General features: G+C 46.1%; 1 protein-coding gene across 1 annotated transcript; it reads right to left on the reverse strand.

Annotated features, from left to right (window-relative positions):
• Positions 1–2,537: 2,537 nt before the first annotated feature.
• On the reverse strand, positions 2,538–43,356 carry NPFFR2 (neuropeptide FF receptor 2). The gene is made up of 4 exons (XM_035103082.2): positions 43,143–43,356; positions 8,290–8,634; positions 7,058–7,157; positions 2,538–4,128 (listed from the first exon to the last, which is right to left on the reverse strand). The coding sequence occupies exons 2-4, from the start codon at positions 8,615–8,617 to the stop codon at positions 3,282–3,284; spliced, it is 1,275 nt and encodes a 424-aa protein (XP_034958973.2). The 5' UTR covers positions 8,618–8,634; positions 43,143–43,356; the 3' UTR covers positions 2,538–3,281.
• Between the last annotated feature and the right edge of the window lie 28,733 nt (positions 43,357–72,089).

The following is a 72,089-nucleotide window of genomic DNA, read 5'->3' on the forward strand; positions in this document are numbered from 1 at the left end:
TCAATTACTTATATATCACCCGTTATGTTAAATGGGGCATACTCCCATGTAAGTTCGCAAAGAAAGTAGCTTTAGTCACAACTGACTTTAGCTAGTTTGAGGCTTCCACAGATGCATCGCCAGGGGGACTCTGAGAAACCATAATACAACCGTGGCAAATAAATACCTGCAGATTAAAATCCTTCAAATACACTCAATTGAAAGCAGCATATTCATTATTATTTTCAAATTTTGTGATTTTATAAACATTTAAAACTGTTTTGTTTTTCCAGCCACAGCTTAGGGAAAACATTTCCCAAATATCAGAAAGGAACAGGGAGGACGTGCACCACCTGTAGTTTGGAATACATCACCTTTACAAAACGGGATAGGTAGATATTAATTGCATGCAAGCAAGGTAAACATCAGAGGCACAGGATGCTTTCAGTATTTATTGAAATGCTGCTTCAAATACCTATAAAGGATGCTCAAGATATGGGGCACCACGGAGGTGAGAACTGCAATTCCGAAGCATAGAAGCTTGTGGTACCCAATTTAGAGAAGTAGTAAAATGTACTGGCACTTGTCTTAAGCCAGCTTTCCCCAGTCTGGTACCCTTCCATCATTCTTGACCATAAACTTTGCTGACTCGGGGAGTTGAAGAATAAAACAGCTGTCACCAGGGTAAGGAAGGCTGCCTTAAGCAATTGAGACACCACACACCCAAGGGACCTGCCTTTTTCTTGTACATGCTGTTCTTAACATGGTCTGAGGCTGCACACCTATACCCAGGGATACTGAAGCTTTGGCCCTCTGAAAGTTGTTGGACCCAAACTCCCAGCATCCCTGACCATTGCCCATGCTGGCTGGGACTGATAGGAGTTGGAGTCTAGCAACATCTGGAGGGCACCACATTCCATATCCCTACTATATGGCCACTGACCAGAGAACTTAGTGGGGGTTATTTGTGAGTAAGGTAAAGGTAAAGGGACCCCTGACCATTAGGTCCAGTCGTGACCGACTCTGGGGTTGTGCACTCATCTCGCATTATTGGCCTAGGGAGCCGGCGTATAGCTTCCAGGTCATGTGGCCAGCATGACAAAGCCACTTCTGGCAAACCAGAGCAGCACATGGAAACGCCGTTTACCTTCCCGCTGTAGCGGTTCCTATTTATCTACTTGCATTTTGACATGCTTTCGAACTGCTAGGTTGGCAGGAGCTGGGACCAAGCAACGGGAGCTCACCCCGTCACAGGGATTCGAACTGCCGACCTTCTGATCAGCAAGCCCTAGGCTCAGTGGTTTAACCACAGCGGCACCTGGGTCCCTTATTTGTGAGTAGACACATGCAAGATTGCACTGTTAGTGCCTTCTCAATCAGACCATCATGAGCTTAGAACAGAGATGTTTGGGGTAATACATTGATCAATCAATCTTCCTTTCTGGAGGTTTAGATCACTCATATGGAAGAGAGGGAGCATAAATACCTAGAACTGTGATGGATCTTCTCAAATGTCAAGGTGGTTTTTTTTTTATTTTCCCCCCTTTGTTCTGAAACCGGCATATTTGATGTACAGTGGAACCTCGGTTTATGAACACCTCGGTTTACGAATTTTCAGTTTACGAACGCCGCGAACCCATCGGGAACGGATTAATTCACTTTCCATTACTTTCAATGGGAAAGTTCGCTTCAGTTTATGAACAGACTTCCGGAACCAATTACACCCATGCTTTGGGTTAAGTACGCTTCAGGTTGAGTACTCCGTGGACCCATCTGGAACAGATTAATCCACTTTCCATTTCTTTCAATGGGAAAGTTCGCTTCAGTTTATGAACGCTTCAATTTAAGTACTCCGCGGACTGTCTGGAACAGATTAATCCACTTTCCATTACTTTCAATGGGATAGTTCGCTTCAGTTTATGAATGCTTCAGTTTATGAACAGACTTCCAGAACCAATTGTGTTCATAAACCGAGGTACCACTGTACTGCAATGAGTTACTGTGATAGCTACACAGAGGTAAGCTGGTAGCCACAGTTAAACAAATGGCAGATTGCTTAATTTTAATGACCCATTTGCTCCTAATAACAGATGCTAACCGGTGGCACAGCGTGGGGGGGGGGAGCCCCCCCGGTGCAAAATTTCAACACCCGGTACTGCCTCAATACAGTTGTGTGCTTCTATCGGTGAGCTCCACTGAAAACAGCTTCTCCATGCAAGCCAGGAAGTGACTATTCCAGACAACAGAATGACTCCTCTTTTCTTATCTCTACAGGTGCAATCTCCTGGGTGATGCAGACGCCACTGGGCAGTTGAATGTGCATGTGTACACAGTTTCCTTTCCAGCCACCCAGCCTCCCACATGGCCCTGGGCACTGGCAACCCACACTACGCCACTGAACTACGCCAACACTACCCACACTACGCCAACCTGAACGTTCAGGATAGCAACTCAAATATGAATACAAGCATCCATGTGCAAGTGTGTGTGTGTGTGTGTGTGTGTGAGAGAGAGAGAGAGAGAGAGAGAGAGAGAGAGAGAGAGAGAGAGAGAGGGCTTTAATGTTATTCAGTAAAAAGTGTTCTTGCTTCCATCTTTGTCAGGAGCATGATCCCAGTGCCTATGCTAAAATCCAGTTAAGGCAAGACTGGGGAACCTGTTACCCTCCAGATGTTGTTCAACTCCCATCAGTCCCAGCCAGAAAAATGGTCAGAAATGCTGGGATTTGTCGTCTTGACAACATTCAGAGGGCTGGGGACTAAGGGACACCCCTGAGCTGAGGGACACTTCAGCAAGGGAATTCTCAGAGTGGTGATACCTTCTAAAGAAGTGACCTAAAATATATTCTAAAATAATTAATAAAAGGGGTAAATGTTTATGTTAAGGCCATGGAGCGTTAGGGCTTGTCTAGGAGTTTTCTCTTGTTTTGAGTTACCCAGGATTGTCTTTTCAACTGGAAATATTTCCCAGTCTGAAGGGTGTTGGCCTTCTAACTGACAGTATGTCTTAAGTTTTGCAACAGGCTGTATCCTGCTAGGATCCAGAGGTCCCTTGGAGTCAGGACTTTGAGACGACTCCAGTGAGATGGTCCAAATATCACTTCTAGCTTATGAGATAAACATTCCTGGTTTGTACTGGCATAGGAAACCACTTTCTCCCCTGACCCCCAAACCATCAGATGTAATTACAAAAACATATATACACTGTAAAATCAAGAAAGTCCTAAAACAGCTGCAGTTGTTTTTGCCAGATAGGGCTTGAATATCATGGCTCTTTTGGCAAAACCAAATGGCTGAGGTAGTTTATAGCAGGTCCTGCTTAACACCATTGTTGTTGGAAACCTGCTCGAGGTTCTCCATCATCAAAACCTGTGTCTTGTCCATCCAGTTCCCTTTCTGAGTTGATTTCCCCATCATTGCCGATGTAAGGCTGTGCTCTGGCTCTTGCGGAACAGCTGCTGGCAAAATGGCATTGCTCTGTCCCCGCTGGGAGTAGGTTTCCCTGGGCATCCCGTCCCCAGAGCAGAGCTGAAGCCGGAAAACTGCCTGGAAGCCTCGCCGGAAGTTCTCGTTGAAAAAGCCATAGATGATGGGGTTGACGCTACTGTTGAAGAAGGCCAGCCAGTGAGCGAATGGGTAGACGTAGATGTTGATGACTTGCAGCTGTTCCTCGTTTAAGTCAGCGTAGTCGGAGAGCATCGCCAAGGTCCACAAGGGCAGCCAGGAGAGGATGAAAAGCAACGCCACGATGATGAGCATCTTGATTACCTTCAGCTTCTTCCTGCAGACAGAGTGGCGCTCCTGGCCCTTCTTCCCAGAGGCAGGCAACGAGGTGTTGAAGAGTGTGATCCCAATCCGGGCATACATGATGACAATGAGGGACAGAGGGGCCAGGTAGATGTTGGCAAAGAGCACGGTTGTATAGATCTTCCTCATGTCCTGGTTCGGCCAGTCCTCTCGGCACCAGTATATGGGGCTGGTTCTGTTGCCATAACCGAGCATCACTCGGAAATGCCGGGATTCTTCCACCTTCAACATCACGGCGGACGGGCACATGATGGCAATGGCCAGGACCCAGATGACAACTATGATGACAACTGCTGTCCAGATGGTGAGCTTCTGCTTGAAAGGGTAAACAATGGAGCGGAACCTGTGAGGAAGAGATAAAAGCACCTCTAAGTTCATAAACAGACAAGGTTTCCATTCTGCATGTCTCATATTCTGAATGTGTCTCCTTGGTGGAAAATAGGAAGTTGCCATATATTGATGCACCTAGTTCGGTACTGTCTACACTGAGTGACAGTGTCTCTCTGGGATTTCGGACAGATAAGGGACATTCTCAGCCTTACCTGGAGATGCCAGGAATTGAATCAAGGACCTTCTGTATGCGAAACAGATGCTTTAGCAGTGAATTAGAGTCTTCCCCTTATTCTGGCAGCAAAAAGAAGGAGCAGGACAGTGATCGGTACAGGTCCTCTCCACCTACCAGAGTGTTCCAGGATGTTGAAGACTCTGTATTGTACGCAGCCAGTAAGAACAGTATTATCTCATCCACTGGGTACTTTGTAGGGCTGCAGAAAGAAGAATTCACTGAAGCATTCTAGCTATTTTCCAAAGGAAGATCTATTGGTTGAAAGTGAGGTTCAGGCCGTGTGTGTTTGTGTGGAATCCCAAACATTAGTGAAGGAATTCAATGCCACCCTGTCACAAAAGTTCTGATGGTGCATTATTGCTCCTCTCCTCCTTCCCCCATGCACTGTTCTGTGAGTTCTGCTGACCACCGCCAATTGAAGGGAATGGGGTACCGGGGAAGGAGAGAAGGGAAAGCAGGAAGTGGGGCTTCCACTAGCAGGACCAATTAGTTGAATCCAGTCCTAGGAATCCACCCTTGAGTGGGTGCTTGATTGTATGAGTTTTTCCTATTTATTTATTTTGGGTCATTTGTATTCTGCCTATTAGCATTTCCAGGGCCATTTGCCTATGATCATAAAACAATGATCACTAAAATGGCAGATTTTTATTTTGAAAAAAGAAGAATAAAAGATGCTATGAAGTTAACGGAACTTGGGAAATATTAATAATAAAGGTTATTTTCAGGCGGCCTTCCTACAGGGAACCTCCCCCCATCCTGTTGACCAGCTCTTCACCCAGTGAGAGCAGCAGCAGTGGGTCAGGTGGGGGGAATGAGGAAGTTAGCGGTATGGAAGAGGCAAGGCTCAGTGATGTTGGAGAACCTTGACCAAGAGGTGGAGGGGAACAGGCAGCCCCTTCTGGCACCCGAATTGAGGTGTGCCACTAAACGTAAGGTCGGGAGGAGGCATTTCAGGGTGCCCAAGCTCTTATGCTGGTCACACAACAGGAAATGTCCACTCCCGGATTCTGCGAGTGACTAGGAGCTCATGTTTTCTGCTATCTCTGCACTGTAAATACTATGCACAATAAAACCTTTAAAGACAAGTACGGACTTGGGCATCCTTACTCAAGAGTAGCCGCAATAACACCCTTACAGTTATTGTGGCCAGTACTGAAAATTATTCAGTCAGGTTGGTGTGAGGGAAATTGGAGTGGGCTCTGCTCTCAACAAATATAAAAACCAGAGGAAGAGAGGGGTGTGAAGAAACCACACTTCTTCTTAACATTACGCTAAACTATGGTTCTGTGCATTGGTAGCCAATATGGTGCTCTTCAGAGGTTGTTGGACTACAGCACCCACCCTTCTCAGCCAACATGGCCAATTGCCAGAAACTATGTGGGAGTTGAAGTCTCACGACCTCTGAAGGACATCACATTGGCTAGCCTGGGTTTAGCACTTCATCAACTATGAGACACAGACACAGACCATTGGCCCATATAGCCCAGAACTTTCTGTTTTGATTGGACAAGCTACCATGGCTGGTTTATTTAATTTATTTATCAAATTTCTCTCTCACTCCTCCTTGCAGCCTTGCTCTTGGAGACATGTTTTTCCATGCTGGTACAGTCATACCTCAGTTTAAGTACGCCTCGGTTTGAGAATTTTCAGTTTAAGACCTGTCTGGAATGCGTTAATCCACTTTCCATTACTTTCAATGGGAAAGTTCGCTTCAGGTTAAGTACAGAATTCCGGAACCAATTACACTTATACTTTGGGTTAAGTACGCTTCAGGTTGAGTACTCCGCCGACCCGTCTGGAACAGATTAATCCACTTTCCATTACTTTCAATGGGAAAGTTTGCATCAGGTTAAGTACGCTTCAGGTTAAGTACAGACTTCCGGAACCAATTGTGTTTGTAAACCGAGGTACCACTGTATGTGATTAGAGGAAGATCTGTGATGGCGCATCAGGCTTGCCTACAGAAGGTCCCAGTTTAACCCCTAGCATCTCCAGGTAGGCCTGGGAATGTCATCTGCCTGAAACCCCCAGGAGCCAATGCCAATCAGCATGGAACAATGGTCTGATTCAGTATAAGGCAACTTCCTATGTTCTGATGTAGAAATGTCACAGATGGGGCCTAAGGCCTCATGAGCTCCATCATGATGTTAAGGCTCCTTAGCCATAAACTCTGTGTCCTGCTAAACTGTGCACTTACTCTGCTCCACCTCTTCTCTCTTTCTCTGTGCCTCTTTTCCCATAAAGCTTGAATCACAATAGGTTTGCAGAGGAAGCTCTCACATTAGTCGAAAGAAGGCCACAAACTTCCACATGTTCTGAAAAGCTCCTTCACAAAACATTTACTCTGATAGACCTGGAATCCCCACCTCTCTCTCTCTCTCTCTCTCTCTCTCTCTCTCTCTCTCTCTCTCTCTCTCTCTGCCTCTTTTCCCGTAAAGCTTGAATCACAACAGGTTTGCGGAGGAAGTCTCTCACATCAGTCGAAAGAAGGCTACAAACCCCCACATGTTCTGAAAAGCTTCTTCACAGAGCAACAAGTTCACCACTGCATAATTGTGCTGTCTTGTCCCACCAGATTTCTTCCTGACGCTACTGCACAATGGCATTACTCCACAAGAAGTGAAGAGGCTTGCAAAGACAGCAACCTTGGACAATTGGTATGACTGACATTTTATGTGTTCCGTATCAGGCTGTTACAGAGACATACCTGTCAACTGCAATTGCCACTAAAGTGAAGACAGAAGCCGAGACAGATATTCCCTGGACCATTCCGTTCATCTTGCAGGCAATATTCCCAAAGGGCCATCCTGGAGTTTTGAAAGAAAATGGTTATCAGATATTGGAACTGCTTATCAAAAAGAAAGGACACATTGGGACTAAATTGTCCTTGTCTGCGTATGAAGTTGAGTGTGGGAGGTTTTTTCAGTTCCCACTAAAATCAATGGGTGGTATTCAACAAATTTTTACTATGAACCACAGAAATTAATGAACACAACTTGTGGATTATTGCATTAGTTCTCCTAGTTGAAGTCCTAGTGCTTCTATCCTGGATTCTAACATTCTTTTTACACTGCAAGACCTGCTGGATTACATAAGCATGGCTTTTTGATTGATATACCACCATGTTGCATTAGATTTTAAATGGTGGGAAAGAACTCTATGCTGGAATACTACTGGGGGGCGGGAATTTTCAGCATGTGAAATTACACTGCAGAACTCACATGATTTTCCAGGTTAATGGGGCTGCAAATGGGTTTTTTCATGGAAGTAAAATAATACAAAAAAATGAATGCTAAATTTCCACTCGTTTTCCAGAGGTGCCTTTTATGCTGTGTGAAAGAGCACATAAAAAATGGAAATTATCAGGTAAGGAAATATCAGGAAAATGAAATAAAGTGCTGTCTAAATGCAGCCTGTGTCAAGTCCATTAGGTTCAATGGATCTACCATACATTAAGTGATGACTAGCTTGTGCCACTGTTTACAAGAGTCTGTTTTAGGTACGACTTAGTTCAGGGATGGGGAATCTGTGGCCTTCCAGATGTTGATGGACTCCAATTCCCATCAGCCCTAGCTGGCATGGCAAGTGGTCAATGATGATGGGAATGGGAATCCAGCCAAACCTGGAGGGCAACACAATTCCTCACCGTGACCTAGGGTTTGGAATGCTGGTCATGGTCTGCTATGTGTATGACATTGTTCATGGTGGGAAAGTTATGGACCTCCAGGTGTTGCTGGACTCCAACTCCCATCATCCCCGGCAAGAATGGCCAATGGTCAGGGATGGATCTGAGTATGATGTTGTCCATGGATGGGAATCTATGGCCCTACAGATATTGCTGGACTCCCCATCCCCATCAGCCCTAGCTAGCATGGCCAATGATCAGGGGTGGTCCCCCTTCCATGACGTCATTGGATACAAGCTAGAAACAAGATTTACCTGATATGATGTTATCCACTAAGGTAGTGGGCATGCAAAAGATCCCCACCAGCAGGTCACTGACAGCAAGGTTCAGGATGAAGAGGTTGGTGACGGTCCGCATATGTTTGCTCCTCAGCACGATAAAACACACCACTCCATTGCCAATCATGCACAGGAGGAAGATGAGAAGGTAGGAGATGATGAAGACTGCCGCCACGAGCGGCTGATGGAGGTAGAAACCCACATAGGAAATGTTGGTCTCCATGTTGCAGCTGCTTATATGTCCACTGCAATTTCTCACGGGAGGACCGCTGACTGAAGGATTGGCGTCCAGGTTCTTGTCCATGTTAAAACTGCGCTTGACTGCAGAAATCAAACAATTGAAAAATGGAGTCAGTGAGGAAAGGGAATGCATCTTGGAACTCTAAAATGTGTCTTGTAACTAGTATGAAAAGAAGGTATACTATCCTATATAATAATGCCCAAGTTGTCCCTGCGTCCAGTTGTCCCGTGTGTCCCTGGGTCACTGCGCATGGGCCCCAGGGACACAGGGATTGGACGGAGAGACAACAGCCAACCGCCGCTCCGCCAACCGCCGCTCCGAAGCCCAGTCTCATGCTGGAGGCGGCGGGGGAAAGAAGCGCTCCCCCGGCAGCCTTGCCGCGCACCGCCGGCATGGGACGGCGCTTCCTCGGCGAACACAAGCAGGCAGACAGCCCGCCTGCTTGCTTCCCCGAGGAAGCCGAAGCGGCAGCGGGCGCTGAGGGAAGCCGGCTTTGGCTTGGCGGCGGCGGGAAGAAGGGGAGGAATTCCTCCCCTTTTTCCCGCCGCCGCCAAGCCAGTCCCCGAGCTGAAGTGCGGCGCGGCGGGGGCTTTTCGCCGTTTGCCTTCCTGGAGCGAAGGGGGAGGCAAACAGCGAAAAGCACCCGCCGCGCCGCACTTCGGCTCGGGGACTGGCTTGGCGTGCGCGGCGAGGTGGCGGGGGGGGGGGGAGGAGAAGCGCTCCCCCCCGCCGCCTCACGACGCAGCGCCGACATGGGACGGGGCTTCGGAGACCTTCTCCGAAGCCCCGTCTCATGCGGGAGGTGCCCGGCGAGGCGGCGGGGGGGGGGAGAGAAGCGCTCCTCCCCCCCCGCCTCGGCAAGCAGCGCCGGCATGGGACGGAGTTTCGGAGAAGGTCTCCGAAGCCCCGTCTCATGCGGGAGGTGCGTGGCGGGGGGGGGCGGGAGAAGTGCTTCTCTCCCCCCCGCCGCCTCGCCGCGCACCTCCCACATGAGACGGGGCTTCGGAGACCTCCGAAGCTCCGTCCCATGCCGGCGCTGCACGACAGCAGCGTTTTAGCGCCCGTTTTTAAACGGGCTGAATTCCACTAGTAAAATATAAGAACACCAGAAGATAAGATGAACCCTGTTGGGTCAAGCCAATAGCCCATCTAGTCCAGATTTCTGTTCTCACAGTGACAACCAGATGCCTATGGGAACCCCATGGAGGTTCTTGGAGGTGCAGCATAGCCTCGATTTTGGCCAATAGCCATTGATAATGGTATCCTCTTTGAATTTGCCTAATCCTCTTTTTCATGGGACACGGGTGGCGCTGTGGTCTAAACCACAGAGCTTAGGGCTTCATAGAATCATAGAGTTGGAAGAGACCACAAGGGCCATCCAGTCCAACCCCCTGCCAAGCAGGAAACACCATCAAAGCATTCTTGACATATGCCTCTCAAGCCTCTGCTTAAAGACCTCCAAAGAAGGAGACTCCACCACACTCCTTGGTAACAAATTCCACTGCCGAACAGCTCTTACTGTCAGGAAGTTCTTCCTAATTTTTAGGTGGAATCTTCTTTCTTGTAGTTTGAATCCATTGCTCCGTGTCCGCTTCTCTGGAGCAGCAGAAAACAACCTTTCTCCCTCCTCTATATGACATCCTTTTATATAGAGGAGGGAGAAAGGTTGCCGATAAGAAGGTCAGTGGTTAGAATCCCCACGACGGGGTGAGTTCCCATTGTTCGGTCCCAGCTCCTGCCAACCTAGCAGTTCGAAAACACGGCAGTTCAAGTAGATAACTAGGTACCTCTGCAGTGGGAAGGTAGCAGTTTGAAAGCACGTTTTTAATATGTAATTTTGTATTGCTTTAATATTCGATTGGGAGCCGCCCAGAGTGGCTGGGGAGACTCAGCCAGATGGGCGGGGTACAAATAATAAATTATTATTATTATTATTATTATTATTATTATATAAGTAGATAAATAGGTACCGCTCTGGCAGGAAGGTAAATGGTGTTTCCGTGCACTGCTCTGGTTCACCAGAAGTGCCTTACTCATGCTGGCCACATGACCCGGAAGCTGTCTGTGGACATACACCATCTCCCTTGGCCTATAGAGCGAGATGAGCACGCAACCCCAGAGTCGTTCATGACTGGACCTAACAGTCAGGGTCCCTTTACCTTTTATTCCTCTTTTTAAAAACTGTGGTAAAACAAGTGCTCGAGGAAACAAGCATTGCTTTATTATTGCAAAGGGGAAGGACTGGATTTGACAAACGTCTCAGCATTTTGGGCTTACCTTCAAAACAGCCATGTCAGGTTTGATTTTACTTATGACTTCCAAGTAATGGGATTATATCCATTGGGGTCTTGTTGCCTGAGGCTTGAAATTGGCGTATCAGGCGGGAGCTTTCACATCTGAAATTTATTGAAACATTCCTCTGCAAGTTCACTAGTAAAACGATACTAGGAACAGCTTCCTTTAGGTTTAATAGAGGTGGAGCTGCCTTTGTAGTCTTGACCTAAACCATCATACATTTTAGCCTGTACAAGTATTTATTGCAATTCAAATGCTGAATTTGCCAGAGGGCATGTGCCCTTTATTATACTGCTGAGTTGCCAGTATATAGCGAATTAAAATAAGGCATATTCAGTGTTGGGTATCCTAGCCGTAGCGGCGTTGTAAGAGGGAGGGATTATAGAGAACCCTCCCCCCTCATCAGAAGCAGCCCGTCTCCAAGCAGTCATGAGAGCAAGGGGTCTGAAGGGGTGAGCCAGGAAATGGAGAGGGAGTGCCAGGGCTCTGGCAACATCAAAGAGCCCCTACTCCATAGGCAGGAAGAGAGGGAGGTGGAAAGAGTGGACAGGAATAGGTCAGACAGAAGACCCGTTCCCCCCCCCCCCGACGCCGGAATTGAGAAGGAAGAGGAAAGGGAGGCGCTTCTCAGTTCTGAGGCTTTTATGCTGGTCCCGAACACGGAAGGAAGTAGTGCAGGAATCTGACTCAAGCGGGTAGACATGAAATGAGCAATCCGTTACACTGTAAATAATGTGCACCAATAAAAACGTCTGAAAGACAAGCATGTGTACGGCCATTACTCAAGAGTAGTCACTACAACCCTGACAGGCGTAGACCGCTATTTGAAATTGAAATACTTGAGTGTCAGAGATTCTACTACAAGTATGACTAACATTGGTCATCACCTACTGTATTTGCATTTAATATACTGCCAAAGTTGTCCATTGTAAGGGGAAAGGTCCAATAAAGTAAGGATTGTGCTATAAAAAAAATCGAAAAAAATCAATTGTTTATTATTAAAGATTTACCTGTGTTACAAAACAAACAAACAAGAAAAAGTACGTATAGTATAACATGGGAAATGCAAGACAAACCACGGGACACTCCAATACCCTGGCTGATCCACCACCAACTACTGTACAAGCCTTCTTCGACAACCCAGCAACATTGATTAACTTTGAAAAACTCCTCCTAACAACAGAGGGACAGAGCAAAGGAGTGGTATCTACATTATATAAAATACTACTTCAAGACAGTACAACCCCCCCCCACACACACACACCATGATTAACGATTAATGGGAGCATGACATAGGATACAAAATAAATTCTGTCCAATGGTCAGAAATGTGTTTCAAACTACCATTTAAATCTATCTCAACCAAAAGAAGAGAGTTCAGTCTGAAACTTATCTATAGATAGTACCTAACACCATGGAAGCTGACACTGATACATCCAGGAACCTCAGCTAAATGCTGAAGAGGCTGCCCCTCCATAGGCACATACCTCTAAATGTGGTGGAAATGCCCCAAAGTTCATTCCTTTTGGGTATCAGTGTTGCAGGAAATCTCCAAAATAACAAAACAGGAAATAGAAGCAACTCCAGAACTAACCCTATTAAATATCCTCCAGGACAACACGACACATGTACATGACAAGACCTATCAGGAGCAAACATATACCACTGGTACCAAAATGTATGGGATACCGCCCTACTAGAAAAGTTAATCAACAAACTTAAACTAGCATGGAGACAAGCAAAGAAGGACTCCTTCACCCTGGTATGGCTCTCCTATATTGTACATACAGCACAACAAGACAATGGCTAATCTGACCCAATAATTCCCTCCACCCACCTGTCACAGGCAGCTGCCAAGCTCGCCTATATGAATGCGCCGGCCCTGTGTCACACATACAAACAAACCCCACTGCAATCGACTGAATGCCTAATCCTCTTTTAAAGCCATCTGAGTCAGTGGCCATCAGCTAATCATCATTGGAGTGTCTAGTTAATTAAGAATTAAACAGATGCAAAGGCTTGTCTGCACAATCAGTGTAATATCAGTCAGCCATCCACGATGAATTTGCCCAATATGCTGTATTTTGCCAGTTCAAAAATCATGGATATGTTTGTGTGTATGTGGAGAGCCGTTAGTGTGATTTGTTTAGTGATTCGCTGTTATGCTTACAGTGATTAATGAACCCATTCAGCATCTTGAAACAGTCTAAAATGGAAAACTGCCAGCTGAAACCTTGCTGTACAAATTATACAAAGGCTGAGGCTAGATTATTTGTGTGACTATGTGAGTTTGCCCAGCTGCCAATTCTCTCCATAATTATCCATAATACCACCTCCCACCCCCTGCAATAAGTATATTTTCTCTCTCTCATGGCAGTGTTTCCATTCTCATGTAAATGGACACACATACAGAGAACAGGGATTAACATTCTAGCAATGGAACACCTGAACAGACTATCTCGGGCAAGGTTCTCTGACCAGATCCAGGTGCTGTTGGAGGAAACTGATTTTCTAGATCCATTTAAATCAGGGTTTAGGCCCAGTTTTGTCACAGAAACTGCTTTGGGCACCCTGTTGGAAGACTTCTGTCAGGAGAGGAATTAACTATCCTTGTTAATTCTCCTCAACCTCTCAGCAGTTTTTGATATCATTGACTATGGTATCCTTCTAGAGTGGCTCCCAGTACGTTTCCGACCACAATTCAAAGTGTTGGTGCAGACCTTTAAAGACCTAAACAGCCTCGGTCCAGTATACCTGAAGGAGCGTCTCCACCCCCATCACTCTGCCCGGACACTGAGGTCCAGTGCCGAGGGCCTTCTGGCGGTTCCCTCGCTGTGAGAAGCCAAGTTACAAGGAACCAGGCAGAGGGCCTCCTTGGTAGTGGCGCCCACCCTGTGGAACGCCCTCCCACCAGATGTCAAAAAGAAAAATAACTACCAGACTTTTAGAGAACATCTGAAGGCAGCCCTGTTTAGGGAGGCTTTTAATGTTTAATCGATTGTTTTGTTTTGTTTTTCTGTTGGAAGCTGCCCAGAGTGGCTGGGGAAACCCAGCCAGATGGGCGGGGTATAAATAAATAATAATTATTATTATTATAGAGTGGCTCCCCAAGTTAGGGGTGGGTGACACTGCTTTGAAGTGGTTCTGGTCCTACTTAGGTGGTTGTTTCTGGAGGTGAATGCTTGGGACGTGTTCTTTGGCCCCCTCAGGGTTTGATTTTATATCTACATGACACTGCTGAGCAGAGCCATCCAGAGTTTTGGAGTGGTGTTGTCAGCAATATGCTGATGACACACAACTCTACTTCTCCTTTACATCTGCAGGTGAGGCAGTGGAGGTGCTGGACTGATGTTTTGCCTCAGTAATGGACTGGGAGAGAGCCAACAAACTGCAGATCAATACAGATATTCCCCATGAAGGAGCAAGTACGTGCGGGTACTCCTGGATCCTTGAGTTTCTGGTGGCCTCAGTGGCACCGAGTGCCTTCCATCAGCTTTGACTAGTGGCCCAGGTTTGCTCCTATCTGAACAGGGACTTTTGCTGTCTATGCTCTGGTAACCTCTAGGTTAGATTACAACCTGTTATTTGTAGGGCTGCCTCTGAAGACGGTTTGGAAACTTCCGCTAGTGCAGAAATTCAGAGGCCAGGTTGCTCACTGAGACAAAGCGGTTTGAGCATATTACACTGATCTTGGCCTGCCAGTTTCTGAGCCCAATTCAAAGTGCTGGTTTTAACTTAAAGGTAAAGGTAAAGGGACCCCTGACCATTAGGTCCAGTCGTGACCGACTCTGGGGTTGCGCGCTCATCTCACATTATTGGCCGAGGGAGCCGACGTACAGCTTCCAGGTCATGTGGCCAGCATGACAAAGCCGCTTCTGGCAAACCAGAGCAGCACATGGAAACGCCGTTTACCTTCCCGCTGTAGCGGTTCCTATTTATCTACTTGCATTTTGACATGCTTTCGAACTGCTATGGTAGATTGGCAGCAGCAGGGACCAAGCAATGGTAGCTCACCCCGTCACAGGGATTCGAACCGCCGACCTTCTGATCAGCAAGTCCTAGGCTCAGTGGTTTAACCACAGCGCCACCTGGGTTTAACTTATAAATCCCTAAATGGCTCAGGACTGTAATACCTCAAAAACTGCTTCTTCCCATATGAACCAACCCAGATCCTGCAATCATCTTCAGAGGCCCTTTTTCATGTTCATCCTCCGCAAGAGGTCCAGAGGGTGGCAACATGAGACCGCCTTTTCTGCAGTGGCTCCACATTTGTGGAATGCTCTCCCCAGGGAGACCCGTCTGGTGCCTTCATTATGCACCTTTAGATGCCAGGCGAAAACATTCGTCTTCAAATAGGCCTTTGGCTGATTGACATCTGATGCCCTTTTAAGTGTGCTGTGGGAGGGGGGTTATTGTTTTCTTGTGTTTATTATGCATTTTGTGTTTTTCTCTTACATTTTTATGCTGTAAAGCACCCTGAGATCTTCGGATGAAGGGTGGTATACAATAAATAAAGATTATAATAATAAACTTTTTTAAAAAAAACCAAGCAAAGAAACAAACTGATGCGGTGAATGGAACTTAAGTTTGGAAATATGAAAAATGGAGAGAACCTGAAGTTGATCGATTTGTCCATCCCTAGTTGCTAAATGCTTTGTTCCAAAGTGCAATTATTGTGCTGTGTGGGTTTGCTACCCTGAAAGAGAGAATCGGAAAGATAAACATGCATTCTCGCTTTCGTCAACAGAGGTCAAAAAGGGAGTTGAAAAGAAAAGAGGGAGAAATACAAAAAGCATACTATTGGGATAATCTGAAGACGATGTCTTGGTGTGCTTCTGTGCTGATTGATTATATGGTGTCAAAAACACATAGTGGAACCATTTTGTAACCTAAGTAGAGGTTAGAAGGGGAAAGGAAAGAAAGAAGAGGCACAATTCTCTTTGGAGCCAAATTGCTGTTTTTCCTGAGAATGCCATTTCCTCACTATGTGGCAAGATTAAAATAATAATAATAGTAAAGCAGAGAGAGCATGTGGACCATAAAACTATGTACCAATATTAAAATAAATTAATTAGCTCAGGAGAAGACCAGGAACCCAGATTCTCCAAGGTGCTGCGAGATCACTACAGGCAACGACCGTTTTAGGCACATCTTCAAGACGGCCCACCGTCTAGAGGGGTTGGGAGCTGGGGGCACTGTCATACAGTGGTTCCGCTCCTTCCTCCTGGGCCATGTTCAGAAAGTGGTTGGGGGGGTGCCTCAGGGTTCTGTCCTCTCCCCCATGCTTTTTAACATCTACATGCAGCCACTGGGAGAGATCATTAGGTGGTTTGGGCTGGGTGTTCAGTATGCAGATGACACCCAGCTCTACCTCTCTTTTAAATCAGAACCAGTGAAGGCGGTGAAGGTCCTGTGTGAGTGCCTGGAGGCGGTTGGAGGATGGATGGGGGCTAACAGATTGAATCCTGACAAGACAGAAGTTCTGTTTCTGGGGGACAGGAGGTGGGCAGGTGTGGAGGATTCCCTGGTCCTGAATGAGGTAACTGTGCCCCTGAAGGACCAGGTGCACAGCCTGGGAGTCATTCTGGACTCACAGCTGTCCATGGAGGCGCAGGTCAATTCTGTGTCCAGGGCAGCTGTCTGTCAGCTCCATCTGGTATGCAGGCTGAGACCCTACCTGTCCGCAGACTGTCTCTCCAGAGTGGTGCATGCTCTAGTTATCTCTCGCTTGGACTACTGTGATGCGCTCTACGTGGGGCTACCTATGAAGGTGACCCAGAAACTACAACTAATCCAGAATGCAGCAGCTAGACTGGTGACTGGGAGCAGCCGTCAAGACCACATAACACCAGTCTTGAAAGATCTACATTGGCTCCCAGTATGTTTCTGAGCACAATTCAAAGTGTTGGTGTTGACCTTTAAAGCCCTAAATGGCCTCGGTCCAGTATACCTGAAGGAGCGTCTCCACCCCCATCGCTCTGCCCGGACACTGAGGTCCAGCACCGAGGGCCTTCTGGCAGTTCCCTCACTGCGAGAAGCCAAGTTGCAGGGAACCAGGCAGAGGGCCTTCTTGGTAGTGGCACCCGCCCTGCGGAACGCCCTCCCATCAGATGTCAAAGAGAAAAACAACTACCAGATTTTTAGAAGACATCTGAAGGCAGCCCTGTTTAGGGAGGCTTTTAATGTTTAATAGGTTGTATTTTATTCACTCTGAACCCAGAAATGACCCCCAAAACATCACAAAAAAGGGTGGGCCAGGTTTGGGCCAGGGGCAGATCAGGGTGCTTGCAGGCGTTATCAATTGTTTTTTCAACTATACATGATTTCGCTTAAACACATGGTGCCTTGGAACGTAGCTCCCGCATAAATTGGGAGTTTCCTGCACAGAAATGAATACTGCTAAATGTTATTAGACAGCAACTTTCACCATCCCTAACCATTGACCATGCTTGCTGGAGTTAATAGGTTAAATAAATAAATAAATAAATATTGGCTGAAAACAAGACTCATAACTGGCAGGGTTGCAGAGCGCAAAAGCACATGTTGCGAAGGAGATGGAAAATGGAACCTTGCCATGAATATCTATAACCTTGTTGATGTGGATAAAATGCAGATGAGGACGTCTGTTGAATTCCATCATTCGCTGCCAAGAGAAGAGGAGAAGAAGGAAAAGGGATGCAAATCAACATGGTTTCACACCAACTAGGTGCAAGGGCTCAGGGGTTGGCTCATTTGAATTAAGGTAATTTGAATCACATTAAATAAACACCCGTTTCGATAAGTGAATGTAAATCAGGTTTCCTGTTTTGCAGGCCATTTATATCCTAAAGAAGTGTTCCTGCATATCAAACGGTGTTTACAATCATGAAAGTATAGCGGGTTGCGACTAAACAGCATATCTCTCTTGTACTTAATGCCTGGCAACGTAACATGAAGCTCTCATGTCTTTTTCCTTGCAGAATTGCGTAGCCTCCACATTTGTTTCAATGGATGAAAATAAGGGTCTGTACTCCTACAGTCAGTGATCTCCCATTTTTGGCTGGGATTTCTAGGCTAAGCCAGCAATTGTGATTCACAAGGTTTGAGCAACCACAAGGCAAGGCATATTAGGTGTCTTGTGTCCAGATTGCTGCTGCTATTATTATTATTATTATTATTATTATTATTATTATTAAGATTATTATTTAGATTATTTAGATTTATATACTGCCCCCTGCGGTATACAAAAAAGCTATCTTAGATGGGCTTGGCATTTTACAACATCGAGGACCATAGTATGAGAATCCCTCAGTTGCCACCACACTAGCCTTTCCAGAGAACAGGAAATACCAGAAATGTCATTTAAAACCTACTCTCGCAAGGAAATCCCTTGGGGCCGGCTCCAATTTGGTATTCAGCAGCTCCATGCTGACTTTGAAAAGTCATAGGGGATGTAAATACAGCACTCTATGAAGGCAATGCTGTGAACTAGATATTGAACAACAACAACAACAACAACAACAACAACAACTTATTATTTATACCCCAGCCACTCTGGGCGGCTCCCAATTGAATATTAAAACAATACACATTAAATATTTAAAGCTTCCCTAAACAGGGTTGCCTTCAGATGTCTTTTAAAATTAGGATAACTGCTTATTTCCTTGACATCTGATGGAAGGGCATTCCACAGGGCGGGTGCTGCTACTGAGAAGGCCCTCTGTCTGGTTGCCTGTAACCTCACTTCTCGCAATGAGGGAACCGCCAGAAGGCCCTCGGCGCTGGATCTCAGTGTCCGGGCAGAACGGTGGGGGTGGAGACGCTCCTTCAGGTATACAGGACCAAATTGATTCCATGCAACTTGACCAGACAGAGCTCCAGCACTCTTCCGCCCCGGCCCTGCTCCCACGGTGCTGTCTACCTCCTTCCGAATCTGAGTGACTTTATCTCTAAAGAACTTTGCAAAATCGTTGCAGGAGACATTAAGAAGCTGAAGAACCCAGCTGGCCACCCTTATGGGAAAGGCTGGTGAGGTTTTGACACCTTCTAGGCTCTGGTGACTGCTTGCTGTCCCACCTCTGAGCAAACAAAACAACTCCCAGCTCAGAACTATGGAAGGGGGTGAGGATTGTGGTGCAACTAACAGGACAATTCCCCACCTCACCTCTGCAACTCCAACATAGTGAGGGAGGCTCGTCGCTCATCACACTCAGCAAAGCAGGTTGGCAGAATCACCATGGCGATTGCAGCAACCAGAACTTTTGAAGCCTTCTTGTACCAAGCAGAGCTACTCGATCCCTTCGCCCCACAAGCGGACACACTTCTGACAGTTGTGCCTGTTGTGTTTTTACTTATCAAAGGCGGGTCGGATAGTTACTGGGAAGAACAGTGTTTCCTCATGATAGAAAAAGTTGTCCAGGGCACTCGTAACCCTTCGTAATCCACAGTTGACACATTCTGAAGGCCTCGGGTGATTAGAAGTTCCAGCTGGTGCAGAATGCGACAGATGGGGCAGATAGCAAATAACCTATGCCAACATGGTTGAAACATCTGCACTGACTGCACATCTGCTATTGAGCCAAATTTTAGATTTTTGCATTCATTTACAAAGCCCCGAGCAATTTGTTTATAGTGCCAGGGCTTCCATTGCATCCATGGTCCTGCCACTCATGGCCAAGTAGGAAGGTAGGCAGAATATCGCTACTTCAGCCTGGAGCTGGTGCAGCAATTTGGCCTGATGCTGTTGCATAATAATAATAATAATAATAATAATAATAATAATAATAATAATAGTGGAGGGGATGTGTGTTTTTAAATTAATAAAGAAAAACTAGGAAAACAAAAAATGTGATTCACCCCCTATTATTCTTCCAAACCAAGGACTTTCACATTTGTATGCAGCAGTCTACATGTATTAACATGCACAAAGGCTGCCTTTGTGCAATTTGTTTCTTTTGCTGGTACATCATGTTGTCGAGCAGCTTGGCTCAAAGAGCATAAGATTGGTCAAAACAGGTGCTATAATGAGGCAAGGAGAGGCTTGCAGACAGCCCCAGGGGAGTGCTTCCTTCCACCTTCCTGCCACTAACACTGGCTGTCCAAGTGTCCAGCTCTCAGCCAGCCAGCCAGCCACCCCTTTTCCCAGTCTCCCTTCTCTTTCATGAGGAATACTGCATGAGGTTGCAATAAGAGTGGGGGCTAGAAAGGCTGTTGAAACTTAGCGAAGTAACTTTAAACTTTTTGCTATCTAGCTCTCTAGCTACTACAGCAGTAGCAGTGCAGGCACTGCCCCAGAATGCCTTGCTCTAAGAAAGGATCCCCTGAGGTGTTCCTCAGAGTGAGGCAGATGTGAGTGGGAGAAACTGCTAACGGTGCCACCAAGGAAAGTCATAGTTCTGCTCTATTCTGCCCTGGTCAGACCACACCTGGAATACTGTGTCCAGTTCTGGGCACCACAATTTAAGAAGGATATTGACAACAGGGCCGTCCCTAGGCCCGGGCTGGGTGGCGCAAGGCGCCAGGGCGCCTGGCCATCAGGGGCGCGGAAGGGGCGCCGAACGCTGGTGTCTGCCTCAGTGCGCCTCTGCTGTTGAGCGGCTTCAGGCCGCTCTCCGGAGGCACGCAGGGAGCGCGAGCCTGGGGCTGCCTCCTCCGCGCCTCTCAGCTCCCCGTGCGCCCCTCCTACCCGCCTCACTCACGGGGAGAGCCGGAGGGATCTTGGCACCAGGGCGCCAGATATGGTTAAGATGGCCCTGCTTGACAAGCTGGAATGTGTGCAGAGGAGGGCGACCAAGATGATCAAGGATTTGGAAACTAAGCCTTATGAGGAATGGTTGAAGGAGCCGAGTATGTTTGGCCTAGAAAAGAGGAGACTTAGAGGAGATATGATAGCCATCTTCAAATATCTCCAAGACTCAATCTGGCAACCTTGCCAGATCTAAAGCTTTATTATGAGCCCTCACTTCTGTGTTGGCTAAAAGAATGGATGACTCTGAAAAAATACGGATATCCTGGACACAGAAGGATGGGACAACAGATATGGGTGGCATGCATACCTAGGCTACAATAACGTGAAAGTACACAGGGTTTTTTTTTAAAAAAAATCATATATTTCGGAAATCTCTATATACAGTTTGGGACAGATATAAAAACTTGTTGGAGCCAATCTCCACAATTCTCTGATTCTCTGATGGTTAAACCATTCTGGGATTTGTAGCTCTGTGAGGTGGATAAGGACCTCCTAACAATTCTGGACACCATTAATAAATTATATAATAAAAGAATATGAACACTTAATAAATCCTACAATTCCCAGGATATTTTAAATGTATAGTACAAATGGGCATCACAGATATTTCTATGAGAAGTGTGAACTGAGTTGTTTTCTCGTGGCAAAGTCTATCATTTCTTCCAATGACCTTACCAATTGCCTTAGTACAAGTGCAGAGGGAAATGAATTTACAGAAAAAGGAAAGCAGGGAGTGTGTCCCTGTATCAGCTTGTTACAACACAATATCTCTCTTTTTTTTCTTAACCAGTTCCCCAGAATTGTTAGGACTACTGGAGATTGCAGGGCTCTTAATTGGTTCTCAGAACACTTTTGCTTTCTTCTTTGGTGAAAAGGAAGTAGTCAAGAGTAAGAGAAACAAATTGGACATTTATATCATTTCTGTGAAGTAGGAAATGTGAGCTATAATTAGCACACCAAGGAAACAGAATGAGAGGGAGAGAGTCATAAAATTCGTATGAATAAAAGAAACTGAAGTGTAAAAGGATCGCTGTTGCACTTAACTTGAACTTTGCTCAACACTTCTCAGTCTCTTTCTGGGGATGGCAAAATTTGCAATGAAGGAAACAGCAGGGTCTTTTCTATCCCAATGAAGTTAAGTTACCAATATGAAGCCAGTATCCCCCCCATCAACATTTCTCACCCCCAGTTCACCCCATGGTTGCACCCGTGATTACTGTACATGAAAGAAAAACACTTATCCTAAGACACACACACACACACCCAATACTATACATTAAGATGAAAACAGCTTGAAAGCATTCAACCTGGATCTCTAGTGCTACATTATTACGCATTTATCATTTTACTGAATACATCCAAGTAAAACTGTCCATGTACAACTCCTAACGGTTTGTGAACAAATGACAGCCTCATCTACCAGACATTTTTTTGACTGCCAATTTCTTTTCAAGCTGGCACGGGTCTTCAGTTTTCTTAATTAATCCAAATTTTCTAGTTCTCTGGAAAGTCATTATTTGGTGTCATTCCCAGAATTTTGAATGCTACAACCTTCTTCTTCCAGGAGCCAAAGCAGCAACAAGGAGGAAATCACTTTTATAGGAATTGTAACAGCAAAGATCATTCAGTTTGTTACTTAAGAGTTAATCTGGTTATCAAAACGCCAACAAACCAAGTAGGTGTGGGGAGGTGATGCTTAGCAACCAAGCTGGTTGGCATGATGTTTGCTGGGGTAGTGAGTGGGTTGGCTCTGAAGTTGTGTGGTATCCACCACCACCCCACCACCCCATATTTCCTCTATCTGGCTGAATGTTTCTCTGATACGAAGTAAGGAAAACAAAATCAGTGTATTTCTTCTTTTTTGTTCTGTTTCCTCAGTTCCATTTCCTGTGTGCCTCACTGCCCTCTTCACACTCTGACTTGGAACCAGTAGTGTAGTGGCAAATTCAGAAGTGCAGAGTCCCACAGCCACACTCACACAACCTTCTACTACAACAATCTTATAATTATACAGTAGTAATAATAATTAGGTATACCTTGCAGCCATCAATGCAGAGCTCCCCCTGTTCCCTTTTCAGCTACACCCACTGTTTTCTGTGCATTTACACAGGCAGATGATTCGGAGTGCTCCAACATCTTATTTTGGAGTGAGTTACAGTAAGTTGTGTTTTCCTAGAGGTCCCATCAAATGTAACAGTACTTGCACACCATTCTCTTGAAACAGAATCAGTTTGCTTTTACATTGTTCCCAAATCGTTAGCATTTGAGCATAGAGAACAGCTCTTCCTTGGCATTCTTTCTGGACGCCTTCGCCAGAATGACCCTCAGTGGTTGACTAATCTCCTTTATTCTGATTAGCTCAAACAGTGAGAAAACTTATTCTCAGTGGCTTAAAATCTCCCCTTTCATGCTGATGGGGCATATCTAGGATGCTGAAGACCCTGCTAGGACCCTGCCACAAAAATAGTAACAATTCCTCGACTCCTCATGACCCCAGACCCCTACCCTCCTGTTTTTAACACCTGAAGAAGAGGGCTGCCATCAACCTGTGTCCTGTAGGTTGAGATGACTCAACCAACGTTGCTGGTGGATTTGACTTGTTTTTGTTTTATAACAGAAGCTTGTCTTATTTTCAGGGGTTGATAGAAAAGTGGCATTAAGCCATCAAAAACCATAAGAGCTTTGGAAAGGCTGGAAGGGGCAAGAAGCAGCTCAGCTGGGAAACCCGACTCCTTCTCTAATGTTCAGAGGAAGAGACAGGCCAACATGCAGGATGCTCCGAGATCCAAGCATTGTCACCAATTTGTGTTTCATGGCAACAGGCACCCATACAGTTGCTGTTGCTTTAAAAAAGCGAATAATATTTTGCAGGATTCATCTCATCCTGGACATAGTCTTTTTGCACTGTTGCCTTTGGGCAAGAGATACAGAACAATTACATCAAGAACAAATAGATTAAAAAACAGTTTTTTATCCAAGAGCTATAATCATCTTAAATGCTATAACTAAACAATATGATCTTGGGGAGTTGCGATATGTGTTTATGTGTGACTGTAATTGTGTTTTTGTTTTTATGGTATGGCATGCAATTTCGTTGTACTATGTACAATGCCAATAAAGTATCTATCTATCTATCTATCTATCTATCTATCATCTATCTATCTATCTATCATCAGCAGATTCCATGTTGAGAACAGCAAAATTCTGTAGCTTGTATATATTAATGGCAAACTGCTCCCCCCCCCCCAGTTTAGGATAAGCTTATTGAGCTCATCCGGTGGGGCTGCTCTGAGGTACCCACAGTACCAAGCCTACAACCAGTCACATCGCCCAAAGTCTATTTTTACAAGAACTGAGCTAAAATGCTCACCGGCTTCTCTACAGGAGTTGAGCACAGGGCCGGCTCTAGGGGTAGGCTGGGTGGCGCGGGGCGCCAGGGCACCGGGCTGGCAGGGGGTCACCGCGCGGCAAAGCCACATGGAAGCCGTGCTGCTCGCTGCGCCCGCACCAGGGCGCCCGACATGGTTGAGACGGCCCTGATTGAGCACACTTCAGGGATATGTTTCAGGGGTGCAAGCAGGGGAAACCCACCAACAGGATAGAAGCACAATAACCCTCTCCCCTCCTGTGCTTTCAAGCAATTGGTGTTCAGAAGCATTTGCCGTTTCCCATTGTGGAGCATAGCCAGACTCCTCGCGAATTTGCCTAGCCTTCTTTTAAAGCTATCTGGCTTGGTAGCCATCCCTGGCAATCTACAGATTATTTCCTTTTCTAGATTCTACAAATAAGATCCAGGACCCCTCCTGATTTACACAGCACCATGAGCTTTGCTAAGCTACGTAAGGAGTTAGCTGACTGAGTCTACCTTATACCACAAGATAAACCATAAAATATTGTTTTCTGCTGCAGAGGATACAGCAAAGCAGGCAACGTTCAATTTTAAGCACATCCTGTAGACACCTACCTTAGGCAGCAGAGCTTTCTCCCTTCCCTTCTTGCACTGCCATTCTCCCCCAACTAGCCTTATATGACATCTACTAATTACAACACAGACATACATCTCCAACAGAGAGAACTGCAGCTTGCTTCGGGGTTGGGGTGGCAGAGCTCTAAGGGCTTCAAGAAGACGATCAATGATGAGCCTTGTGCTGATTTTCCTAATTAAAAAAGGTGACTTTTGTGCATCGTATCTTCCCACGTTTCAATAGTGATTCAACTCATTTTACGGCAAAATTCAAGGCCACTGTTCCTTCTTCGCTTATCGTTGAAAACATTTGTCAATGTTATTTGTAGTTAGTCTCCATGAAAGTCCAGCTAATTAACAGGGCTGAAGCAGCCAACAGATAATTCACTTTGATTTTTTTTTAAAAGGCGTCCAAGTAGTGTCAATAGCCTGACAGAGAAGCCAGCAGAAAATTGGTTCTAAAAAAATTTAAAGGGAAATATATAATCAGTGCAGTTCCTTTCATTGAAGGTGTAACCAAGAAATATTCAGTTTGGGAATGGCTGCCTGGCTAATTAGAGAAAATAAATAAGAGGCAACTGAAGTATGCTATAGGCAGTATCCATTAGCATAAGGATGCCCCATTAGAGCAAGGATTTAGATTTGTGCAATGGAACTTCCTCCCCTTTCTTTCCCCTCACAGACATAATTCACACTTTCCTCAAGTCTGTTTCACACAGTTGGGAGAACCCCCCAGAACAGATTTAGGGGATATTTGTTCGTTTGTTTGTTTATACATACCCCTCCCATCTGGCTGGGTTTCCCCAGCCACTCTGGGCGGCTCCCAACATAATATTAATAAGAATGAAGCGATAAAACATCAAACATTAAAAATTTCCCTAAACAGGGCTGCTTTCAGATGTCTCCTAAAAGTCAGATAGTTGTTCATTTCCTTGACATCTGATGGGAGGGTGCCACCACCGAGAAGGCCCTCTGCCTGGTTCCCTATAACCTCACTTCTTGCAGGGAGGGAACCGCCAGAAGGCCGTCAGAGCTGGACCTCAGTGTCCGGGCTGAATGATGGGGGTGGAGACGCTCCTTCAGGACTGAGGCAGTTTAGGGCTTTAATTAGCACTTTGAATTGTGCCCAGAAACGTACTGGGAGCCAATGTGGGTCTCGGTGGTCACTCCCAAGTCACCAGTCTAGCTGCTGCATTCTGGATTAGCTGCAGTTTCCGGGTCACCTTCAATGGTAGCTCCAAGTAGAGCGCATTGCAGTAAACCAAGCAGGAGATAACCAGAACATGCACCACTCTGGCGAGAGTCTGCGGGCAGGTAGGGTCTCAGTCTGCATACCAGATGGAGCTGATAGACAGCTGCCCAGGACACAGAATTAATGTGTGAGAGGATGAGGAGCAGAAAGCTCCCTTGCACAAGGGTAAAGTCTTGCGCGCGCGCACGTGCACGCACACAAATAAACTTGGCACTATTCGGGTTACAACCCTATGTTTTGTCTTATATTGTGAACCTGCTACCTGATACAGGTCACCAGTGTTAGAAACTCAGATACATAAGCTAGGTGCCAAATTGCTTCTTGAACCAGAGTCACAGGTGCCGAAATGGAATGTCTAGTTGCTATTTTAGGACCAAACAGCTCAAAAGTCGTATTTTTCAATATGACTTTTTGGTTCCTGCAATTCATTCTGATTGTGCAGATAAAATCTCATGGCTGGAATTCTACAGGATGTGTTGCTAGTGTGCGAAAACAGTCAAGATCCAAGGATCCCCAGGCTTGCACCTCCAGATGGTGGAGATATCAGGCACCATCCTGGGGCCTGGGCATCTTCACCTGGTCACAAGTGACCGGTAGCCAGGAGCTTACATTGCACATGTGAGCATCTCACCTCCTTCTCTCCCTAAGCCCAGGCAGAAGCTTCCTGGGCTTAGGGAGGGAATTGCAATGGTCCGATGGGTCCAAGAGCTCTCCCACCACCTTCCCAAAGCGCACCCAGCTTAGGGAAGGAGGCAGGAGGGCCCCAGCATCCTATCGGAGCCCTGACACATCCTTCCCAAAGCCTGGGAATCCTATTCCTGGCTTAAGGAGGGAGGTGAGATGCACGCGCACACGATATCACCCTCACAAGATGGTGCCTCTGGCCCTGTTTTCCCATGAAAGTTTTCACCGCACAACCCTGCAAGCAAGTTATGTTCTTAGTGGCAAGCCATCACAAAAGAACAGGAGCTCTGAAAGGGTTTTTAAATACATTTTTTTATTATCATTCATTCCCATCTGCTGCTCCACCTGTCTTGATTCCAGATGGCTTTATCTTCTGATTGCCCTTTGATCTTTAAATATCTGCTGAGCTCTGGAGGCTGCAGGCCGGGTTAAAAAAGGTCTAGGATTTCCTGCCCACTGAATGCATAATGGCTTTCTAAGGGCCTGGGACCATGCAGAAGAACAAATGAGCACGTAAACTACAACAGACCAAACCGTTTGCCTCCCTGGCTGGGCCCTCGTGTCTTCTTGGTCACTGAAAGTCAGTGAAAATAATGTGCCGTGAATGGCTTGTCATTTTTCATACAGGCTAATAATAAGAATAATAATTTATACGCCACCCATCTGACTGGGTTGCCCCAGCCACTCTGCGTAACTTCCAAACACATTAAAACGGTAAGACATCAAACATTTAAAACTTCCCTATACAGGGTTCACTTCAGACGTCTTCTAAACGTTCTCATCTCCTTGACATCTGATGGGGGAGTGTTCCATAGGGTGGGCAGGACTATCAAGAAGGCCCTCTGCCTGGTCCCTGTAGCCTCACTTCTCACAGAGAGGGAAGCGCTAGAAGGCCCTCAGAGCTGGATATCAGTGTCTGGGCTGGATGATAGGGATGGCGATGCTCCTTCATGTCTACAGAGCCAAAACTGTTTACGGCTTTAAAGGTAAGCACCAACACTTTGAATTGTGCTCATAAACATACTGAGAGCCAATGTAGGTTCTTTAGGACCAGTGTTATATGGTCCCAGCACTGCCTTGTCTGAGTCTAACTCATTACCAGATCTGTCGCCTGGCAATTTCCCTTCATCTGTTCTGCTCAACCACATGGACATTTAAGTTGGGCACATTTAGCTGGTATCCCTTCATCAAATCCATACCAGAGAGCCTCCTCCTCATCATCATTCTTCTTCTCTTCTTTGGCGATCACTCATAGGCGAGTAAGATTATCTTCCATAAACATGGTTCTAACAATGAGTCCGTCAGTGACTGTGGAGGCCAATTCTGGATCCACCCGTCCTTCCACAGTGGGGACATTGGTTTCCAGTTGATCACGGTGTGGATTTGCCAATCGTGCCTTCCTCTTAACACGTTTCTCCGTTGCGTCCTGAGATCGAGTTTCTTCAAAGCCCACGTTGGCAGAGGACACAGGGACCACAAAGTGGGAACAAAACAGCACCAGACAAGTAATTTGTGACAACTCAGGTCCAAATGCAATATGACCCTAAGCCTCTTGACTGTATTGCATTGCATTTATTGGCTCCCAAGGTATCCAAGGCCATTTACAATTTCAAAATACTAACACAAACAAATGGCCCTGCCAGACCAACCCATGGTCTCTTCAGTGGCTCCCACCTTTCCCTCAGGATGCAGGGATCTCAAAAAGCCCTAGCTGGAGGTGGGAGAGAGGCAGGGATGTAGCATAGGGATGTAACATAAGGGGACTGCCTGGGCGATTGTCCCCGGCAGATTTTTCTGGGGTGGCACGGTGCTCACACCACCTTCCCTGATCAGATCCCAGTGGCACAGGGCTGGCTCAGGGAGGATGACATGAGAAGGACGCAACCATTATATGTCCTTTGATCCCAACCCCTTGTGAGGCTGGGATTGAAGGAAGCATGGTATACTTCTCACACAGACCTCTCCAAGGTGCAGGGCCTTGTACTGCTTTACGAGGCTGGGATCATTCCAGCTTCGTTTGCCCTCCATGCCATGTGTCCTGACGCACAGCATCTGTGTGTGCCCCGGGCACCATGAAAACCTGCTCCGCTGGTGGAGAGAGGTTGCCCCTATAATTCTCTTGCACAACTGATGGCTTTGTGGTCTCTGGCCGGGGCTTCTGCTTTCCCTCAGGGCCCACATGTCTCAGTACAGTCGTACCTCTGAAATCGAACGCCTTACGAGTCTTGGCTTCCAAACGCCACAAACCCGGAATTGTGTGTTCCAGTTTGCGGACGTTCTTTGGAACCCGAATGTCCGACGCGGCTTACAATTGGCTGCAGAAGCTTCCTGCAGCCAATCGGAAGCCGCACCTTGGTTTCTGAACGTTTTGGAAGTCGAACAGACTTCTGGAACGGATTCCATTTGACTTTTGAGGTACGGCTGTAGTGGCCAGTGAGGTGGACGGGATGGGGCACCATCACTCTCCCACCTTTCCAATCAGGGGCAGAGGAGGGGCATAGGGAGCTTGGTCCGGCCTGGTGCATCTATAGTGGGATTTATTTGAACATTGGTGACGGCAGCATCTAATAACAGCAAACTCCAACTGACATTGTGTTGTGAGGCCACAGACTTCCAGAATCCTTGAACGGGGCAGCTCAAAGGAAATGGAACAAGAGGCTGTTTGGAGGGTCAGTCCCTGAAACTGCAGCAGAGTGCGATGCAGTGGGAGAAAGAGCAGTTGCAAACAGTTCTAGGCCACCAAAAGCAGAACAGAAAAGAAATTCAGTTTTTCACAAGAGTTGCCCACCGACATAATTCCTTTCACGGTGAAAAATCAAGCCCGAAGAAGATTTGGGTCAAAACTAGCCAGCTTTTGTATTATTTTCTGTAAACAAGTTCCTGAAGCCCAAAGAAATATCCAACTTTTAGTATTTCTGCTGTATGCGTTTATTTGTAAGCGCACAGGTTGTTCACAGACAAGCAGCTAGACAGATTGATGCTGTGTTTTTAAGCCTAGCACAATTTCCAAAAGGCAAAACAGCATATGCTTGCAGCCTCACAGACAGACATCTCTTTCACTGGCTACAACCCAAACGATTTCTCTCTGGCCTCACAAAATGTCTCAGCTCCCATCCTCTGCCCACTGGCTAGTAGACTACAGCCATCGACCCAAAGCAAAACATCTTCTAGCTATTAGTGATGGCAGCGGGCTGAACATTTCTCCCACTTCCTTGATGAGAAAATAAATTGCATTAAAAATTGTGAAAGGGGAAATAAAATGTTGGTGATATTTTCATGAGCAGGCTACACAGGCTTCTGTCTCACTAACATTACTTTTGAGGTAGCCGAGATGTATTTGCAAGTGTCCTTTCCTTGATTCTACAAATAATCTTGCAAAGTGCCCTGAGCTCTGCAGCCTTCCTAGGTGCCTATGTTGCAATCGAAATCCAGGAGTTGCCGCTGAGCTTTTGCAGGCAGCTAGGGAGGCTGCAAATTACAGGAGGAAAGGTTTGCTCTAAAGAAAAAAGTACATGCATTTTAAAAATAATTTAACCCTTGCAATGGTGTAGCAAGCTCAAAGCCCCACACCCAACAAAATACTCAAGTGCCATGAGAACGAGGCAGAAGAAAATGGAGGAATCTTTTGTAGCCGAAGAAAACTTTTCAGAAATTGGAGGATGAGGGCACTTGGATTAATAGCAATATTAGCATCCTAGACCACATTCACACTGTACATTCAAACTATCAAAGTATCTTGCACTATGATACTACTTTAAATAGTCATGGATTCCTCCTGCCCAAATTCTGAGAACTGTAGTTTGTTAAGGGAGTTGAGAGTTATTAGGAGAACCCTGTTCCCCTTACAAAGCTACAATTCCCAGAGCTCCCAGTGTAGAGGGACTGAGCATTAAACCCAGTGCTTTTATTTTAGAAAAAGAGGCGTCATGAAGTTGCTACAGTAAGTGCCACAGTTTTAACCAGTGTTTTTCTTCTTTTTTTAAAAAAAAGTTCCATACTGCATACCCTTGAGTACCCCCAGAAAAAAGCACTGATTAAACCACTCTGGGAACTATAGCTCTGCAGTGGGAATAGGGGGTCTCCTAACAACTCTCAGCACCCTTAACAAACTACAGCTCCCATAATTCTTTGGGGGAACCCATGACTGTTATGTATGGTGTGACTCTGGCTCTACCCTGCAATCCTTTGGGCACAGTGCTGTACTTGGTTCATTTGGACGAAGGTGTGAGGTTTAAATCTAATAAATGGTACATAAATGATAAAAACCAGACAGAAGGTGCTTCATTGAAATGAACATAATTTTCACGTGGAAATACCTGGGAACAGAAACAACTATATAATGGGCATTTTTAAATAGGAACCAGCATTCTCTATTGGTGCCACTCTGGTGGAAGGTACTTTTTTCAGGGTTTTTATGCGGCTATTTCCAAAAAAAAAAAAAAACCAACATCATCAGCCTCACAGAAAAGCATGTGCCCAAACTAGGGGGAAGCTAAGAGTGAGTGTATGTTCTTGTGGTATTGTGAAAAGAGTCAGGATTATATGTTAGCATTACAACTGGACAAGAAAATTATAGGATACGGTATTCCATTACATCCTTTCATTTGCAAAAGGACTCAAAAACTAATGATATGGAAAATATTAGTTGGCTGACATTCATTACTTTTGCTTCTAAAATGAAATTTAGGGCTAAGGAAGTTATCAGCACTACGTTGGAACAAGTTGGAATTAATTAAACCCATGTTAAGATTTAATTAAAATTAAGAGAGACAAGGTAATCTAATTTTGTCAAAGAAAAACACACCTCTATTTTTTTCATGTTGATTTAATGATATGAAACTAGGCCAAGCACTATATTCCAATCTGTTGATTTGCTTTCCACTTTGCTGTTTTCAGATAACAACCCTTTTTAAAAATGGCATTATCAGTAACTGTTATCAGAATACTCTGACAGCTAAATTGAAATGTAATTATGGCATTGGTGTGACAGCCAGAACGAAGCCATGAAACACACATGGGTAGAACGGTCACTGCAGATTTTCAGGTGAAAAGCACAAAACAACATATATATTTTTTGGTGAAGGAGGGGTGGGAGTCAAAGTTTTGAATTTTTTTTTACAAATCCCAGTGTATCTGGGCTTCTTCGGGCTGGGGAAGGACAAATTAGTCTATTTATAGCCTGCATCACTTTTGCATGTTTTTGCCATAAGAAAGTAAAAACATAAGAGGAGGAGGCAGGATCGGGCCGACGGCCAATCTAGACCAGCATCCTTTTCTCATCTAGGTGCCATGCAGGAGATCTTAGTGTCCCACACCAGCTGCACCTTTGTCCCGAAACCTGCCCCACACTGCCCAAGGAACACCTGGGATGAAGACGTCTCAGGGAAAAAGATAGACAGAGGAAGGCTCATTGAATGATAAGAAGCTGCCTTTAGCCATGACTATGCTGGCTGACTGGCGGGGTCTCTGTAAGGTTTCAGTCACCAAACATCTCCTGTAAGGTAAAAGGTAAAGGACCCCTGGATGGTTAAGTCCAGCCAAAGGCGACTATGGGGTTGCAGCGCTCATCTCACTTTCAGGCCGAGGGAGCCGGCATTTGTCCACAGACAGCTTTCTGGGTCATGTGGCAAGCGTGGCTAAACCGCTTCTGGTGCAACGGAACACCATGACAGAAACCAGAGCGCACAGAAACACCGCTTACCTTCCCACTACCTAGTTATCTACTTGCACTGACGTGCTTTCAAACTGCTAGGTTCCATTGCTCACCCTGTTGCGGGGATTTGAACTGCCGACTTTCTGATCAGCAAGCCCAAGAGGGTCGGTGGTTTAAACCACAGAACCACTGCGTCACCTGTACTACCTGGAGATGCCAGGGGCTGAGCCTAGTGTTGGAGATTCAACAGTGAGGGACCCTCCAGAAGGCCCTTCCTCACTGAGATATGGAAAATAGGCTGCACATTAGCTTAGGGCGGGGTTTCTCAAACTTGGGGCTCCAACTCCCATCATCCCTAGATAGCAGGACCAGTGATTGGGGACGACGGGAATCATAGCCCCAAAACACCTGGAGACCGAAGTTTGGGAAACGCTGGCTAAGGGTGTGCAAAGCAGACTGTGGCACACATCTCTGTGTGCTCTCCACCCATCGGAATTTGCCACCTGAGGCAGCTGGCTCGCTCTGCTTCATGATAGGAGCAGCCCTGCCCTTCCTGAGCCAGCGCTTTCCTTACCAAAGAATCCAACAATGGGGAAGAATGGGGAGGAGGTAAGCAGAGTCAGCCAAAGTGTAGGGGAAGATGAAAGACCATTTAAGCATCCTCTGTTAGCTTCACATAAGGGAAAAGATGGAGAAGATTTAGAAGATTCCAGGTGGTGCTGTGGTTAAACCACTGAGCGTAGGGCTTGCCGATCAGAAGGTCGGCGGTTCGAATCCCTGTGACCGCTCTGGCGAGAAGGTAAACGGCGTTTCCGTGTGCTGCTCTGGTTCGCCAGAAGTGGCTTAGTCATGCTGGCCACATGACCTGGAAGCTGTATGCCGGCTCCCTCGGCCAATAATGCGAGATGAGCGCACAACCCCAGAGTCGGTCACGACTGGACCTAATGGTCAGGGGTCCCTTTACCTTTACCTAAACATTAGGAAGAACTTCCTGACAGTAAGAGCTGTTCGACAGTGGAATTTGCTGCCAATAAGTGTGGTGGAGTCTCCTTCTTTGGAGGTCTTTAAACAGAGGCTTGGCAGCCATATGTCAAGAATGCTTTGATGGTGTTTCCTGCTTGGCAGGGGGTTGGACTGGATGGCCCTTGTGGTCTCTTCCGACTCTATGATTCTATGAGACCGTGGGGAAGCACACCAGCAGCTTTTAGCACAAACACCTAAGCAAGGAAGAGAACAGAGAGCCCCCCAAAGCCAGAGACTGAAAAGGCAGGAGTTTCCCTCCTTTGCCATAAATAAGAGATTCATCCACTCACTCAAAGGTTAGCAGCCGTGCAGGAAATGAATTTAGTTGGTATCACAGCTGGTGAGGGAAGGGCAAAACCTCTCTTCTTCACATGCTGCATTTCCAATTAAAATTCACTCTGTTATTAACATTTTTGTAAACAGGAAAGAAAGAAAGTTTGACACAGCTTCTACTAATGTCACATATAATGGCATCTGAATCATGGCCCTCGGTAAGGTAGTGAAATTTGGCGAGGTTTGCATTTTAATTCACACATCCCAAACATAAACACGAGCCAAAATGCGCCCTCCGTCTGGCAAGACAGGCTTCGGCACTAGATCTCCAAATCGGACATAGTAGCAGCTAACAATCATATATTTGTAAGCATGTGGCGAGAAGACTGTAATGCACTCTTACGTGGTGCTGCCAGGGTGAGTACCATCAACAGGCTGTGATTATTGAAGAGTGGGGTAGAGATGGGCCACTTAGCCCAGGGCTACAACATTTCCACAAGCTGCTGATTATTTTATAGGCTCCTGTCACTCTGATGGCACTAGCTAGAGAGAGAGAGCCCTCCAAAACACATCATGATAATTTATATTGGGCTTCTTCTGCCCCAAGTAGGGCACCCGGAACAGCTTACAAGCCATATTTCAAACCGGAGAACAATATTAAAGCAATAGATATCTTGGAGAAAAACCACTTGATAGGTCAAGTCAGATCCAGCAGCAACTATAGCTACACACAAGCTCAACAGCCGTAGGTCAAGAAACCAGAAACATGACCACAAAAGAGGGAGATATTGCTTAAAGAAAGCCATCCTGAATTATCTCCTGCATGTGCAAGCTGATGAATCTCCTAGGGGGCAGCAAGTTCCTCAGTCTAGGCACTGCCAGTGTTTAAAATTAGGTAACCACCAAGCATGTTTTGTGACTCCAATTGCGACCATGTTGAGATCTCTGAATGACAGGTTGGTGACTGACAACTCCATCTGACTGGCCCAGTGGTGGAGCTTCATGCTCTGGCACCGGGGGCAGAGCTGGCACCCGTTCCGGGGTCGGGGGCGCCTCCCAGAGGGGCGTGACACGCGTTCCGGGGGCACAGCGTACGTTTTGGGGGCGGGACGGGTGCCCACAATGGCGCCCCTTGGAGCCCACTGCTCGGGGCGGCCCACCCCCACCATCCCTATCTTCCTACGCCCCTGGACTGGCCCCTCCAACTTTCCAAAACAGGTAAGGAAAAGATTTTATTTATTGCATGTTACTCCGTTCCCCAATTCCTCAGTTAATCCCTACTATGACTCTGTGGGGTAGCTTAAGAGACTGTGATAGGCCCAAGGTCACCCAGTGAGCTTCATGACTGAGTGGGGACTTGAACCCTGATCTCCCAGGTCCTAGTCCAACACTCTAACCACTACTCCACCCTGGCTTCTTCGAGTCCTTCTGCTACGGCGCAGCTTTATAAATTAAGTAGCTAAATAAATATGGGGAAAGCAAAATGCCACTTACAGAAGAATCTGAAGTATTTTCCTTGACGATTTAATTTATTTTATTCTGGATTGTTTTATTTGGTGTTTTAATGTGCTGTAAAACCGCTTTGAGATTTTTTTCTTTAAAATATAAAGTGATATAGAAATGAACAGAAGTCATAATAATAAATCTCAGTGGGGGGGGGGATGTGCTTAAACATGCTGCTGTGGCAACTGTAGCCTAAATTTATGGTGCTATTTAGAGATTAGTTTATTATACAGTGAAACTTTGGTTCCCGAATGCCTCTGTTGTCATACATTTCGGTTCTCGAACTCCGGAAACCTGGAAGTAAATGCTTCCATTTTTAAATGTTTTTTGGAACCCGAATGTGCAACGTGGCTTCCACCGAGTGCAAGTAGGTCTTGCAACCAATTGGAAGCCGCACCTTGGTTTTCAAACATTTCGGAAGCCAAATGGGCTTCCGGAACAGATTTCGTTCGAGAACATCTGAGTTTCTAACACTGAGCACTGCTACCAAGAAATCCCAGACTCACCTCATTGTCTTGGAGTACTGTGTCCAGTTCTGGGCACCACAGTTCAAGAAGGATACTGACAAGCTGGAACGTGTCCAGAAGAGGGCAACCAAAATGGTCAAAGGCCTGGAAACAATGCCTTATGAGGAACGGCTTAGGGAGCTGGGTATGTTTAGCCTGGAGAAGAGAAGGTTAAGGGGTGATATGATAGCCATGTTCAAATATATAAAAGGATGTCATATAGAGGAGGGAGAAAGGTTGTTTTCTGCTGCTCCAGAGAAGCGGACACGGAGCAATGGATTCAAACTACAAGAAATAAGATTCCACCTAAACATTAGGAAGAACTTCCTGACAGTAAGAGCTGTTCGACAGTGGAATTTGCTACCAAGGACTGTGGTGGAGTCTCCTTCTTTGGAGGTCTTTAACCAGAGGCTTGACAGGCATATGTCAATAATGCTTTGATGGTGTTTCCTGCTTGGCAGGGGGTTGGACTGGATGGCCCTTGTGGTCTCTTCCAACTCTATGATTCTATGATTTTTCCTCAGCTCACAGTCATGAAACAAGTCTCTCCTAAACACCAGAGTTCTCTGGGGAGAATCATTAAACAAAGGCATCTTCTTCTTTTTCTTCTTCTTCTTTTAAAAATAAACTTTAAGTTCATGTTAAATTACACTCGCAGACACACTAGCACAAGTGTTACATACCAAAAGAAGAAGAAAAAGAAAAAGGAAAATAATATCAAAATAATATCATACCAATATCATACGATGAAACATATTATAATATAAATAATAATCATTATCATATTCACAAATGAACTCATAACAAAAAAGAACATACCTACATTCAAACAATCCTTCATGCCCTTACCAACTGCTAAACTTCCTTTTACCATCATTTCATTTAAAACTAAATTTCCCTCCCCCTCCCCTGATGACTTCCAATCTTTCCTATATGTTGATTGTATTTCTTTCATCTGATGCATACTTAATTCTGCTTTTTTTCTTTAATTTCCTTGCCCTTCATAAATCTGCCATAAGATTTGCTTATCCTACCTTAATCTTTAAATATATTTCGAAAGATTCCCAATTTTCCCCCGCTTTTTCCTTACCCAATCCTTTTGAAATCCCATTTTTTATAGCCAAATTCTTATATCCTGTTAATTTCGTCTGCCAATCTTCTATATTCGGAATTTTATCACTTTTCCAATTCTGCGTGATTAGGATCCTGGCGGCTATAGTTGCATATAATAACACACACCTATCTTTCATTTTAATTTCTTCACTCAGCACGCTCAGGAGAAAAATCTCTGGTTCCTTCTTAAATGATAATTTAGTTAACTTTTTAAACTCTCTATACACCTCATCCCAAAATTTCCTTATTCTTTTACACGACCACCAAATGTGAATAAAGGTTCCAACTTCTTTGCACCTCCAGCATATGTTGTTACTTCCTTTATATATCTTTGCCAGTCACACCAGGGTTAGATACCACCTAAATTGCATTTTGTAGATGTTTTCCTTTAAATCATAACCTATAACAGATTTTATATCCCTTTGCCATAACTTTTCCCAACTCTCATACATAATTGATTTGCCCAAATCTTGTGCCCATTTGACCATTACTTCTTTTGTTAATTCATCTTTGGTCTCCCATGCCAAAATCAAACTGGTATTCAGGGACATACTGTCTCCAACAGGTCTTAGCTTAGCTGGCTAGAGCATGGGTCTGATCATGCCAGGTTTGCAGGATTGACCCCCATATGGGACAACTGCATATTCCTGCACTGAAGGGGGTTGCACTAGATGATCCTCAAGGCCCCTTCCAACTCTATAATTCTATGCAGTGCTTTTTTTCTTTAAAAAAATGTTTAGGGGTACTCTCATTTTCCTACTCATTTTGAAATACTGCCCCTCGATGAGGCCAAACTTAGATTCACAAAATGTGTCCCCCCAGAAAAAAGCACTAATTCTATGCATACAATGCAGTATAGCCTTATGCTCCATGGGTTTGCCTAATTCCCTTTTGAAGCCATCCCACTTCTTGTAGGAACAAATTCCATGGATTTAACTATGTGCTGTGTGAAGAAGGACTTTCTTTTGTCCGTATGGAAGCCTCCAGCTTCATTGAATGCCCCCAAGTTCTACCATGGTGACAGAGGGAGAAAAACCCTCTCCCCAGCTCTACGTCCTGGGCACACACTGCTGGCACTTGAGGGCAAAGCGCCAAAAGAGCCCATCCAGGCATGCACACCGACTGCAATGGTGCTGCATGATGTGTGCACATGCTGCATAATGTGCTGATGTCACTCACGCATGCAATGTGCTGATGTGTTGTGGGCAGATGCTGCAGAATTTTGAGGGGGCCCAGCCTGCTCTTTGAAAATTTGGGGGGCCCTTGCCCTCCTAGATGGTGCCCTTGATGGCGATAAAATGTATTACCTGCCCTTCAGGTGTCAGGCGAGGAAAAGAAAGCCAGAAGTGTCACCCAAGAAGTAAAACATTTGTGTTTCCTTCCAATAAAAGAAAAATAAAAGCATTCTCCCCCCCCCCCTCTTATGTATAAAGTAACAAAACACAGAGGTGCAGCACAACGAAAACATGAAACAAATGCAGTAAGGAAAGAAAGAGGCATGTTGTCTGGAACTGCAAGCTCAAAGAATGAAGCTTAAAAGTTCTTGCACAAAGGGTGCAAAAGAAGGCAAACTCCAAGTTGAAAGATGGAAGTGGCCAAATCAGCCTGCTTCCTGCTGTGTGGATTTTCTACTTATAGGGAGCTTTCCCACAAAGGAACCATACAGAATACAATACAATACTGTTACATGCAGCATGAAGTTCCAGGGGTTCCAGGCTCTTACGTAGGGTGTGTGTTTCCTTTTAGAAAAATGAGGCATGGCAGACATCGTGGTGTCTTTGTGATACATAGTTTATTTACACATATCTACAAACCAACCCATTGCTCTCAAATGTTGTTTTCTCTCTCTCTCTCTCTCTCTCTCTCTCTCTCTCTCTCTCTCTCTCTCTCTCTCTCTCTCTCTCCAGCTCACAGCTTACTAACTGCCATTCTAAAACACTCTCTCCGAAAACATATGCACTTTTCAGGCTAGACTGCTTAGACAAATGAAAACCCAGCTAAATCTCTCAAGCATGTACAGAGCAACTCTGATTATAAATGAAGGAAATATCTTATTTGCATTGAAAACATTAACTCTATCCTAATGGAAAAGTGCACAAACTCCTTTTCTAAGAGACAGGCTTAGGGATCTGATTGCCTGTCATTTTACATAGGAAGCTCCACTGCACCAAGTCAAATCAGTGGCCCATCTAGTTTAGTAGCACTGTCTAAAATGAATGACAGATCTTTCAGACCACAGGTTGAGAGATCTAGCTTAGTGCATTGGGTGCTGGAATGCAACACAAGTTGTTTTCTGGATAGAAGAGAAAGCAGCAGGGAATGGAACATAGGAACACTGAATTGGGATTCAAGAGGACCTTAACAGATTGGAGAACCGGGCCCAACCTAACAACAAATAATTTCAATAGGGACAAATGTAAAGTTCTGCACTTAGGTTGGAAAAACCAGCTGCACAAATATAAGATTGGGAGCGGGGGGGGGGGGACCACCTGGCTTGCCAGTAGTAGATGTGATAAGGATCTCGGGATCTTAGCAGGTCACTAGAGTAACATGTGCTCACTGGAAGGACAGATCCTGAAGCTGAGGCTCCAATACTTTGGCCACCTCATGAGAAGAGAAGACTCCCTGGAAAAGACCCTGATGTTGGGAAAGATTGAGGGCACTAGGAGAAGGGGACGACAGAGGACGAGATGGTTGGACAGTGTTCTCGAAGCTACCAACATGAGTCTGACCAAACTGCAGGAGGCAGTGGAAGACAGGAGTGCCTGGCGTGCTCTGGTCCATGGGGTCACGAAGAGTCAGACATGACTAAACAACAACAAGAGTAACATGAAGAGTGGGGTCACGAAGAGTCGGACATGACTAAACAACAACAACAAGAGTAACATGAGTCAACAGTGTGATGCAGCAACAAAAAAAGCTAATGCTATTCTAGGCTGCATCAACAGAAGTACAGTACAGTGTCCCAAGGAAAGTAATAAAGGTAAAGGGGCCCCTGACCATCAGGTCCAGTCATGTCCGACTCTGGGGTTGTGGCGCTCATCTCACTCTATAGGCCAAGGGAGCCGGTGTTTGTCCGCAGACAGCTTCCGGGTCATGTGGCCTGCATGACAAAGCTGCTTCTGGCGAACCAGAGCAGTGCACGGAAATGCTGTTTACCTTCCCGCCAGAGCGGTCCCTATTTATCTACTTGCACTTTGATGTGCTTCCAAACTGCTAGGTGGGCAGGAGCTGGGACCGAGCAACGGGAGCGCACCCCGTTGCAGGGATTCGAACTGCCGACCTTCTGATCAGCAAGCCCTAGACTCTGTGGTTTAACCCACAGCGCCAATAGTCCCACTCAATTTTACCTGAAATAATGTGCCCAGCTTTGGGCACCGCAATTTAAGAAGGATATTGACAAGGTGGAATGTGTGCAGAGGAGGGCAACCAAGGGTCTGGAAAACAAGCCTTCTAAGGAACAGTTGAGGGAATTGATGTGTTTAGCCTGGATAAGAGGAGACTGAGTGAAGATAGTTGCAAGGGAAATGGAGCAAGCTTGTTTTCTCCTGCTCTAGAGGCTAGAACTCGAACCAATGGCTTCAAGTTACAAGAAAGGAGATCCCAACATTAGGAAGAACTTTCTGAGAGTAAGAGCTGTGCGACAGTGGAACGGACTTCCATGAGAGTGGCTGACTCTTCTTCCTGGAGGGTTTTAAGCAGAGGTTGGATGGCCATCTATCATGGATGATCTAGTTGAGATTCCTTCATTGCAGGGGTTGGACGAGATGACCCTCAGTGTCCTTGCCATGTCTACAGTTCTATGATTCTACGCCAAATGAGACCATCAGTCCATCTATCTCAATACTGTCTATACTGGCTGGCAGTGGCTCTCCAGGATTTCAGACAGGGTCCTGTCCCAGTCCTACCTGGAGACACCAGGAATTGAATGTGGAACCTTCTGCAGATGTTCTACCAATGAGCTACAGCTCTAGCTCAGTATTGTCAACAATGACAGGCAGCATCTCACCAAGGTTTCAGGAAGGAAATATTCCCAATCCTGCCTGGAGATGCCAGAATTAAATGCAGGAATGAAGCTTCTCTACCACTGAGATACATCCCTTCTTCAATCTTAGGCATGTATTGTCTACGCCAGTTTTCTCCCTAGAATATTGCAGCACAAACTTGCGAACACCACATCTCTTTACCCAAAACAGTCTCTCAGAAGCTCACACACTACGCAGCTAACTGAGGTTCAGCCAGTGGAGGTTTTTTGCTTCACCTAAAACAGATTTTTCTTGATTTCCAACCACCTTCAGTGGACATGTTTTCAGTACAAAACAAAATCAAGTGAGATCTTTTGAACAGCAAATGTCCCCAGAAAAACAGGTCCCGTTACTGAAAGAGAGGCATCTTTGAAAGGAAATGCTATTTCACACCCTTATGGTGTGAGTTGCCTGTGTACATCGATTCTGATTCATTCTGTTTTTCAGGCTCACTTCTTCTCACCCCTGCCTTTCCCTTCCTCCTCAGCCTTTTAGTTTTCTCCACCCCTGAAATTCAGTTTGTAGGCTCCTTGGGACCACCTTCATTCTTACATTGCTTTTTAAAGAACCTCATAAAATGATGATTCCATAATCATATGTAGTAGTAACTGACAATGGTTGGGAGATTTAGGGACAGAGTTAAGGGGATTTTCAGATGCATCAAGGAATTCATCAGCCTACGATCAATGCAAATGTGGTTATTCAGTACCTCCTTCCCCAAGAAAGGCTCTTGCACCTGCAACACAGGAATGGGAAGGCTTTGGCCCTCCAGGTGTTGCTGAACTGCAACTCCCATCAGCCCTACCTGGCATGCCCAATGGGCAGGAATGATGGGAGATGTAGTTCAGCATCATCTGGGGGACCAAATGTTCCCAAAGATGCACATAGGTCCTATCAAACACCTGTGGGACTTTCATCCAAGTAAAATGGGGTCGTTGGAGAAAAGTGCTCATCCATACAGAGTATGGAAGTCCACCTCCTGGTCCTCATGCTACTTAAGCAGGAGCCCTTTTTTGTCAGAAGCAGTTTTGTCCCATTGAACACAGCAGGTTAAACCCGGTGAACTAGTATGACAGGCATGTCCATGAAAAAACTCAACAACTTTGACCTGAACCCCAAAAAAGGGGGTAGATCACTGCCAGTTTTTTAACTCTGTGAGTAGATCGCAGTCTCTCGGGAGTTGGCCACCCCTGAACTATGAGGTTTCACCAGCTCATGAATCCTAGCCTTGCAAAGGCTCTCCTTCATCCTCTAGCCCAGCAGTTCCCAACTGGTGGTCCACAGACCCCTAGGGGTCCGCAGCACCATTCACAAAACAAAAACGATCATATAGCTACCAGAATTTTCAACAGAGGGGCCCATGGCTTGGCTTTTGCAAAACATGGCATCTGCTGTAGTTAGCTAATTGGGAACCACTGCCCGAGGCTGTATTGGAAGTGTTCAAAACAGGGCCGTCTTAAGCATATCGGGTGCCGTGGTGCGATGATTGCTCCCGCGCCCCAACCTGTTTCTCACTGTGGCGGGCAGGCGGGCGCAGCACCGCTGCAGCAGGCGCAGCCGTGTGGTGCCCCCCTGGCGGCCCAGCGCCCTGCGCCACCCGGGCTTGCCTTAGAGCCAGCCCTGGTTCAAAACCTCAATCAGCATCTGACACCTTCTTGCCTCCTGTAAGACCTCCCTCCACAGAGTCAGGTTTATTTCCTCTGTGTTCTTTTGAGCACACAAATTTATTGACCGCTGTACAGCCATTGTATCCTCCCTGTACTTCAAAAGGGGATTCCCCGTATGCCCTCAAAACATAGGGGAATGATAATCTCATCAATCTTGATCTGAAAGTTGGTAACTCCTAGAGTACTAGGTGTGGCTTACTGCCGAGTAAACAGAAGGTAAGGCTGTCAAAGCAAGCCAGGGTTTATCTAGTATGTTAGGGGGAAAGGCTGTTATTTTATCTAATTTCATTGTTGTTTTATCATGTTTTGACTATCCCCATTGAGATTTTTTATTTTTTATTTTGTAAGCGCTTAAGAGGTGTAGAGTGTTTGGGATAGTGTGAATGCTTGAAATGAAATAGAACAACCCCATCCTCAGTGCCCGACCTCTCAGCACAGAGTCTCTGGAAATAAAAAAAAACAGCAACAGTAATGCTTTGGTGCATGCACAGAATTCCCTTCCCGCTAGCCACAGCCATTCACAACAGACGTCTGGGATAGCTCAGTCGGTACAGCACAAGCCACAAGCTGGGCAATAGATTCTTGCATTGCAGGGAGTTGGACAACAGGACCCCCGTGGTCCCGTCCAACTCTGCAATTCTATGATGCGGGAGCTGGGACAAGGGGAAACGTTTAGATAAGCGTTATAGGGAATTTTCAGCTCCGGGACCTCTCCGTTTTTAGAACTCAAGAACGGCATGAGAAAATATGGTCTGAGCTGGTTCCTGATCTTCTCCCTCCACCCAGCCCAGAACCCCGAATTCCCAATCCAATAGACCGACAACTCCAAACGGTTTGTTCTCCCAGCACCACCCCGGAAAAGGAGAACCGCTCAACTTACCACCCTTCTTTAGACCCACTCACCGGGTTAAGGCAAAGCTCCCCACGGAAGCGGGACGCCATGTAGGCAGAAGTCCTCCAAGTTCCCCCTCGCGGACGCGCAGTTCCACCAAGATCCGCCGCCCTCCGGCGGTTCATGTTCCACGTGTCCCATGTCCGGACCTCGGAGCCTCTCGTGGCCTCCTTGCCCCTGGCCAAAGGAGCGCGGTTTAGTCGAAGGCGCGTCTCTCTCTGTGCTCCCCGCGGCTCCTCCTGCTGCAAGCGACCAGGAGGCGGCGGCGCGACGGCTGTGCGCTCTGCGTTCTGCCCACTTTCGGTGGCATTTTTTAGCATCCTGTGAGGGGGGCGGGTCTGGGTGGAGTCCGGATCCTCCCCCAGCCGAAGAGGCACGCCAGGAGGAGGAGAGGAGAAGCACTGCCCCCGCCCTCCTATTACCCTGATCATCGGGGAAAGGCGAAGGAGAAGAGAGGCGGAGGCATCTTGATCTGAGCGCCCGGGTCCGCTGCCGCGTCTCCAAATACGCGCCTCGCTTGCATTGCGTCGGAGGGGGATGGAGTGGCGCGCGTTCTTGATCCAAAAGCGAGAGACCCTCGAACCAACTTGAAAAGACTAACCAGCCGCTTGGCTATGAGGAAAGAGAGAAAACGTTTGACACCTGTGTGATCAGTTGTGGATCGCGCAGGATTCGCGCTGCCGAGCGCAACCCAATCCTGTACAGTGTACATGCTTACTCGGACGTAAATCTCACTGGGTTTAATTCAGTTGGATCAAAGGAAGCGTAAGCAGCCTGCCTGCCGGTGTTCCTTCAGTTGCCTAGGCTCTGTCGACTTAGGCTGCAATCCTGTACCCAGTTACCTAGGAGTAAAAAGTGATTTCTTATGAGTAGATATGCATAGCTTTGTTAAAACCCGGCCCTATGCATAGCTAAGCATAATGGGTTAACATCACACAAGATTGGGTTGGTGCATGCAACCCTGCCTGTGTTTACTCAGAAGTAGGCCCTGCAAAATTCAGTAGGATAGGTGGGTTGCTGGTTGTTGAATTCTATACACTGCGAATAAGGGGTGAGCCCTATGGAACTTAGTGGGATTTGCTTCGGAGTAACCATGCATTAGGGACCCAGGTGGCGCTGTGGTTAAACCACTGAGCCTAGGGCTTGCTGATCAGAAGGTCGGCGGTTCGATTCCCTGTGACGGGGTGAGCTCCCGTTGCTTGGTCCCAGCTCCTGCCAACCTAGCAGTTCGAAAGCACCTCAAAGTGCAAGTAGATAAATAGGAACCGCTACAGCGGGAAGGTAAACGGCGTTTCCATGTGTTGCTCTGGTTTGCCAGAAGCGGCTTTGTCATGCTGGCCACATGACCTGGAAGCTATACGCCGGCTCCCTTGGCCAATAATGCGAGATGAGCGCGCAACCCCAGAGTCGGTCACGACTGGACCTAATGGTCAGGGGTCCCTTTACCTTTACCTTTTAACCATGCATAACATCACACTATTACACGCCCATCCTAACCATTTGACTCAGAAGTAAATCCCATGGAAAGGCAGACTCTTTTCAATGTGTGTTTATGGCTGCAGCCTTAAGAAACACAGAGGATTGTGTACTGTATTTTCTGGATCCAAGATTAATCTTGTGTCTCTGCAGACATAGAGACGTTGCTTTACCAGGTGCTGATTTTTCATACAATGGGAACCTTCACTTGTTGAATTCCTACATTTCTCACCAACACCATCAATATATATCAGGGCTGGGCAACCTCTTAACCCTCCGATTTATCCAATGCAGTCATTGACAAGATTTCTAAAGCCTTCTCTGGAAACAGTCAGTTCAGACCTCTGGCAAAAGCAACCGGCCCCTCTGAGCCATAGTTTAAAACCTGAGCCTTATTATTCTTCTCTGGATCATATTTATGTGAGCCAGAGAAGACCCCCTCACCGAAGGTCTGCAAACAAAGGCTGGGCAATCATTTGTTGGGAAGTGCTGTAGCTTTGGCTATCCTGCACTGATCTGGATGTTTGTTTTTGTTGCATTTAGATCCCACCTTTTACTCCAAGGTGTGCAAGGTGGCATACGTGTGTCTTGCCCTCCTCATTTACACCGCACAACAACCCTGTGAGGTAGGTTAGGCTGAGAGGCAGTGACTGGCCCAGGACTACCCAGTGAGCTTCATGTCCAAGTAGGTATTTGAACCAGGGTCTCCTACATCCTAGCCCAGCACGCTAAGCACTACACCACACTGGTTCTCACTAGAAGGTTACACTAGAAGGCCTCCAGCAAGTCATACATTATTTCTTTTCCCCACCACTCGCTCTGCCCAGAGGACCCTTGCGTCTTGCTGCCTACTTCCAAACACCATCCTTCTGTCTCAGTGATACTCCAAGCCCAACCACTTACCTGTCTGGTGCTGCAGTGGCCTGAGAAATGTACTTTTCCCCAAGGAGGCTGCTTTCCGACTCAAGGGTTGCGCGCTCATCTCGCATTATTGGCCGAGGGAGCCGGCGTATAGCTTCCAGGTCATGTGGCCAGCATGACTAAGCCGCTTCTGGCAAACCAGAGCAGCACATGGAAACGCCGTTTACCTTCCCGCTGTAGCGATACCTATTTATCTATTATCTACTTGCATTTTGATGTGCTTTCGAACTGCTAGGTTGGCAGGAACTGGGAGCAAGCAACGGGAGCTCACCCCGTTGCAGGGATTTGAACCGCCGACCTTCTGATCAGCAAGCCCTAGGCTCAGTGGTTTAGCCCACAGCGCCACTTGGGTCCCTTATTCCCACCAGGTAAGTGGGTGGTAAAGAAGAGGAGAGTAGATTTAGAGCAGAGGTAGGCAACCTTAGGCCCGGGGGCCGGATGCAGTCCATTTACCTTCTCAATCCGGCCTGCAGACGGTCCAGGAATCAGTGTGTTTTTACATGAGTAGAATGTGTCCTTTTATTTAAAATGCATCTCTGGGTTATTTGTGGGGCATAGGAATTCGTTCATTTTCCCCCCTTCAAAATATAGTCCAGCCCACCACATGGTCTGACGGCCCCCTGCTGAAAAAGGTTGCTGACCCCTGATTTAGAGGATTGTTGCTGGAGGGGGGGGCAATATGGAGGCTCTCACATGGTGTAAGAGGGAGTCAGAGCCCATTACATCCCTCGTTGAGGGTGTGACAGGGTCCAAAACAATTCATACTGCCTCAGTTTAGCAATCCTTCTAAAACCTTTATCCTGGTTGCTTTCTGTCCCCGATCTGAATTGCTTTTATGTATGTGTCGTTGTTTTAAACTGCTTTTCTTTATATAACTTTGCTGTCATTTAAAATTGTTTTATATGCAGCTGTTTTTAATTATACAAGTCGTTGTGCTGTTCATCGCTTTCAGATACATTGCGGGAAGCGATTCATAAATGCTATGCATAAATAAATATTGTGCAGCCAGAAGGGAAATTGCTTTGCTAAATTCAACTCTGGGAGAGCTCAGCTATTAATGTAAGCAAGTTTGCACCAGAAAAAGAGGACCAAATGGCTTTCATCAGAAAATATGAAGAGCCTACTGGATCAGGCCAATGGCCCATCTAGTCCAGCATTCTGTTCTCAACCAGATTCCCATGGGAAACCTTCAAGAAGGCCCCCAGCACAGAAGCCCTCTCCCTTCCTCTGGTTTCCAGCAACTGGTATTCAGAAGCATTGCTGCCTCTGACTGTGGAGGCAGAGCCTAGCTATCATGGCAAGGTCTTTTAAAGCCACCCTGCTTGGTGGCCTTCACTTTGGGAGCGAGTGCCATAGTTTAACTGTGCACTGTGTGGAGAAGTCCCTTTTTTGCCTGTCCTGATTCTTCCATCATTCGGCCTCATTGGATGTCCACGAGTTCTGGAGTTACGGGAGAGGGAGACAAACTTTTCTCTAACCACTTCCTCCATGCCATGCAGATTTCCTCCCACTTCCGCCATGCTGTCTCTTACTTGCCTTTCCTATAAAGGCTCATTTAAAGGTGATGTTTTGGATTACAATTCCCATCATCCCTGACCACTGGTCCTGTTAGCTAGGGATCATGGGAGTTGTAGGCCAAAACATCTGGAGGGCTGAAGTTTGGGGATGCCTGCCTTAATGCTCCATAACTTGATTGTGGCCTTCTCGGTGGTGGCGCCTGCCCTGTGGAACGCCCTCCCAACAGATGTCAAAGAGGAAAACAACTACCAGACTTTTAGAAGACATCTGAAGGCAGCCCTGTTCAGGGAGGCTTTTAATGTTTAATAGATTATTGTGTTTTATTTTTCTGTTGGAAGCCGCCCAGAGTGGCTGGGGAAACCCAGCCAGATGGGTGGGGTATAAATAATAAATTATTATTATTATTATTATTATTATTATTATTATTATGAATTCCTTCCAGTAGCACCTTCGTATCTGAAGAAGTGTGCATGCGCACGAAAGCTCATACCTATGACAAACTTAGTTGGTCTCTAAGGTGCTACTGGAATGATTTTATCATAATTATTTTTTGTTTCGACTACGTCAGACCAACACGGCTACCTACCTGTAACTTGATTATGAATGCTTGTCTCATTCACATCCTCCCATTCTATAGCCTTCAATGAATTTCCAGTGCTGCCATTTGGGGAGTTTAAAGTTCTCTCTCTCCTCTACCCTGTGCTTTGTGTTTAATCAGCACTTATCCATACCAATGCAATCAATTCCCTGTACTTTGTCTTCTAGCACACTGACAATGATCCTCCCCCCCCCCCCCGGGGCATCCAGGGATTGAGGGACTGCATGTGAACTCAAATTAATCATACAGCAATCTTTGCCTTAAACCAAAATTTACCAGGCGCAGACAGACAGGCAGACAGACAGACAGACAGACAGACAGACAGACAGACAGACAGACAGACAAACACTGCTGTAGGCACACACCAAGTCTCAGAATCAATTGTCTTTGTGCTTAATGAAGTTTTAAAAAGGCGAGTTGAAAAGAGGGCAGTTGAAAAGTTGCCAATCATCTGAGGCATTTGGCTTTGAAAACCAGCAAGGCACCTTATGGAGCAAATCAGCTTGAAATAATAAAAAACGCTACACAAAATATGAAATAAGAAAAAGTCTTAAAACAGCACAGCGCAGGTCAGGACAAGATCTTTTAAAACAGATTGTCAAAGCAGAGAGAGAGAGAGAGTTAAAAGCAGTTAATAAACTGTCATGCCTTGTCGTGGCGAAGGGGCTTGAATAACTCAGAGAAGCTACCGTATGAGCTATGCATACCTGCCAAGTCTCCCGCTGAAAAATGCAGGATCAGCAGCAGCGTGGCACCAGAGCAACTTCTGGGGCCGCTCTGCCCATGCGTGGGCACCGGAAATAGGGCAGAGCGGCACCGGAAGTCGCTTCTACGCATGCCCGGCGGCCATCTTGGTGGTGGCCACATGGCGGATGCTGCCATGCAGCCACCACCAAGATGGCGGCCACCATGCGGCCACCAGCAAGATGGCCAGTGGGCATGCGTAGAAGTGACTTCCAGTGCTGCTCTGCCCTATTTCCGGTGCCTACACATGGGCAGAGCAGCACCCAAAATGGAGGCTCCCTGGCAGGTAGGAAATCCGGGGGATTTCCGGGATTTTTCTCCATTCGGGAGAACAGCAGGAAACGGATTAAAAACCGGAGGTTTCCCACGAAAAACGGGATACTTTGCAGCTAAGGAGCTATGCCATGCAGGGCTACCCAAGACGGACAGGTCATAGTGGAGAGTTTTGACTAAACGTGATCCACCTGGAGCAGGAACCGGCAAGCCACTCCAGTATCCCTACGAAGAAAACTCCATGGACAAAAACAACAGTAATAAACACGGTATCCTAAATAATTGCTGTGCCACACATTTTCTCCCATATTTATTTTACAACTCCCCATCAGTTAACAAGAAAAGAAATTGCATTTGAAAATGATCAATTGGGAAAGTAATTTTCAGTGAAATTCTTATAGGTGGGGTGTCGGAGTTTTGTTGTACTTAGTTTACCTTTGGGGTGGCCATGGGGTGTTTGTGAGTGTCTTTCCCCCCCCCATTCGTTTTTTCACATTAACTCACAGCGGTCTGCACTCTGCAGCCTTCCTGGGTGCTCAGTACCCCACTACCCTTGCAGGAATTCTGAAGTCCCCTGGGAATGATGCACAAAAATGGAAGCCCCTTCTGCACAAACTGAAGGGGAGAACTAGGCACAACGCTATCCTAAATATTCAGAACACACAGCCTTTGAGGAGCAGCGGGAGATGGGGGTGGGTGGGTAGGGGTCATAGCACAGAGGTTAAAAATCTGCCTTACAGGGCTGCCACCCAAATGTTGTCCCCCAAGGGAGCTATCCCTTTTTTCAAAAGATCAGATTTGTCTTTGGAAAATATCAAAGGCATGCACATCCCTGCACTTCAGTCAGGCTTGTATGGACATGAATGTATCCTATCAGTGGCTTTATATAATAATTTGCTGTTTCACTGTAAAAAAAGAAGGGGCTTTGTAGTCAAAGGATCTGCTTGAAATGGAAGTAATTTGCCGACCTTTGCGACAGGCCATCTGTTGGGCAGTTTTTAACTCCAGCATGAAAGAAGTTGAGGTTGTCAATGGAATAGCTAGATTATTATTATATTATGCAAAGCCTCAAAGAAATGGTTCACATTCCATTCCTCCGTTCAAATAATGATTTGGCACAATGATAGCCCTCTCTTGCATTCAGGGCTTAGGGAAGCAGCTGGGAAATGAGGAAAGAAACTCTGCGGTAAGATTAGTTGAATGGAACAGCTGAATCCTGCAGCTTGCGGCAGTTACTGACTCTACAGTTGACATGGCTGCGTGTGCTTTGCTGATAATTACTTGTCTTTGAATGTCAACCTTTACTCTGGGCACAGAAGAAAGCAAAAGCCAACAGTGAATTACAGTAGTAGCTCATAAAGATGCTTCCAAAGTTCTCCATATATAAATAATTTCCCTCTCCTTCTGGATTCAGAATTCCAAATACCCTCTTGTGAAATCAATGCTAGGGGAGTGGCTGGGGATACCCAGCCAGATGAGTGGGGTATTAATAATAATATTAATAATAATAATAATAAATGTTTAAAATAACTTTTGTTAAAAAACCAGAAGCTTTTTTAATTAGGAATTGTAGGTACCGAGATCCCAAAGGAGCTTTTCATGTATGCAACGACAGCTGCATGGATGTTACTAGCCCAGAGATGGAAAGGAGACAAAGTCCCTACCGGAGAAGAATGGTAAACTAAGCTGTTGGACTATCCCAAAATGGCAAAACTGACCAGAAAGCTCAGGAACCAAGAAGACCAAAACTTCAATAAAGAATGGGGGAAATTTATAACTTACTTGAGAGACCACTGTAAGCAGATGAAAACATTAGGGTGATTACAATAACACTTGTAATGTAGAAGATGTGTGGATGTAAACCAGGTGCAGTCAAGTCACAACATTTCCTAGAGTGACCACATAGAGGAACACCTGACCAGGTCAGTTTCCTGTTATTGATCTGGGATGGACTTCCTCTACATGCAAATGAGATGGGTAAGCTGCCAGGTAAATTCACTGGCCAGCAGCCATTTCTCTCTCTTTGGATTTCGACTTCAGAGAAGCAACATCTCTAGTGAGGAATGTTCCCTCAAGGCTTCCAGCCTAGAGAGAACAAAAGGGATCCATGGCCCATAAGGCATGGACTCTACCTGTAAATACATTTATCTAAGCTAGCCTGCCTTTCTGAGATTGTGCTGTTAACTCAGGATGTCTCGTGAGTAAACTATTTTTACTTTTAAAGAGCATTGTGTCGTGTATTTTCTTTTAATAGGGATAAAGGGGAAATACCAGGAATATATATATATTATTCTAGAGGCTTTAACAAGCCTGAGCAACCGTTTCTGCTGTGCGTTAAAGGGGAATGTAACTCTGCTAAGTTTGGAGCTTGTTAACACAAGCTAGGATAGGATATATTAAACAGTATCTCCTCATCCACATTCCTGAACATTCCCACAGAAGATACCATGGAAAAGATGGAGAGACATAACATTTGGATGATGAAATAATATGCAGTTGAAAATGTTTATAATAGGACCCATGGAGGGGAAGGTGGGAAGTCTAGAGATTTGGAGAAATCTTTAAATATGGATATGCATTTTGTATTGTTATAACTCTACACTTGTAAAACCAAATAGAAGTTATTGGGGGGGAGGGGAGAGATGCTACATGCACCTCTGGCAGCTGTAACTGAAAGCATCAGAAGGATTTGTAGTGCTACACAGATGCTCTGAAAGACATCAGCCATTTTGATACCATGGATGTGCATCTTGCTGAATTGAAACGTAGGAAGCCTGGCAAGCTGGCTACCAAGCTCCCGAGATGGGTGCATTTGCTGATTTGTTTTTCTAAAAAGGGGATATCTTTTCTTTCTTTTTTTAAGGTCTTCCTGCACTGACTTTTTCCCAATCGAAAAGACTTCACTTAAAAACAACAAGGACCTACCAGGAGCATGGTACACAGTCTCCCCAACATCTTGCACTTGCAGGACATCCCAACGGAGGACATCGTGTGGTTTTCAGGCAGCGTAGACTGCGGAGAGAATAATTGGGCGCACTCTTTCCACCTTGGATCAAATCTATGCTTCCAGGTGCCATAAGAAAGCTGCAGAGATAGCGCAGGAGAGTGCGCACCCCCGGAAATGATCTCTTTCAGCTTCTGCCTTCTGGAAGAAGGTACAGGGTTATGAAGGCTGGGACTAGCCCAGGGCCGGCTCTAAGGCAAGGCTGGGTGGGGCTGGCCGCCGGGCCGCCAGGGGGGCGCCGTGCGCTGCACCCGCCAGACAGCCACGGTGGGAAACGGGGCGGGTGGGGCGCCAGAGCGATCTTCGCACCACGGCGCCAGGCCGCCCGATATGTTTAAGACGGCCCTGGACTAGCCATCTGAGAAACAATTTCTATCCAAATGCGATTTTGGTTTAAATGCAGTGTAAGGTAGTCTAATGGGAGTGTATTGTATTTAATTATTGGGTGCCAGAGTATGTGGGGGGCTAATCAGGATGGGATAGCAGGTTTGTTGGTTTTGAATGTCTGATGTAGAGTTTTTTCAATTTCGTTGTTCTGTATGGGACAATGATAATAAAGATTATCGATCTATCTGGACAAGCTGGAACGTGTCCAGAAGAGGGCAACCAAAATGGTCAAAGCCCTGGAAACGATGCCTTATGAGGAACGGCTTAGGGAGCTGGGTATGTTTAGCCTGGAGAAGAGAAGGTTAAGGGGTGATATGATAGCCATGTTCAAATATATAAAAGGATGTCATATAGAGGAGGGTGAAAGGTTGTTTTCTGCTGCTCCAGAGAAGCGGACACGGAGCAATGGATTCAAACTACAAGAAAGAAGATTCCACCTAAACATTAGGAAGAACTTCCTGACAGTAAGAGCTGTTCAACAGTGAAATTTGCTGCCAAGAAGTGTGGTGGAGTCTCCTTCTTTGGAGGTCTTTAAGCAGAGGCTTGAGAGCCATATGTCAAGAATGCTTTGATGGTGTTTCCTGCTTGGCAGGGGGTTGGACTGGATGGCCCTTGTGGTCTCTTCCAACTCTATGATTCTATGATCTATCAGAATGCAAGCCACCAGAAAGTTGATCTGCAGAATGACAGGGGGGGGAGGAAACCACTCACAAAATCCCTTAGCTATCTTGAAAGTCAGGTAAGTGCGACACAGACCTTTGATATTTCTTAAAAGCGGTTTCTTTTATCATTAATTAAATGGGTGGGTAGGGAAGAAAATTTCAGCACGGCACTATTCCAAGCCACTGGCATTTGTATTCTGTATCTTGAGCAGCTGGGGCTTTCATTTCCATCACAAATTAATTATCAGGTACATATCTAGGCTGCAGCTTTCTACAAACAGAAAAATAAATTGCTCGCATTAGGGTGCACTTTGCCATCAGTTGATCTATTGTATCTCCTGTAGGTGAGTAGAATAATTTGTTATGCACAGCTGGGGGGGGGGGCGTGTAAGCAGAGCCAGCCCTCCCCAAAAGCAGCACCTCCATGCATGGAGTGAACAAGAGGGGTCCACAAATGTTTGGACCACAGCATCAATTGGCGGGGATGTGTTGCTGATTCGCCTGATTTGTGCCAACAGTAAAGAAGACTCTGGTTTCTTAAACAAATACGATGCCATATATGTTGCACAGGATATCTCGCGACATTCTCATTTTGCTATGAATATGCTTGTCCGTTATCCATTTTGTGCTAACGAAACCCTTGGTATTTGCATAGCTTTGGGTACTTCTAAACTGCACCCCTGTAGTTTGGGGATTAATGGCAGAGGAAACAAGGACTGGATCTTGCAAGGCTTTTGTGGTCGCCCAGAGGCTTGTATTTCGTGCCTGGGAAGTTAAAGGCCCACGCAAAGCTCCGAGGACCTCGCTGCCCTTACTGCATTTGAACAAATTTCTTATAAAGGTCAATTTAATGTGGATGCCTGTCTGGACATTTGGATGGCTTATATTGATTGATATGTTTAAATGAAGATGGAATTATTGAGCGTTATTGTATTTTAATGTGAACTGAGGGCTGTTGTTTCCTTCCATCTGCCCCCTCCTGTTCTTCTTTGGAAATTAAACCAATGTCCAGACTTTAACATTCCAAACTTTACTTGCAGAAACTTATAGTTATACAGTGGTACCTTGGGTTAAGAACCTAATTCGTTCTGGAGGTCCGTTATTAACCTGAAACTGTTCTTAACCTGAGGTACCACTTTAGCTAATAGGGCCTTCCGCTGCCGACATACTGCGATTTCTGTTCTCATCCTGAAGCAAAGTTCTTAACCCGAGGTACTATTTCTGGGTTAGCGGAGTCTGTAACCTGAAGCATCTGTAACCTGAAGCGTCTGTAACCCGAGGTACCATTGTAGATGAATTAAAACATAATATTTGCAGTCACATGCTTCTCCAAGCATAGACTTAAAGTCTCTCCTTCCAACTGTATTTTCCTCCCATTCCAGAGCTCAGCACTCAGCATTCCGTATCTCACTTAGGCCATGCCTTGCAGCTCCTTTGAGAGATTTCCACTTTTAGCTCCTCCTGCAGCTTTGCTCTCTTTCTTTCAAGCAGAGAGGAAGCACCCCAACACTCTACTCAACTTAGCAGTGTTCACAGTGGATGCTAAACACAGCTAGTCTCTCCTTCATGAGATACCTCCCATGTGACCAACATTAGCCAATCACATGAGAACTACTAGACAACTCTCTAGAACAGGCATCCCCAAACTTTGGCCCTCCGGATGTTTTGGACTACAATTCCCATCATCCTTGACCACTGGTCCTGTTAGCTAGGGATCATGGGAGTTGTAGGCCAAAACATCTGGAGGGCCGCAGTTTGGGGATGCCTGCTCTAGAATTTGGTTACCAACCAACCAAATTTAGACACGTAGTAATGCATACAAGCATTTACAATTTCAGTGAATTAAATTACTGTACTTAACATTCCCCCTCCCAGAGCTTCAGTTCTCCAAGCTCCCAGTGAAGAGGGGTTGATCATTAAACCAGTCGGGGAACTGGGGCCCTGTGAGGGGAATAGGGGCTTCTTCCTCCTTCAACAACAATCGGCATCCTAACAAACTACAGCTCCCAGAACCATAGAATCATAGAGTTGGAAGAGACCACAAGGGCCATCCAGTCCAACCCCCTGCCAAGCAGGAAACACTATCAAAGCATTCCTGACAGATGGCTGTCAAGCCTCTGCTTAAAGACCTCCAAAGAAGGAGACTCCACCACACTCCTTGGCAGCAAATTCCACTGCCGAACAGCTCTTACTGTCAGGAAGTTCTTCCTAATGTTTAGGTGGAATTTTCTTTCTTGTAGTTTGAATCCGTTGCTCCGTGTCCGCTTCTCTGGAGCAGCAGAAAACAACCGTTCTCCCTCCTCTATATGACATCCTTTTATATATTTGAACATGGCTATCATATCACCCCTTAACCTTCTCTTCTCCAGGCTAAACATACCCAGCTCCCTAAGCCGTTCCTCATAAGGCATCGTTTCCAGGCCTTTGACCATTTTGGTTGCCCTCTTCTGGACACGTTCCAGCTTGTCAATATCCTTCTTGAACTGTGGTGCCCAGAACTGGACACAATACTCCAGGTGAGGTCTGACCAGAGCAGAATACAGTGGTACTATTACTTCCCTTGATCTAGATGCTATACTCCTATTGATGCAGCCCAGAATTGCATTGGCTTTTTTAGCTGCTGCATCACACTGCTGACTCATGTCAAGTTTGTGGTCAACCAAGACTCCTAGATCCTTTTCACATGTACTGCTCTCAAGCCAGGTGTCTCCCATCCTATATTTGTGCCTTTCATTTTTTTTGCCCAAGTGTAGTACTTTACATTTCTCCTTGTTGAAATTCATCTTGTTTGCTTTGGCCCAGTTGTCTAATCTGTTAAGGTCATTCTGAAGTGTGATCCTGTCCTCTGGGGTGTTAGCCACCCCTCCCAATTTGGTGTCATCTGCAAACTTGCTCAGGATGCCCTCAAGCCCATCATCCAAGTCATTGATAAAGATGTTGAACAAGACTGGGCCCAAGACAGAACCCTGTGGCACCCCACTAGTCACTACTCTCCAGGATGAGGAGGAGCCATTGATGAGCACCCTTTGGGTTCGGTCAGTAAGCCAGTTACAAATCCACTGAATGGTAGCATTGTCTAGCCCACATTTTACCAGCTTCTTTACAAGAATATCATGGGGCACCTTGTCAAAGGCCTTGCTGAAATCAAGATAGGCTACATCCACAGCGTTCCCTTCATCTACCAGGCTTGTAATTCTGTCAAAAAATGAGATCAGATTAGTCTGACATGACTTATTTTTCAGGAACCCATGCTGACTTTTAGTGATCACAGAGTTTCTTTCTAGGTGCTCACAGACTGTTTGCTTAATGATCTGCTCTAGAATCTTTCCTGGTATTGATGTCAGGCTGACTGGGCGGTAATTGTTTGGGTCCTCTCTTTTCCCCTTTTTGAAAATAGGGACAACATTTGCCCTCCTCCAGTCTGCTGGAACTTCGCCTGTTCTCCAGGAATTTTCAAAGATTATTGCCAGTGGTTCTGAAATCACCTCTGCCAGTTATTTTAATACTCTTGGATGTAGTTCATCTGGCCCTGGAGACTTGAATACATCTAAACTAACCAAGTATTCTTGTACTACCTCCTTACTTATTCTGGGCTGTGTTTCCCCTGCTGAATCATCTGCTCCATATTCTTCAGGTCGGGCGTTGTTTTCTTTCTTGGAGAAGACTGAGGCAAAGAAGGCATTGAGGAGTTCTGCCCTTTCTCTGTCCCCTGTTTGCATTTCACCATCTTCTCCTCTGAGTGACCCCACTGTTTCCTTGTTTTTCCTTTTGCTACGGACATACCCATAAAAGCCCTTTTTGTTGCTTTTAATCCTTTGGGGGAAAGCCTTGGCTGTTTAAAGTGGCACCACAATGCTTTAATTGCATGTTGTGAATGTGGCCCTTGTTTAGACGAAGCATGAGGATATATCTACTGACTATTATTCAGGATAGTGGGGAAAAGAATAGAGTTCCAAGGCAGTTTGCCTGGGTCTAAACACAGGGAAGGGACTGTTTCCTTTGTGTCCTGCCTGTGGACTTCCCAGAGGCGTCAGATTGGCCCCGATGGAGAAGAAGACACAGGACTGCAGATGGGGCTTTGCTCTGATCCAGCAGGGCTCCTCTGATGTTAAATTGGATTAGTCACCACCAGCAGAGCTGCTTTGTAATTGTAATTGCTCTGATCATGAGCATAATTCTCCAGGCATCCCATGAAAAGACTCATAGGCTACTCCTGTTTTGCTACGTTTTATGCCACTTGGCTTAAAAGCTGTTTCCCAGAGTATGTTGCCTTATCTGAGGGAAATGTGCAAATGCCTCTGTAAAATGTGCTTTTCTCGACAACATATTTTTCTGCGGCAAGGGAGCCTAAGCCACAACAATAGTGCACAAGTGTTTCTCCCACATTTCTCTTTTAACCAATTTCCATCAATTAATGAGAAAAGAAATTGCATTTGAGGAGTGCACTAAATATGTAAATCGAAGCTCTCTAAAAACATAAGGCTTACTTTCTTATGACACATAAGGTTTTTGCTTTATTTTCAATGATATTACACTGCTGAATCGTGTTCAGGTATGTGAATCATCAATAAGCTGGCAATTCTATGGTCCACATTGCACTCTCGGATGTTTCCCAGGACCATGATCACAGGAACATAAACATAGGAGGTTGCTTTTTGTTATGCCAGTCCATATCCAGCTCGGTACTGTCTCCACTGACTGGCGGCCACCAGTGGCATAGCAAGATCAGGTGGTACCCGGTGCGGAAAATTTCTTGTCACACCTCCCCACACGCACACATTGAGGGGGGTTTTCCTGCAAAAATGGTTTGATTTTTTTTTGGGGGGGAGCCAAAGTTGCAAAGCTTTTTTGGCAGAGCAGGAGTTGTTGAGCTTTTTGAGGGGGAGCCAAAGTTCTTCAGCAGAGAGGAGAGCCAAAGTTCTTGGCCACCCTACAGAGGGAGAACCAGTGGGCAGGCCGTTTCAGCACAGGGAAGCCTGCATGTGATGAGGAGTCTGCCGGCCACCCTACAGAGGGACAGCCAGCAAGCAGACTGTTTCAGCACCGGGAAACCTGCGTGCGCAAAAGCCACACCATCTCTCACAGACATTAAGTGTTGCACAGCATTTTGTTACCCCCCTCAGAGGTGGCACCCGGGACGGACCGCACCCACCTTGCGATGGCTCTGGCAGCCGCTCTTTGATATTTCCATTGGGGTTCTCTCCCAAGCTGCAGGTGCCAAGGATGGAACTTGAGACTTGGCACCTGCAACTTGGAGTTAGATAGAAAAATGCAGAGAGGTTTGTTGTTGTTGTTGTTGTTGTTGTTGTTGTTGTTGTTACAGAGCTGATTTTGAACTCAGTAGCCCCTGAACTCCAGTGCAGATGTACTGTGTACATGATGGGACAAAGCAAAATGGCAGCCTTTTGTGGGCTGGACATGAAAATATAAACTGCAAGTTAAAACGTGAGGTCTTGGGGGAGCTTTCCAGTGATAAAATCCTTCCGAAATGCATCTTCCACCATCACTGCCAGCTTCTCGAGTTGACTGATGTCGTCCATCCTTCTGCATTGCTACGCAGGACTCTTCTGCTCTGCAGCTCCATGACATTGTTATTTATGGGTTTTGTTGGGTGGAAAGTGGACAACACGAGAAATATAATTTCTCCCAATCAGCTAGTTTAGACACCAACTCACACACACACCTTTGTCATCCATCTGGGCAACCAAGAGGCACTAGCAGAGTTCAAGCACACATTCCAGCCAAGCAGAAGCATATGAAGTAGAGTTGGTGAGGGGTGTGGCCTCGGGAGAAGGGGTGTGGCCTGGAAAGAGTCCCAAGAGCCAGAAAGAGAAACCTGGAGTCTCTCAAAGCCCTGATGTTCCCAACCCATGGGTCAGAGATTTATATGCATTGGGAGCCAAGCCTTTCAGACATTGTAGGGCGTGTTGACATTGAGGAAATGGCCTGCTTCCTGGATACTATCCCTTAATGAATGCACGAGGAAGTGTGGTCTGGGCACCTCTAACATCATTTTAAGGAAGCTTGTCATCCATTGTAAGAGTGTTTGTTGATGGAGCCTTCATCAACAAAGCCCAGGGCTCCAGCTTGAACATGGTTGCTAGACCCAATGGTTGTGTTCTACCTCCAGAGGCAGTATGTATGTCACTGAATGCCAGCTGTTGGGAATCACAAGTGGAGAGAGAGCTCTTTTGCTCTCCTTTTGAACTTCCATCGAAGCATCTGGCGGGCCCCTCTATGAACAGGATGCTGGACTAGAAGGGCCATTGATCAAATCCAGCAAGTCTCTCCTTACCTGCTTATGGAAACTGCTGGAATAGACAATCCACAGGACTCATTTCAACACTACCAGTCATTTTTCCTCTCCAAGATGTAGTTAAATTCTCATTAAAGATATTATGCACCCAATTAATCTGGTTCACTGCTCTTTTTAATATCACCCTTCCTGGCTAATCTTCTTATGTGCTATTCGTATTTGGGGAGCCCCCTCCGCAATCAACAGAAAACGTGCAGTTTTTCCATGTTTGTTGTGAAGGCATCAGCGTGTATCTAGCTAAGCATCGAGCCGTGCTGCCTTCGATCTCGGAATTACGTGTTTGCTCCAGCGAGGAACAAGCAGCATTAGCAAGGTTATTTCTTTAAAGGAGGATTAAGAGCAGGTTGTTCTGCCGAAATGTAATGCATAACATTATTTTGTCAGTCATGCCCACTCTGAGAACAGCTATGTAGATAATAAGGCATTATAATGATTGTTTTCAGATTCCATGCATAGGAATTGAGAACAAACAACTGAACTCAATAATAGGCATGTTTATATCATACTTGGTTCGAATATGTGGTTGTTTGTTTTTTTAATTTGTATACCACTCCCTATATGGAGATCTCAGGGTGGTTCACAACACGAAAATGCAAGGAAAAGCACACAGAATGCATAATAAAAACAAGAACAAACTAATAGCCCCCTCCCCCACCCTTTTCAAAACACATTTAAGGCCTGATTAAAGAGGAGCATCTTTGCCTGACACATAAAGGTACATAATGAAGGCACCAGGTGAGCCTCCCTGGGGAGAGCATCCCACAAAGGGGGAGCCACTGCAGAGAAGGCTTGTTCTCACATTGCCACTCTCTGGACTTCTCATGGACAAGGCACACAAAGAAGGGCCTTTGATGATAACCTCGGGATCTAGGTAGGTTCATATGGAGAGAGGCTGTCCTTGAGGCACTGGAGTCCTGAGCCATTTAAGGCTTTATAGGTCAAAACCAGCACAAAAACTAATTTGCGGTGTAATATGTTCAAACCATCTTACTCCAGTAAGCAACCTGGCTGCTGAATTCTGCACCAGCTGAGGTTTCTGAACCATCTTCAGAGGCAGCCCTAATATAGCACATTGCAGTAATCTAACCCAGAGGTTACCATAGACAACAGTAGTTAGGTCATCCCTGTTCAGATAGGGGTGCAGCTGGACCACCAGCTGAAGGTGATGGAAGGCACTCCACACTACTGAGGCCACCTGAGCCACAAGCAACAGCAAAGGATCCAGAAGTTGTGGGTAAATAATAATAATAATAATAATAATAATAATAATAATAATTTATTTATACCCCGCCCATCTGGCTGAGTCTCCCCAGCCACTCTGGGCAGCTCCCAATTGAATATTAAAACAATACAGCATTGCTCTATGCCAGGTTCTGCCCCACGTCTTGAGCCCCTGGGCATAGGCTAGGTGACTGGAGCACCTTTAGCGTGACCCGATAGCCTGGACTCGCAACTGCAACTGTGAGCCCCAAATTCAGTAACATCAGAGATTAAAGCGGAAGCTAGCTGTGGAGGTTTAGAAGCACACCTCATTTTATTATCAAAAGCTACTTCACACTGCAGAATACTACCGGTGTTACATTTCCCACTCAGCCACCTTATCTCTACAAAGATAAAACTGAAACCCACACAGAGTCAGGGATGGAAGAAGAGAATAGCAGTTCATCCCCCTTCCTTTCTCAAAACATCAGTCAGGAGATTCTTGCAATGGGAGGGGTGGAAATGTCAACAGAGGTACCCCAAGTACCCGCTCCTTCAGAGGGAGTGTTACCCCATCAAAAGCAGGCAACCTCCCATCCATCTGGTCTAGGAAACTACCAAGTAACAGTGCATTGGTCTTATCTGGATTGAGCTTCAGTTTTCTGGCTCTCATCCAGTCCGTTACTGAGCCAAGACTTCTACTGCCACACCTGCAGGTCTAGAAGAGACTGTAGAGCTGTGTGTCCAGTTTTGGAGGAAGAGTAGTGCGGGGGGAGTGCACCGCCCCCGGCGGCGTGATCCCAGTGGGGTGCAATCGCGCCAGCCCCACCCCACCTGCTCTCCGCCCCCTGGTGCCGGAGCATGAAGCTCCGCAACTGTGTGTGTCATCAGCATATTGCTGACAACGTACTCCAAACCTCCGGATAACCCCAGCCAGTGGTTTCATGTAGATGTTAAACAGCACAGGGGATAAAATCAATCCCTGAGGAACCCAACATTGAAAGTTCCATGGGCCCGAACAGCAGTCCTTAAACTTTACCCTCTGGAAACATCCACCCTAGTAGGATGAGAACCACATTATCTTCTTCGTTGGTGCTCTGTCCACGGTCACCCTAAGTTGGAGCAAGACTGGGCAATTCTGTAGGTCTATATTGCTACCATAAATGAGCACATCCAACTTTCATGCAGATCTATGTCCTCCCTTGCCCATTTCTTCTGGCAATGCACGTGGCCACCTTACACTCACCCAGCCACCCCATTTTCACAGTCCTTGACCAAAACATGAGGTATACCAAGAACCCAATCTAGCAGGACTCAGCCTGGGCCATTCACATGCCTGTTCTCCTGAGGGTCAGCTGCCCCTTCAAAATACCACTGTTTTGTTTGTTTTTATTATTATCAAAGATTTTCTTGGTTTACAAAAGTATGTGCATGGTCTCTTTTCTCAGGTTGTAAAGTCTTTTCTATATATCTGTTGCATATGATGAGAGACATTGGTGTTGTATACAGAATAAAGTTGGGGAAGAAGAAAAGGGGGGGATGGGGCGAGAGGTGGTAAACTTATATTATTATACTTAGTGCGTATGTGGGGTTTTTATGTCAGCATCATTTGGGGAGGTTCTTTTTCTGTTTGTTCCTTATGATAAGGAAAAATCCTGGGGTGTGGATTTACTCTGCTGCCCAGCTCATCGGGTTGCCACTCCCCACGGGTCTCTTCAGTCAGCAAAAGACGGGATCTCCAGCCAAGTTAAAGAAACAAACAGCAGTCCGTAGACCTGATCTTTATTTGATGCAACAAATACACAAAGAGTAGGAATCCTGAGCATGGGGTTGCACGAACTTTTTGGACCTCTCCCCATTTCCAACAATACATCTTTCAACAGCATCATCAATACATCACAAATATGTCACCAAGTAGGAGTGTTTGGCATGTAGAAACATGGGCCCATCACCCACCCTTGTCAATAACCCCAGTTCCTGATACCTTTTAACTGCCCTCTTCCCCAAAGAACAATAAGAGTATTTAGCTGCAAGGTTTTCCTGTGCTTCTCCTTTGAAAGTATCAGGATTCAATCCACCATCCCGATGGATTTCTGTCTAGGATATGTGCTGCCCTTGATTGCCTCCTGCCTCCTTTTGTGTGGCTAAATTCAAACCTTGTGGAGGGGGAAGGAATACCTGACCTTATGCTTAAGGGATTATGGAGGCAGGAGGAGACTTGGATTCCCCCAGAAGAGTCGTTAGCCGTTGGAACCAAGGAAATCCATCAAACCGTTGAATTTGGGTGATTATTTGATTCTATACAGTATTGGATAGTCAGAGGAAACAGCACGATACATTTTAACCACTTATTGCTTCAATTTTCTGAGTTTCTTTGCTGTTGTGTATGTGCCAGGGTCATTGTCCTGGCCTTTGTTAGAGGCTGTGGTGGGGACTTGGGATTTTGGGGGATTTAACTGCCCCCCCATTCCTGGTTTTAGCCATTATATTTCCTTGGTAGTGAGAGAGGAAGTCTTGAGAGTCCCATGGACTGCAAGAAGATCAAACCTATCCATTCTTCAGGAAATCAGCCCTGAGTGCTCACTGGAAGGACAGATCATGAAGCTGAGGCTTCAATACTTTGGCCACCTCATGAGAAGAGAAGAATCCTTGGAAAAGACCCTGATGTTGGGAAAGATTGAGGGCACAAGGAGAAGGGGACGACAGAGGACGAGATGGTTGGACAGTGTTCTTGAAGCTACGAACATGAGTTTGACCAAACTGCGGGAGGCAGTGCAAGACAGGAATGCCTGGCGTGCTATGGTCCATGGGGTCACGAAGAGTCGGACACGACTAAACGACTAAACAACAACAAGTGAGAGAAGTTGGGTGTGGGCATGGTTGGTTGTGTTTAGTTGGCTGCTGTGAGATTTGTTTGCATGTGTGAGGGGCGGGGGATTGCTGGGTCAGGTTAGCCAGATTGATTTGTATGCTGTTGGTGGGTTTTTGCTGTTTTCTTGTTGGGCTGTTTATGTGACAAAGAGGATCCGTACTGGGGTGAAGGCACCCTCCTCTATTTGTCCCCATGTCAGTTTCAGCCTATTGGTTAAAATGCTGCTGTTTGTTGAATCCATGACCAAACAAAATAAGGAACCAGTCCCACTGACAGGATTTGCAAGAACTGTAGTAAAGTTTTAGTAATCAAATGTATGAGAAAATCAATTTTAAATGCATCCTTTTAAAAAAAAAAATATGCAGTGAGATTCCTTTTATTTATTTATTTATTTTAATAAGGGAGGGAAAGGAATCAGTCTCATTACAGACTGTGTTCAGGAGAGCAAAACCCAGATGTCAGCTACCCTGAAGCAATAACGAACTCCTAATTCCCAGCTTAACTTTCTTGCTTTAATTAATCTTGCAAGTTTTAATTACATGTTTTTGGAAGGAGGACGGCGTTGATTGATTAAATTCGTAATATAGGGGGCTGCTCCATGGGGTTTGCGTAGTTTTAAGGCCGTGCTTGCAACAAAAGGCAAATACGAAGTGAGACGAGGGGAAATTTGCTCAGTCCATTGATTCTCCAGGTGCAGGAATGGCGAAGCTGCAGCTCTCTGGTTGTTCCTGGACTACAGCTCACGTCATGCCTAGCCATTGCCCATGCTGGCTGAATGCATTGAAGTTAATGTGATAAGAACATTACTGACGTTTTTGGTGGTAAAAAGGCTGACTTTTTATTCCCTTATAACAGGCATCCCCAAACTTCGGCCCTACAGATGTTTTGGACTGCAATTCCCACCTTCCCTGACCACTGGTCCTGTTAGCTAGGGATCATGGGAGTTGTAGGCCAAAACATCTGGAGGGACGCAGTTTGGGGATGCCTGCCTTATAACATGCAGCAATTCGCTCACTGAAGAAGCCAACTTTGGCGAAATAAGGCACATAACTTGGGTAGCCTTGTCTTTTGCTTTCGGATACTTTTTGCTTTCGGATACTCCCTTGCCACCTTCATATATACGTCTCGTCTTCACCTGGATGCTCCGCTGCCACCTATACTTGTCACCACGCTTGGACAATCCATTCTGTGGAATAACCGCTAACTGACATCGTCAGACACAGTATATTCCAAACTATATATATTCCTGGTAGCGGTGAACAACAACAAAACCCTCAAGTATTACACATCCATTTGGAAGTACTTTTGAACCAATTTATATGTCATATGGATACCCAATATGAACTACAACATATGACTGAATACATTGAACTGATGTTGGATTGAATCACGAGTGATATGACGTTTATGGTTGTGTTATTTAAGTTATCCTGCGTTATACGTTTATAAATTAGTGATTGAAGTTTTTCTGCGTTATATGTTTATAAATGCTCACTGGAAGGACAGATCGTGAAGCTGAGGCTCCAATACTTTGGCCACCTCATGAGAAGAGAAGACTCCCTGGAAAAGACCCTGATGTTGGGAAAGATGGAGGGCACAAGGAGAAGGGGACGACAGAGGACGAGATGGTTGGACAGTGTTCTCCAAGCTACGAACAGGAGTTTGACCAAACTGCGGGAGGCAGTGGAAGGCAGGAGTGCCTGGCGTGCTCTGGTCCATGGGGTCACGAAGAGTCGGACATGACTAAATGACTAAACAACAACAACAACAACAACAACAACAGCATCCTCCATTCAGGCAAACAAGAGCAATAACAGGAGTTCAAGAAAGCTTTCCAGCCAGGCAAAAGCACTTGAGGAGGGTACAAAACAGGGCCGGTATGGGGATGTAGATGGGGAGAGTGGGTGTGTCAGAGAGAAAGTGAGTGTAAGACAGAGAGGCTTGGAGAGCCGCATTCAGTCCTTGGGGCTGTGTTGCCCCAGACCCATCTCCCGCAGCAGATAGCTCAGTTGGTAGAGCATGAGACTCTCAAGGGTCATGGGTTTGAGCCCGACGTTGGGCAAAAGATTCCTGCCTTGCAGGGGATTGGACTATATGACCCTCATGGTCTCTTCCAACACGACAGTTCTATGATTTTAACAGTGAATTATTCAACCCTGGTAATAAAATAAACACCACAGTTCCCTGGGAAGGCGGACTGACCATTCAACCCCTCTGAGGAGAATAGGGCTCTCTTAACAAACTCTGCTTCCCAAACTCTGCTTTAAATGTAATAACACTTTAAATCACGGGTGTCAAACACAAGGCCCGGGGGCCTAATCCGGCCCGCCAGACCTCGTCATGTGGCCCGCGTAGCCACCGCCGACAGTAGCCGCTGACAGTAGTTCTGGAGCCTGCGATTGGCCGAGGGTCAAAACCGGGGGCGGGGCTGCAGGCAGAGGCCGGGGCGCTGGAGCCGCGCTGACGGCCTTGGCCAGGGAATTTCAATTTCGAATGAGGCTGAGGGAGGCGGTGACACAGCGGCCAGACGGGGAAGTGAGATGCAGCAGCAGGAGGAGGAAGCCTGCCGAGGAGGTAGGAAAGCCCTACAGGCGCCGCCGGCAAAGTTGGTGCCGGGACGGAGCAGCGCTGGATTTTTTTTTGGCGGGCTTTGCTGTTGTCTCTGAGAGCGAGTGAGGCGGCACTGGGGAGCCGCCGCCCGCCGCTTCCCTTCCTCTCCTCGGCTGCATCCGGGAGGTGGGCGAGCGAGCGGGCGAAAGGGACGCGGAGTGAGCCTGAGGGGGAAGTAGGCTAAGCGCAACAGCCGCTCTCTTGATGGAGCCGGGTTTCTCTTCCCTCTTCTCCCGTTTTCTCCTCATAGACACTCGGGAGGGTGCCTGGCTTTTGCTCTGCCCCCCACCCCCGAGCCGCCCTTTGACTTCTCAGTTCCGGCGGAGCTGCTCCCCGGGGGGCGGCCGGGAGGGAGGAGGCGGCGACAGCACGGGTTCCTGCTCTTCCCGCTCTGCCGCCGCCTCCTCTCAGCCCCTCGTGATGTAGGGCTCCAGATGGAGTCGTCTCGCGGTTTGAGTAGGTGGGAGGGGAATTTTTTTGGGGGGGGAGGTTTTCAAACCTCCTCTGCCTGCAGTCCCGGTAGGGAGAGGCAGCGGCGAAGATGACAACAGCGTGGGTGGGGGGAAGAGCAGCTCTGAGGCGAAGATGCACGTCCGCTGGGGCTGCCGCCGCCTTCCTCCTCGGGAAATCCGCTGCCCTCCCTCAGCGCGAGGGGAAGGGACTCTGGCGCTGAGGAGGGAGGATGCAAAAGCAAATCAGGGAGTTGGCGCTGCACACCATGTTCCTGCCCCTCTCCAAAGCATGGGGTGGGTTGCAGCGTGTGGCATCCTGCCTAGCGGGGTTTGGGTGTGCGCAGGGCGGGAGAGGGAAGCCCTCTTTCCATCTGCAGGTTTTTAATCCCAACAGTGGCTTTCTCCTTCCTGCCGAAGGTTTAGTTGAGCCCCCCCTCCGGAAGCCATCGATCCCCACCTTTTGTTCAAATTTCCCTAGTTTACATCCCCTCCCCCACACACGCCACGACGCAGGAATGTGATCCGTGTGGGGGCAGGAATGAGCTTACATTATTACAAAAAACAGTAATAATTGAATGCAGTGACAATAATTTATGATAATAAAGAGTGGACACATAGTCCTAAAGACACAACCAGCCCTTTGAGGGTGACCAAACTGCTGATGCGGCCCCCGATGAATTTGAGTTTGACACCCCTGCTTTAAATGTATGGATGGAGCCTGAGTGAAAAAATTAAATTCAAACAACACACACAAAGAGCATTGTTGTGAGTTCAGAATGCAATCACCCCAAGTAAATTACCCAGGTTCTTCAACAAAGGGAAGGATACTTTTGTTAACAGGCAAAATGTCAACTCCAATTTTACAACGATCAGTGCAAATGACCGCCAATATGTGCTGCAAAACAATGGTTTGACTTTTAATAGCTGTCTTGCAATGCATCTCGCTGGGTTGACCCTGAATTTCAGTACACTTTCCAAGGAGAACACTTCTGTTCTTGTTCATCCACTCCAAAACATTCCAAAAATGTCTTCCGTTGCCCTCTGAAATTATGCTTGACCTTTCCTTTATAATCAAAATAAATGTTTATGTGTATATAACTGAGAATGCAAATGGTAAGCAGAGACTCTTTTGTGGATTCAGGGAGAGTAATAACTGCCTGCTTTGCCAAGGGCATATAATTGAACAACCAATTATACTGTATGTGTTGGCTGATTCAAACAACTGGCAAAAAACAGCTACCTGTGGCTTTATGACCCTGAACAGGAAACAATGGGTGCTTATGAGTTCTCAAATGGGAGAAATTGGGACAGAAGGACAATGCAATATGGTGTACAGGAAGAGCTGGGTTTCTTGCTTTAGACCTGCTGAATGCTTCACTCTTCACTTTGTCTGTCCTTCAAGGAGGATACTGACAAGCTGGAACATGTACAGAGGAGGGCAACCAAGATGATCAAAGGTCTGGAAACCAAGCCTTATGAGGAATGGTTGAAGGAGCTGGGTATGCTTAGCCTGGAAAAGAGGAGACTTAGAGGAGATATGATAAGCCATGTTCAAATATTTCAAGGCCTGTCACATGAAAGGGAACAAGCTTGTTTTCACTTGCTCTGGAGCATGGGTAGGCAAACTAAGGTCTGGGGGCTGGATCCGGCCCAAGTGCCTTCTAAATCCGGCCCGCGGATTGTCCGGGAATAAGTGTGTTTTTACATGAGTAGAATGTGTCCTTTTATTTAAAATTCATATCTCTGTTATTTGTGGGGCCTGCCTGGTGTTTTTACATGAGTAGAATGTGTGCTTTTATTTAAAGTGCATCTCTAGGATATTTGTGGAGCATAGGAATTTGTTCATCCATCCCCCCCCCCCAAAAAAATTATGGTCCGGCCCCCCACAAGGTCTGAAAAAGTTTGCTGACCCCTGCTCTGGAGGGTAGGACCCGAACCAATGGCTTAAAGTTACAAGAAAGGAGATTCTGTCTAAACATATGGAAAAACTTTCTGACAGTAAGAGCTGTTCAACAGTGGAATGGTCTCCCTCGGGAGGTTGTGGTCTCTCCTTCCTTGGAGGTTGTTAAGCAGAGTTTGGATGGTCATCTGTCGTGGATGCTTTATAGCTGAGATTCCTGCATCACAGGGGGTTGGACTAGATGACCCTTGGGGTCACCTTCTACTCTACAATACTATGATTCTTTTTGGTAACATCCAGGTAATAAAGCAACCACCCAAATGCTTTCAGAATTCAAATTGGATCTAAGAGTTTTGTGGTCGCAAGACAGAGTGTCTTTAAATGCATGTTAAATCGGGTCCATCCTCACCAGAGGCACGTGTTGCGGTGGGACCTGTCAACAAGACCCTGTGTTGTGGGTGGGAACATTGGAGCGGCCACAACACCCTATTGGTCGTCCCTCGACCTTGGGAGCAATTGGGCCTAAGGGACGCCAGTCAAAGCAATCGAGGGACCACTATTTAACCCGATGCACGTGTCCCTGAGCTTCCTCTTTCAGGCTCAGTGCATCGGAACACCCACCCGCCTCTCCCTATATTTAGGGCTTGCACGCATGACCTTGCTATGCCATCGTGTGTCGCCTGTTGTTGGGACAGGGGCACGGCAGGAATTTCCCCCTCTTGGCTGATTGGCTGGTGCCACTTGGGTTTCGTCTCCTGCGTAGCAAATTGTCACGACTTGTAAGGTTGTGGATAGGCTCTGCCTAGCCATCCCCATGCATTGGGTATTCCTTTAAGAAGGAATCCACGGACTCATGGTTGGTCTTCCCCGTGCGGGGTTGTGCCCTGAGCCTGAGTTCAGGGCTCATGTGGGTGGAGGCCGAGCAGGGCTCCTGCTTGCCACTGTCCCAGATGTTCACCCGAGGCTGACTTATGGTTGGTGCCCAGCGTCAGTGCTGCCTGCAAGGGTGCAGGGAGCTAGTCGAACCAGAGCCTATGCAACCACTCACATGATTGTAATCAATAAAGTTGTGGCCTAAATTCTGCCAAAAACCAAACCAAAACTTTGAGTCTTGTCTGAAATTATTTATGGGGGTGGTTAAAAGGTATCCACATTGTAAGGGGGGGAGATTACAGAGAACCTCCCCCTCTCATCAGGAGCAGTTCGTTCCCGAAGCAGCCATGAAAGCGTGGGGTCTGAAGGGTTCAGTCAGGAAGCGGAGAGAGAGTGCCAGGTCTCCGGCAGCATGGGAGAGCCCCTGCTCCACAGGCGGGAAGAGAGAGGGGCGGAAAGGGGGGACAGGGAAAAGACGGAGCGTAGACCCTTTCCCCCGGCACCGGAATTAAGGAGGAGAAAGGGGAGGAGATTCACTGTCCTGAGACTGTTATGTTGGTCAAAGTCGCGAAAAGGGGCAGTGCCGGATTCTGAAACGGAATGAGAGGACATGAAACCGACAGCTCTCTACACTGTAAATAACGTGCACCAATAAAGACTCTTTTAAAGACAAGTATGTGGAAAGTTGTTACTCAAGAGTAGCCGTAACAAGAAATGGAGGCAGTGAGAGATTTCACCTTCTTGGGCTCCTTGATCACTGCAGATGGTGACAGCAGTCATGAAATTAAAAGACGCCTGCTTCTTGGGAGAAAAGCAATGACAAACCTAGACAGCATCTTAAAAAGCAGAGACATCACCTTGCCGACAAAGGTCCGTATAGTTAAAGCTATGGTTTTCCCAGTAGTGATGTATGGAAGTGAGAGCTGGACCATAAAGAAGGCTGATCGCCAAAGAATTGATGCTTTCGAATTGTGGTGCTGGAGGAGACTCTTGAGAGTCCCATGGACTGCAAGAAGATCAAACCTATCCATTCTGAAGGAAATCAGCCCTGAGTGCTCCCTGGAAGGACAGATCGTGAAGCTGAGGCTCCAATACTTTGGCCACCTCATGAGAAGAGAAGAATCCTTGGAAAAAACCCTGATGTTGGGAAAGATTGAGGGCACTAGGAGAAGGGGACGACAGAGGACGAGATGGTTGGACAGTGTTCTCGAAGCTACGAACATGAGTTTGACCAAACTGCGGGAGGCAGTGCAAGACAGGAGTGCCTGGCGTGCTATGGTCCATGGGGTCACGAAGAGTCGGACACGACTAAACGACTAAACAACAACAACAAAAGCCGTAACAACCCCTGACACACATGCAAATACATTTAGCCCAGCATTTTCTCCACCAGATTCCCAGATTCCAATAAATCTACCACCGTAGCAGATATAACCGTGGGTGATAATTATGATGAGAACAATTACAATGATGCCTTTATGTTTATGCAGTTTTGGACAACATCAGCTCAGAGACTTTTAGCAAGCTGCTAAGCATAAGTGAACTTAAAGCATAAAGTTTATGATGCAAACATCTGTTCCTATAACTTTGGTTTCCAAATGATTCCTCCTTACCCTGATTGGGGAGGTGCATTATGAGTGGAATTTTCACAATCATAAATCAATATTAAACTATCTGGCAATAAAGCTTCCTGTCTGTACCAAGCCTAAGATAAAACCATAAATCCATTCAGGTTCATTAGCTTTTATTAGTTTCAGCTTTTAATCACATTGTAATTTGAGTTCACTTAGCTTGCAAGTCAATATCCTAGCTTAATTACTTGGAGTCTATAAACAAAGACCCCCCAAAAAAACATTTAATCAAGTGATATGTAAATAACGTAAGAATCCCATTTGTAAACCACCCTTAAAATATTTATATTGAAGAAAAGCACAGTAGCTGACACAGGCTGCTGTGTGGCTATTGTGTAGGGTCAGGCATTTGACTGGCCAAAAAGAAGAATAGGCCAAAATATTCGTAAAAACAAACAAAACTCCTGCATTTTTCTTGTTAGTGATTAATACAATTATGACTACAGCTGTCAGCAACTCTAGAAAGCCCATTAAAGCTATAAAATGGCAGAAATGATATACTGGCATCCTCCTACTTGGCATTCTTCAGAAATTCTAAAAGCTGTGCCGTTTTGAAATCAGCGCAGATTCGAAAGATTACGTTTGCCATCTTGAGTCAAAATGGTACCCTGCTCCTTGATCTCAGGAACCATCATGCAACATTGTTAGGTTACAATATCTTGAGAGGCATTCAAACACAAAGAGCAAACAAGCTTCCGAAACTTATAGCACACCATATAACGTTGCAAAACCAATCCGTGCCAGATTTCCCTTCCATTTAAAAGCAAGGGCCATCATAATCTAGTTTTGCTCCTTCCCATGTCATAATTAAAAATGCTTTTATTCCAAATACTAATTTGGCTGTATCAACTTCCCTTGTGGAGGATGCCGTGGTTTCATTAAAAAGTGAAAAATGCCATCAGCAGATTCAACAGTTAAGATTCAGTTTCAGTGCAATATTTTTATTACTTTAATTTATATACCACTTAATGCCAAATCAAGCTTCCAAGTGGTTTTCAAAACCAGGTGCAGAAATACAAACATTGATGATTAAAAATTATTTATTTCATAAAAATTATATACCACTCGATTGTGTGTGTGTTAATCTCAACAGCAGTTTACAAAAAGAATAAAACGGTCTATGTATCGGAGTAGGCTTGTCTAAACAAAAATGATTTTAGCAAATGCCAAAAAAGATACAGGGAAGGTACCTGTCTGATTGTGACTCCCTCCCTATTGCTAAGTGTGGGTGATGCCACACTAAAAGATTGATTCCTTACAAATGCTGAATGAGTATTATGTGGCATCTGTAACAGTAAAATGAAACAATTCCATTAAACCATTTAAATATAAACATGTGGAATTAGTGATTTTTTTTCTGGGGGGGATGCAGGGGTACGCATACCCCTAAACATTTTGTGAATCTAATGGGAGAAGAAACTAAAAAAAAATAAAAAATAGTTTCTTCTCTAGCATGGTGAATCGTCAGTTCTGTTGCTACCTCTGATGGCACCCTCATTTCCTTTCCCGGTGTTTCCTGAG

The sequence above is a fragment of the Zootoca vivipara genome, chromosome 9 (genome assembly GCF_963506605.1).
Source record: "Zootoca vivipara chromosome 9, rZooViv1.1, whole genome shotgun sequence".
In the NCBI taxonomy this organism is placed as follows: Eukaryota; Metazoa; Chordata; class Lepidosauria; order Squamata; family Lacertidae; genus Zootoca; species Zootoca vivipara.

Excerpts from the sequence above, each read along its gene's own strand:
- NPFFR2 (XM_035103082.2), bottom strand. The coding sequence starts at position 8,617 with ATGGACAAGAACCTGGACGCCAATCCTTCAGTCAGCGGTCCTCCCGTG. Across the intron at positions 7,158-8,289 it reads AGTGGATAACATCATATCAG|GATGGCCCTTTGGGAATATT; the intron begins GTAAATCTTGTT and ends TCAAAACTCCAG. Across the intron at positions 4,129-7,057 it reads GTGGCAATTGCAGTTGACAG|GTTCCGCTCCATTGTTTACC; the intron begins GTATGTCTCTGT and ends TCTTCCTCACAG.